The sequence below is a fragment of the Salmo salar genome, chromosome ssa14, assembly GCF_905237065.1.
Source record: "Salmo salar chromosome ssa14, Ssal_v3.1, whole genome shotgun sequence".
NCBI classification, from domain to species: domain Eukaryota; kingdom Metazoa; phylum Chordata; class Actinopteri; order Salmoniformes; family Salmonidae; genus Salmo; species Salmo salar.
In genome coordinates, this window is record NC_059455.1 from 42,455,094 (window position 1) to 42,523,446 (window position 68,353).

Here is a 68,353-nt window from a genome sequence, read left to right on the forward strand (position 1 = left end):
ACGTTAAAGAAGGATTTTTAACCCTTGAGACAATTGAAGCATGGGTTGTATATGTGTGCCATTCAGAGGGTGAATGGACAAGACAAAATATTGAAGTGCCTTTGAACAGGGTCAGGTAGTAGTATGGTAGTAGGTGCCAGGCACACCGGTTTGTATCAAGAACTGCAACGCTGCTGTTTTTTTTAACGCTCAACAGTTTCCTGTGTGCATCAGAATGGTCCTCCACCCAAAGGACATCTAGCCAACTTGACACAACTGTGGGAAACATTGGAGTCAACATGGGCAGCATCCCAGTGGAACGCTTTCTGACACCTTGTAGAGTCCCTGCCTCGATGAATTGAGGCTGTTCTGAGGGTAAAAGGGGGTATAACTCAATATTAGGGAGGTTTTCCTAATGTTTTGTCCATTCACTGTAGATGTCTATATGTCTGGTCCGGCCAAGAGCATAAAGCTTCAGTAAAGCCTAGTAAATGGATCTCACACCTCTCTCGTTAAACCACAGTACGACCAACTGGGAATACCTTAACTAGAGAAGCCTGAGGATGGCCATAATGTAATAATCGCTACGAGCCACACACAGCTGGGACTGATTGGGACTGGAGCAGGCAACCTTCCAACATCCTCTCTGTTCTGATCACAGCTTCTTATTACTCACATAAGTCCAATGGGAGCAACACACACACACACACACACACACACACACACACACACACACACACACACACACACACACACACACACACACACACACAGAACACATTTCCAGTCACTCACCCCCTGCCAGCCACAGTGCTGCCTTGCAAACTCTCATGGTTGCTCTATTTTGTTTTTCCTAGTCAGCTGTGTGGACAGCGAGGTCTGGAAATGATTAAAATAAGATCCCTGGAGGGGACATAGCAGTAGAGGGGAGGGAGGGATGGATGGAAAGAGGGAGGGAGGGAGGGAGGGAGGGAGGGAGGGAGGGAGGGAGGGAGGGAGGGAGGGAGGGAGGGAGGGAGGGAGGGAGGGAGGGAGGGAGGGAGGGAGGGAGGGAGGGACGGAGGGAGGGAGGGAGGGAGGGACGGACGGACGGACAGACAGAGCATCCCATGGCTAGATTTAGACAGGTTTGGTATGTGGGGGTAGGTTCGTTTCTTGTTGTCATACCTTTTGAACTTGACTTAAAGCAAAGCAGATGCTGCTCAGTTATGCCTGAGTAGACAACCGAAACAAACCCATTACAGTCCAGAAACAGCTGTAGAGCAGACTGACAGAAGAAGGTTACTGAAAAGACAGGAGAGAGAAGAGGAGAGAGTGAAGGAAAGACAGGAGAGAGGAGAGAGTGAAGGAAAAGACAGGAGAGAGGAGAGAGTGAAGGAAAAGACAGGAGAGAGAAGAGGAGAGAGTGAAGGAAAGACAGGAGAGAGGAGAGAGTGAAGGAAAAGACAGGAGAGAGAAGAGGAGAGAGTGAAGGAAAAGACAGGAGAGAGAAGAGGAGAGAGTGAAGGAAAAGACAGGAGAGACGAGAAGAGAGAGTGAAGGAAAAGACAGGAGACAGGAGAGGAGAGAGTGAAGGAAAAGACAGGAGAGAGGAGAGAGTGAAGGAAAAGACAAGAAAGGACAGGAGATAGTGAAGGATTAGACAGGAGAGATGAGAGGAGAGAGTGAAGGAAAAGACAGGAGACAGGAGAGGATAGAGTGAAGGAAAAGACAGGAGAGAGGAGAGGAGAGAGTGAAGGAAAAGACAGGAGGGAGGAGAGGAGAGAGTGAAGGAAAAGGCAGGAGAGAGGAGAGGAGAGAGTGAATGAAGGAAAAGACAGGAGAGAGGAGAGGAGAGAGTGAAGGAAGGAAAAGACAGGAGAGAGGAGAGGAGAGAGTGAAGGAAGGAAAAGACCAGGAGAGAGGAGATTCGAGAGTGAAGGAAGGAAAAGACAGGAGAGAGGAGAGAAGAGAGTGAAGGAAGGAAAAGACAGGACATACTGATGCCGTTGTTTTCCCCACAACATCATTGTAGATATATTCAGAGGTTGAATAATAATAATGATATGCAACAGTACATTGAGACACGTACTGTTTGTTGAAACACTCAGCATATCAACAGAAATCCTCAGCATAGCATTGTAAACATTAAAATGGGAATGCTCTCTCTCTCTCTGAAGGATAAACATGCATACGCCCAGAGGCATCGTGACTGGCCCAGAGGCATTGTAACTGGCCAAGAGGCATTGTAATTGTCCAAGAGGCATTGTAACTGGCCAAGAGGCATTGTAACTGGCCAAGAGGCATTGTAACTGAACAAGAGGCATTGTAACTGGCACATTGTAAAGACAGAGTGCGCTCTACCTTGTCGTCATTACAGGAGAAGGGGGGGGGGGGGTACGGATAAGGTTGCTGAGAGTGTCAGGTGTGTGAGTACTGGTAGCGAAGTCAGGTGCAGGAGAGCAGAGATTTGTGAACAGGCACACACTTTATTGAGGCAAAAGTGCAAAACGCGCAAAACAGTCACAAGAATTATGTTTAACAATAAACATCTTCGTGAAATACCACGGAAAAAACAAACCAGTCTGGCGCGTCAACAAATAACACGTAGCACAAACAATCTGTCACAAAGACATGATGGGGAACAGAGGAATAAATACATGTAGATTGATTGTGGAATGAAAACCAGGTGTGCAGGGAACAAGTCAAAACAAATGGATACATGAAAAGGAGCGGCGAGGGCTAGAAAGCCGGTGACATCGAACACCGAACGCCGCCCGAACAAGGAGAGGAGCCGACTTCGGCGGAAGTCGTGACAGAGAGAGGTAGAGAGAGATAAAGGGAGAGACAGAGAAAGAGAGAATGAGGTTTGGTATGGTTAAATAAAACAGGTTACTTAATAAGGCAAAAACAAAAGTAGGGTAGTTGGTAGGGGTTGATTGGTGGGTGCATAACTTGAACGTCTAGCAACCCAAAGGTTGTGAGTCTTGATCTCAACACAGACAACTTTAGCATTTTAGCTAATTTGCAACTTTTCAACTGCTTGGGTACAGATCTAAATGTATTGGGGGAGGGGTGGTCCAAAATAGGAGAGAGTTGGTTAACTTTTTTGGGGTTGCTTTAGGGAGGGTTGTGTGGGGTTTTATTGGGCACAGGGGAGGATAGAGTGTTTTTTGGGCACAGGGGAGGATAGACTCCCACAGTTGAACTTGAGGTGAGAAAGTCTGTTTCAGATCTACCAGAGTTACTCCTGTAAACTAACAAAAAAATGCTTATCTTTATACAAAATATTCAGATCGAAAATTGACGAATTACTCTCCTTCTGCACGTCTATATCTGTATAGCAGACGCAGCAGCAATCTAACATAAAGAAATGCATTTCGGTGTTGTAGCATGCCACCGCATATCTCTATCTCTCTGGGGTTAGGGCTAAACTTCTCTTCCTTTATATAGGCTATATATATATATATATATATATATTTGTTAAAATATGAATCATACAGTGGACACCTAAGCCTATAGGCCTTTGCATGCAATGGCCTGATACATTTAGTGCTCAAATCTCTGACAGCTGAACCGTTAGGCAGACAATTATTGTTTTAGGAAAGTAGCCCCAAAAATATTAATTGGCTATAAAGTTTTGCATATGCTACACATCGAAACACAATGAATAGTGTTTTTGTAATTTGTTATAGGCTGTTTTTAAGGACATGTAAATGTGGCTAATTTGGCCAATATCCCTCATTTATTGATGGTGCTGGCTGTGCCTGGTTGGATCTAAATGCATATGGATGTTTGGATGTCCATAAAATTTCTCAAATGTCTGGTAAATTAAATCTTCCCTGTCATTGTCCGGCACCAAATTTTCCTAAAGGAAACCCTGAAATGGCATATTGTTTTTATGAAGATTTTAGAAAATTCCCATAAACATCAGTCGCCAATTGGATGGAAACCTATCTATAGACACCCTAAAGACTAGTCCAGTGTCACTTTGATTATGCTGCACATCATAGTTCACCAGCAGCCCCAAGCATCTAAATAATAAGCTACCAGCCAAACAAGCTTGTAGGAATTGTACTTAAACTCCCCCCTCATACTCATATGGAGGTTGAGCCTTTTATTGTTTCTGTAATGTGTCTGTATCTATGTAATAGGGAGCACAATGGAAATAAGTCTCAGACTTTATCCTGCCCACTTTATAAAATCTTTATGTATATACTGTATGTATTTTTTGAACTGACAAATAGAATCAATCAATCAATCCAAACTGTGCAGAGGTCAATTGACGAATGGAAAGAGACATCTGTTACAAAACACCAAAATGTTTAATGACATTCAGAGATTGTCAAGCCAAGCCTTCGATTCTGGGTAGGCCTACAAGGGAAGGATGTATATTCTCTTTGTCCACACTGACATAGTCTTTTTATTGTAGTGTTGAAACCGCAAACCATGATATTGAAGTGACCGAAGTTAGTATGCTTTGTTTATTGGTTGTGTGGTGCATTGGCACAGAAACATGTTGCTGGAAAATTTGTTGCATATATTTTATCTAAATATAAATATGCGATTAAATATGTCATGTTGAAAAACGGATTTCTCCCTTGCTGATGGTTGTCTGCAGCCAGCTGATCGTAGTGTAATGAAACAGGCAGGGAGAGTGAGCTCGTCTGTGGTGGTCGGCGAACCCTCAACCTTCTGATCTGTAGCCCTGCGTGGCATCGACTGTGCCACAAAAATCATGTTGAAGTGGTAAAATCAATATCCACGTTTATAAACACAAGGTCGCTACAGTTATTTGTGGTCGTAAACATTATCTTGAGTTCATTCTATGGATGGGGGAGGGTGTTCAAATTATTTTACAGTACAAGGGGAGGGTCATGTGAAAATATTTTAAACTTTGGGAAGGGGGGTGCATTTTTTTTATGACACCCCCCCAGTAAATGTTGATCTGTCCCTTACTACTTTTTAGCTACTTTGCAACTACTTGGCATGTTAGCTAAACCTTCCCTTAACCCTAACCTTAACCCTTTTAGCTAACCCTTCTCCTAAACTTAACCTTAATCTTAACACTAACCTCTAACCCCTAGACTAGCTAACATTAGCCAGCTAGCTAACGTTAGCCCCTAGAAAGAATTTGTAACATCTCATACATTTTGCAAATTCATAAGATATTGTACGTTTTGAAAATTCATAACATATCATACGAATTGTAATTCGTAACATATCATACAAAATTGGTGATGGACATCCACAAATTAATACTGTACCATACGAAACGTAACATATCATACTAAATGGAGTGTCGAAGATTTACGTACAGAATAATACGAACAGGCAGACAGACAGGCAGACAGGCAGGCGAACCAGGAAGTTAGGAGAGCCTGGAAATGTTTAACATCAAGACGGCAGGCAGGCAGTCGCCGGCAGCACAGGGAATAGAGCAGGGGATGTGTAAAGTAACCCCTTCCTGCCACAGAGACGGAAAAAAGAAAAACTAAACACTAAGTATTTCCACCTCAGAGTGCAGAGAGATGGGCTACTCCAGGTGTGACATGGACTGGCTACCAAATGGCACCCTATCACTATATATAGTGCACTTCTTTTGACCAGAGCCATATAGTGTGCTATAAAGGGAATAGGGTGCCATTTGTGACGCAACCATGCTGAGGAAAGAAAAACAATGGTATAATGTCTTTAATGTGGTCCAGGCATGGGCTGGTGGCTGCTCTGAGACCTTGAACACACAGCCTGTAATGTGGAACATAGCATGGCTCCCACACCATCCCGGGTCAGGATTCATCAAAAATGTGTGGTTGTCATCAAAAAATGCTTACCTTTAGGAAACAAAGAGGTAAGATTATTCCAACATGAAGCACATTTAAAATTACCGTAATACCTACAGTATAATAACCCTTACGAAACGAATGTACTTTTTTCTTTTTCTGATCAGATGAAGATAGCCAGAGAGGCTCTGATGTGAAGTGCCATAATTATTGAGTGGAGTCTTAAATAAAATGAACGCATTATCCAGTGCCATTATTTGATGATGGGATTGTATTAACCTAATGCAGCTGGTGAGGAAAAGAAGCCTGAGCAAAGTCCCCACTTCCGTTTTTCAGGGAGAATGGAAGTTAGGTTGAAAATACTGTATCCCTGAAAAAAATAACATCTGCTTACTGTCAACGCCACTAAGGGTGGGATTGTATTAAAGGAAAGAGGAGACAGGCTATGTCTTCTTTTTCCATCTAGGTTTATATTATAAAGAAATAATTCCAGAAATGACAGTCTTTTCTTGATACTTGAGACACTTAAGACTTTTAAGATGCCATGAAGATAGTCAGCATGAACAGGTGCTAGATAGATCAGCAGGTAAAGTCAACACAACACTTCATAACATTCTGTCTCTTCTCAAATTTGATTTGTAAAACAGCTAGCTAGCTGTACAGTGTTCCTATCTCAAGTTTTCTCAGTCGCTAAGTCACTTCTTAACCCTAACACATAAAACTACACTTCTTAACCCTAACCCATAAAACGACACTTCTTAACCCTAACCCATAAAACTACACTTCTTAACCCTAACCCATAAAACTACACTTTTTAACCTTAACCCATAAAACGACACTTGTTAACCTTAACACATAAAACAACACTTCTTAACCCTAACCCATAAAACGACACTTCTTAACCTTAACCCATAAAACGACACTTCTTAACCTTAACACATAAAACGACACTTCTTAACCCTAACCCATAAAACGACACTTCTTAACCTTAGCACATAAAACAACACTGCTTAACCCTAACCCATAAAACGACACTTCTTAACCCTAACCCATAAAACTACACTTCTTAACCCTAACCCATAAAACTACACTTTTTAACCTTAACCCATAAAACGACACTTGTTAACCTTAACACATAAAACGACACTTCTTAACCCTAACCCATAAAACGACACTTCTTAACCTTAACCCATAAAACGACACTTCTTAACCTTAACACATAAAACGACACTTCTTAACCCTAACCCATAAAACGACACTTCTTAACCTTAGCACATAAAACAACACTTCTTAACCCTAACCCATAAAACGACACTTCTTAACCCTAATCCATAAAACGACACTTCTTAACCTTAACACATAAAACGACACTTCTTAACCGTAACTCATAAAACTACACTTCTTAACCTTAACCCTAACCCTAACTGATAAAGCTACACTTCTTAACCCTGACCCTAACTGATAAAACTACACTTCTTAACCCTAATCCATAAAGCTACACTTTATCTGTGTGTCCCAAATGGCAACCCTATTCCCTATATAGTGCACTACTTTTAACCAGGGCTCATAGGACTCTGGTCTAAAACAGTGTACTATATGCAGGTTAGTGTTTTTCATCATGAATCTTGTTCTGGAGGCAGCTCTGCAGAGTGGTCACTAGCTGGCACAGCCACAACGTCATAAAAGCAGATTTTAAACCTAACCTTAACCCTAACCCTAACTTTAACCACACTGCTAACCCTAATGCCTGACCTTAAAGACCAAAAAGCACATTTATGTTCTCATAAATCTTTTACAATATAGCCAATTTTGACATTGCAACTGGCCTATCTAAGGGGAAATCGCTCAGTTCTTCTTCCAGGACAAGACTCACGACAATAAAGGTCATCCTGCGTACTATATGGAGAATAGGCTGCCATTTGGGACACACTCACAGACACAGTGCTTGTGTAACAGTGTAGGTTCCGTCACTCTCTTCGCCCCAACCTGGGCTCGAACCAGGGACCCTTGCACACATCAACAACTGACACCCCACGAAGCATCGTTACCCATCGCGCCACAAAAGCCGCGGCCCTTGCAACGCAAGGGGAACAACCACTTCAGGTCTCAGAGCGAGTGACGTCACTGATTGAAACGCTATTAGCGCGCACCACCGCTAACTAACTAGCCATTTCACATCGGTTACACTCACCCCCCCTTTGACCTCCTCCTTTTCCGCAGCAACCAACGATCCGGGTCAACAGCATCAATGTAACAGTGTAGGTTCCGTCCCTCTCTTCGCCCCAACCTGGGCTCGAACCAGGGACCCTTGCACGCATCAACAACTGACACCCCACGAAGCATCGTTACCCATCGCGCCACAAAAGCCGCGGCCCTTGCAACGCAAGGGGCAACCCTACTTCAAGTCTCAGAGCGGGTGACGTCACCGATTGAAACGCTATTAGCGCGCACCACCGCTAACTAACTAGCCATTTCACATCGGTTACACTTGTAAGTAATTTAGCAGACGCTCTTATCCAGAGCAACTTACAGGAGCAATTCGGGTTAAGTGCCTTGCTCAAGGGCACGTTGACAGATTTTTATTACACAGATGGCTCGGTGTTTCAAACCAGCAAGCTTTCGTTTACTGGCCCAACACAAGACTACCTGTCTCAATCATGCTGTTTCATCTAACACCCTTTGCTTCAATGGAGAATATGTGGGATGTGGTAGTGTGGTGTTGTGGCTGTTCTGAGGGAAGATGAGAAGCCAACCAGGGACTGTCTGCTGTAGAGGATGAATCAGACTATCAGATAGAGAGAGCCCTGCTGTAGTCTCCGAATGAAGAGTGCAAATTAACATGAGGAGTCTGTCTGAGGAGAAGAGAGCAGTGTCCTCATTAGTTCTCTCTCCCGCCTTGCTGTTATACTGTAGGAGGAGGAGACTTTGCCTGCGTACCAAATAGCACCCTACGCTCTTAGAAAACATTTGCTATCTAGAACCTTAAAGGCCACATTATATGTTCCCAGTTCACAACGCATTCCATTGACACACTTCCAGAATTTGTCTGCATGCCAAATGACGCAGACATAGGGCTCTGGTCAAAAGTAGTGCACTATATACACTCTTAGAAAAAAAGGGTTCCAAAAGGGTTCTACCTGGAACCTAAAAGGGTTCTCCTATGATGACAGTCGAAGAACCCTTTTGGAGCCCTTTTTACTAAGCATGTATATAGTCCACTACTTTTGACCAGAACCCTACATGTATGTCTACATGTAGTTCAACTGAACTCTCCTGAATTTGTCTGAGTGCAAAATGATGGGAGGCATCGTGAACGGGGCAAATATAATGTGGCTTAACGCAAAGGAAGAAGTCCACAAAGCACATGACATTAGATGGGGTTGGATGATAAGCCTATTAGAGTGAGCCAACCATTGTTACAAATAAATATGAGTCATTATGTTCCTGTGTACCTCCGAAGAATCTGTCAGAATACTTAGAATGGTGTCATGCACAAATAGCATATGCATCTTCTCTCTTTGCATGCTTCCCAAGTGCAGAAGTGTATCTCATTTTTGTAACTTTTTTTTTCTCACATCTCCCCTTGTCTCCTCCCCCCAAAAAAATCTAAAACTCCTCCCCTCTGATCTTCTTCTCCAATGTGTTTTGAGGAGGCAAGGAGAGAGGACGCAAGGAATCATGAATATGCAGTTGAGATTGTTCCCAGATGTGATGTTCCAGGGACCACAATTTGTCCACCAGAGTGCAGTGTTGGGACTGGTGCTACCCATCCAGACACAACAATGTTCTGTCCAGCCATAACATCATTGTAAAGTGAGGTGAATAAGGGACTCTGACAACTTAGTGCCAGTGTAACAATGTCAGTTTGCGTAGACATTAGCAAGTAGCCATTAGCCTAGCATCCATAGTACATTGTGCATAGAACATGTCCCACACACACTCCACTTATAGTTCACTTTAGTTTGGGTGTCACCCCTCTACAACCATCAAGATAGAAAACAGCTAACACTGCTTTATCCTTGTCTTCTCTCTCATAACATCGAGGTCAGTGGTGGAGGCAAAGGTCATGTAAGTATCACTGATTGGACACAGACCATTGATTCATCCCAAATGGCACCGTATTCCCTATATAGTGCACTACATTTGACCCTCATAAAAAGTAGTCCACTATATAGTAAAAAGGGTTCCATTTGGGAAGCAGCCAATACTCCTCTGTCTGTGACTTCATTTTGACTTTCCATCTATCTTACCTCCCACTCTGTTGGATCTCATTCATCATTTACTATTGGCCAGTTAATCTCAGAGGATTCCAGAGGAGTGGACAACATGCTCTACCTCCGCGCTGTGGCCCCCACCAACCGGCCATCGGGCTCATAGGGATGAAGAGACTTTCCGCTCTGTGCCGAACACTGCACCGTGCTATCACTGACTGCAAAATGAATAACTGCGCTATACTGCTTTTGCACTATGTACATCTATATATATATATATATATATATATACACATCACGGCAGCATCCCTCCCTCTGCATATATAGATACAGTATATCCACACTGTAAATTGTAAATCCACACTGTAAATTGTATATCTACACTGCAAATTGTATATCCACACTGTAAATTGTATTTTGACACTGTAAATTGTATATCCCCACAGTAAATTCTATATCCCCACTGTAAATTGTAAATCCACACTGTAAATTGTATATCCACACTGCAATTGTATATCCACACTGTAAATTGCCTTTTGACACCTGGTGTTGTGGGTGTCCTGTAGGGCAGGCAGTGTGCAGCCGCGTTCGGCTGCACGTATCACCCTCTGAAGAGCCTTGCGGTCGGCGACGGTGGAGTAGCGGTGATGCAGCCCGACAGTATGTTCTCGATGGTGCTCTTGTAGAACACTGTGATGGCCCTCAGGGACAGGTCGAGTTTCTTCAGCATCCTGAGGTTGAAGATTCGTTGTCGTGCCTTCTCACTACGGTGTCCATGTGGTTAGACCATTTCACCTTCTCAGAGATGTGTATGCAGAGGAATTTGAAGTAATTTACCCTGTCCACAGCGGCCCCGTTGATGAGAATGGGGGCCGTGTCCAACCTGGTTCCTCCTGAAGTCCACAATCAGCTCTTTCATTTGAGGGCCCTAGAGTTATATGTTTCCTGTATATGATTATATGATTTGTATTGTATACTCTGTGTTGACGTCTTTGTGTAAATTCCTCTGTCTGTACATTCGTCTATTGCTGACCACACCAATTCACTAAGTCAAATTCCAGAGGGATCATTCCAGATCCAAGGTAAAGTTCAACGTTTTTGTAGGTCCACAGGATGTCGGGAGACTGTCAAAACCGGCCACTAGGGGCAAATTAACCACATAAAACAGTGCCCCACACTGGGATAGAACCTACAGTCTACAGAGCCAGAGTTTGAACCTACAGTCTACAGAGCCAGAGTTTGAACCTACAGTCTACAGAGCCAGAGTTTGAACCTACAATCTACAGAGCCAGAGTTTGAACCTACAGTCTACAGAGCCAGAGTTTGAACCTACAGTCTACAGAGCCAGAGTTTGAACCTACAATCTACAGAGCCAGAGTTTGAACCTACAATCTACAGAGCCAGAGTTTGAACCTACAGTCTACAGAGCCAGAGTTTGAACCTACAGTCTACAGAGCCAGAGTTTGAACCTACAGTCTACAGAGCCAGAGTTTGAACCTACAGTCTACAGAGCCAGAGTTTGAACCTACAGTCTACAGAGCCAGAGTTTGAACCTACAATCTACAGAGACAGAGTTTGCAGCTTAAACCACTCTCCCATTAGTCCTCAATGATTTAGCAAGCCTAGTAGGAATTAATGCCTATCTGCAACCAAAAAAGTTATAGCTCTAACCCAAACTTTCATCCTTAAAACCTCTTAATGTGTATAAGGTGTGTAAGGTTAATAAGGTGTATAAGGTTTGTCATGATGTATAAGGTGCATAAGGTGTGTCATGGTGTATAAGGTGTGTAAGGTTTATACGGTTATTCATGATGTATAAGGTTTATAAGGTGTGTAAGGTTTGTCATGGTGTTTCATGGTGTTGCCAGCAGCATACCCTGCATCCCACTTCTAGCTTGCCTCTGAAACTAAGCAGGGTTGGGCGCTGGATGGGATACCAGATGCTGCTGGAAGTGGTGGAGGAGGGCCAGTAGGAGGCCTTCTTCTTGTCTAAAAAAATATCCCAATGCCCCAGGGCAGTGACTGGGGACAATGCCCTGTTTAGAGTGCCGTCTTTTGGATGGGACGTTAAACGGGTGTCCTGATAAGTGACCGATATCGTAAGAGAAGGGGTGTTAACTTACTTATCGTAAGAGAAGGGGTGTTAACTTACTTATCGTAAGAGTAGGGGTGTTAACCCCGGTGTCCTGGCTAAATTCCCAATCGGGCCCTCATACCATCATGGCCACCTAATCATCCCTAGCTTCCAATTGGCTCATTCATCCCCCCTCCTCTCCCCTGTAACTATACCCCAGGCTGTTGCTGTAAATGAGAATGTGTTCTCTGTCAACTTACCTGATAAAATAAGGGTTAAAAAAACAAAGTGTCATGGTGTATAAAGAGTATGCTTTTTCAGATAAGGAACGCGGTAAGTGACATGACCTCAATTTCTGACGGAGGATATATAGTTTTCAAAATGCACAGTGAATGTGTCCCAAATCGCACCCTGTTCGCTATGTAGTGCACTACTTTAGACCAGGGCTATATAGGGTATAGGGTGCCGTTTGGATGGCAGGTAGTGTCATCTCTATGGAAATGACCTTTTTCTCCATACTTTTGATATCTTTTGTATACTTTTTGTATGTCTTTTGTGTCATTTGTATACTGCTGTTACTCAATAGTATAGGGTTAGAGATACTCAGAACAAACACAACGTGGTTGAAATGATGTCTTTAATCACAAACACAGTGACACACACACACACACACACACACACACACACACACACACACACACACACACACACACACACACACACACACACACACACACACACACACACACACACACACACACACACACACACGTAGACGCAGAGAGACTGCTGCTGTCACCATCTGATGAATCCCCCTAAGGTGCACTGTCACCTTTCTAAATGGAATCTCTGGCTCTCTGTTAACCCAACCTAATAAAACAAAGGAGGATTTGACCTTCAGATTGCATGGCTCGCTGGACTGCAGCGGTACACACACACACACACACACATACCTTACACACAAACGCACTCTGTCACACACGTAGTCACACACACACACGGAAGCTCTGCACTGATCCGTCAGAGACCAGTGACATCATGTAACTCTCCTAACTATAGTACTTCACCTTTGGAATTCCCTATAGGCCTTGGTCAAAAGTAACGTACTATAAAGGTAATAGGGTGTCATTTGGGACGCAGCCTGGAGCCAGCCTTCATAACGGAGACGGATAAGCAGGTCACGGAAACAATGAGTTAGGTTTAAAACAGAAACAACTCTAGGGTTAAGTTGAGGCATTCATTTCAATCTAACTGCACCGTTCAATTTACAGCAGCTATTACAGTGAAAAAAGACCATGCTATTGTTTGAGGAGAGTGCACAACAACAAAAAACTTTTATCACGGAAACTGGTTTGATACATTGACCTCTGAAGGTAAATAATGTACTTACATTCAGTAATCTTGCTCTGATTTGTCATCCAGAGGGTCCCAGAGATAAAATGTAGCATAGTTTTTTATATTTAAATGTAGGCAGTTTGAACCCCTGCTCTGTCTACACGGCTGCCATCTAGTTGCAGAAATCTAAATTTGTGCCTAGACTCATAAGTGATATAATGGCCTTTGTCTTGCATTTCAAAGATGATGAAGAAAAAAAATATATGGAGAAACATGCTTTTTTCTTTGTATTATCTGTTACCAGATCTGTGTTATATTCTCCTACATTAATTTCACATTTCCACAAACTTCAAAGTGCTTCCTTTCAAATGGTATCAAGAATATGCATATCCTTGCTTCAGGTCCTGAGCTACATGGAGTTAGATTTTGGTGTCATTTTAGGAGAACATTTAAAAAAAAGGGTCCGATCCTTAAAAAGGTACAGGATCAGTGTCCCTCCCGCGGGACGGTTGAGCTAACATTCGCTAATGTGATTAGCATGACGTTGTGAGAACATGTTTTACATGGGAAGATAGATTAACAAGAATTTAATCTAACTGCACGGTCCAGTTTACAGTAGCTATTACAGTGAAAGAATACCATTCTATTGTTTGAGGATAGTGCACAGTTATGTACTTGAAAATGTATCAATAAACCAAATTAGGCACATTTGGACAGTCTTGATACAACGTTTTGAACAGCAATGCAATGGTTGATTGGACCAGTCTAAAATTTTAAGCATACACTGCTGCCATCTAGTGGCCAAAATGTAAACTGCGCCTAGAGTCCTATGTCCTTGGCCTTTCTCTTGCATTTCAAATATGATTGAACAATTTTTGTTGTTGTTGAAAAAGCAGTTTTTTTTCTTTGTATTATCTTTTACCAGATATAATGTGTTATATTCTACTACATTAATTTCACATTTCCACAAACTTCAAAGTGTTTCCTTTCAAATGGTATCAAGAATATGCATATCCTAGCTTCAGGTCCTGAGCTACAGAATTGGGTATGTCATTTTAGGTGAAAATTGAAATAAAGAGTATGATCCTTAACACATTACCGTACACCTCATACACCTTAAACACCTTAAATACCTTATACACATCTTACAAATATACATCATGACACACCTGATACACATTATACACCATGACACACCTCATACACCTTTAAACAACACGACACACCTGATACGCCTTACACACCTCATACACCTAATACACCTTATATACCTTAAACACCATGACACACCTTATATACCTTAAACACCATGACACACCTTATACACCTTATACACCTTATACACCATGACACACCTAATACACCTTACATACCTTAAACACCATGACACATCTTTTACACCTTATACACCTTAAACACCATGACACACCTTTTACACCTTATACACCTTATACACCTTGACACACCTGAAACACCTTGTACACCTCATACACATTATACACACCTTATACAGCTTATACACCTTATAAACTTTATACACCATGACACACCTGATACAGCTTATAGACCTCATACACCAGATACACCTTATATACATCATACAACACATACACCTCATACACCATGAAACAACGTATACACCTTATATACCTGATACACCGTATACAACTCATACACATCATACACCACATACACCTTAAACACCATGACACACCTTATACACCTTACATACCTCATACACCATGACAAACATTGTACACCTTCTACACCTTAAAAAATGACACACCTCATACACCTGATAAACCTTATACACCTTTTACACCTTATACACTTTACATACCATGATAAAACTTATACACCTGATACACCTTAAACAAAATGACACAACTTACACACCTCGTACGCCTTATACATCATGACACACCTTACACACATTATACACCATGACACACCTGATACAGCTTATAGACCTCATACACCAGATACACCTTATATACATCATACAACACATACACCTCATACACCTTATACACCATGAAACAACGTATACACCTTATATACCTGATACACCGTATACAACTCATACACATCATACACCACATACACCTTAAACACCATGACACACCTTATACACCTTACATACCTCATACACCATGACAAACATTGTACACCTTCTACACGTTAAAAAATGACACACCTCATACACCTGATAAACCTTATACACCTTTTACACCTTATACACTTTACATACCATGATAAAACTTATACACCTGATACACCTTAAACAAAATGACACAACTTACACACCTCGTACGCCTTATACATCATGACACACCTTACACACATTATACACCGTATACACCATGACACACCTTATACACCTTATACACCATGACACACCTTATACACCATGACACACCTTATACACCATGACACACCTTATACACATTATACACCTTATACACCATGACACACCTTATACACATTATACACCTTATACACCATGATACACATTATACACCTTATACACCATGACACACCTTATACACATTATACACCTTATACACCATGACACACCTTATACACCTTATACACCTTATACACCATGACACACCTTATACACATTATACACCTTATACACCATGACACACTTTACACACCTTATACACATTATACACCTTATACACCATGACACACCTTATACACCTTATACACCATGACACACCTTATACACCTTATACACCATGACACACCTTATACACTTTATACACCGTATACACCTCATAAACCTTATACACATCATACACTTTATACACATACAACACCATATACACCTTGTACACATTACACAACTGAAACACCTTAAACAACTTACAAACCTTAGACACCATCACACACCTTATACACCTTATCTAATACACCTTATAAACATTATACACCATGACACACCTTATACACATTATACACCTTATACACCATCACACATTTGACAAACCTTATACACCATATAAACCTTATACACCATCACACACATTATACACCTTATACACCATCACACACCTTATACACCATCACACGCCATATACACCGTATACACCATGACACACCTTATATACCCTATACACCTTATACACCTTATACACCATCACACACCTCATACACCTTACACAAAATGACACACCTCATACACCTTAACACCTTATACACCATGGCACACCTTATACACCATCACACACCTCATACAGCTTCTACACCCTATACAAAATGGCACTCTTTTTACACCTTAACACCTTATACACCATGGGACACCATCACACATTTGACACACCTTTTACACCTCATACACCTTTAAAACCATGACAAAACTTTTACACCTTATATACCTTACTCACCTTATACACCTTATACACATAAAACACTATTTACACCTTATACACCATATACACCTCATTAACCTTATACACCTTAAACACTTTATACACATACAACACCATATACACCTTGTACACCTTACACAACTGAAACACCTTATACAACTTGCACACCATATACTCCATCACACAACTTATACACCTTATAAACCTTATATACTGTATACACCTTATACACCATGACACACCATATACACCATATACATCTTGCCCACCTTATACAAAATGACACACATTATAAACCTTATACACCTTATACAGCATGACACAACTTTGACACCTTATACACCTTATACACATGAAACCCCAAATACACCTTATACACCATAAACACCATTGACACACCTTATACACCGTATACAGCTTATACACCTCATACACCTTATAGACCATGACAAACCTTGTACACCTTACACACCTTATACACCTTATACACCTTTATAACATATTATTAGAAACAGAAGCTACAGCATCACAAATGTTGTTTTGTTTTTGTATCATCAGGGGGTGCTGCTGCACCCTCAGCACCCTTACATCCTGTGCCCATGGTATCACATCTAGGTTTATTTGATGGAGGGACGAAAAGCAATCAAAAAACACATTCATCATACAATAACCCCAGAGAGAATTATGCATGAAGCCTCCTCAGTTTTAACCAGAGAGGTTTATGCAGGAAGCCTCCTCAGTTTTAACCAGAGAGGATTATGCAGGAAGCCTCCTCAGTTTTAACCAGAGAGGATTATGCAGGAAGCCTCCTCAGTTTTAACCAGAGAGGATTATGCAGGAAGCCTCCTCAGTTTTAACCAGAGAGGATTATGCAGGAAGCCTCAAAGAGCTGCAAGCCAAGGTGGCAGAGAATAGGCCTGCGTGTGTGTGTGTGTGTGTGTGTGTGTGTGTGTGTGTGTGTGTGTGTGTGTGTGTGTGTGTGTGTGTGTGTGTGTGTGTGTGTGTGTGTGTGTGTGTGTGTGTGTGTGTGTGTGTGTGTGTGTGTGTGTGTGTGTGTGTGTGCGATGTGCATGTAGAGGTTATGGGGGAGATGCGATCAAAGGGCTTCAGACAGAATGAGTTAAATGGAGGTGGAGAGGAGGTACTCCTGTGAAATCAGCTCATTCCACCACTCAGAAACAATGGAAATGAAAGCAGGAGAACAGAGAGAAAGTGCATGTATTCACACGCACACACACACACACACACACACACACACACACACACACACACACACACACACACACACACACACACACACACACACACACACACACACACACCTTCTCTAATGTAGGTTATCAGGCAACAACAGAACTGGAACTGAGGTTTCCACAGAGCTATTGACACAAAGAACTGTAGCCTCAAATCTAATCAAATTGTATTGGTCACATACACACGGTTAGCAGATGTTAATGCGAGTGTAGCGAAATGCTTGTGCTTCTTGTTCCGACCGTGCAGTAATATCTAACAAGTAATCTAACAATTTCACAACAACTACCTTGTACACAAAAGTGTAAAGGAATGAATAAGAATATGTACATATAAATATATGGATGAGCGATGGCCGAACGGCATAGGCAAGGTGCAATAGATGGTATAGAGTACAGTATATACATATGAGATGAGTAATGTAGGGTATGTAAACATTATATAAAGTGGCATTGTTTAAAGTGACTAGTGATACATTTATTACACCCAATTTTTAATTATTAAAGTGGCTAGAGATTGAGTCAGTATGTTGGCAGCAGCAACTCAATGTTAGTGATGGCTGTTTACTGTAACAGTCTGATGGCCTTGAGATAGAAGCTGTTTTTCAATCTCTCGGTCCCAGCTTTGTTGCACCTGTACTGGCCTCGCCTTCTGGATGATAGTGGGGTGAACAGGCAGTGGCTCGGGTGGTTGTTGTCCTTGATGATCTTTTTGGCCTTCCTGTGACATCGGGTGGTGTAGGTGTCCTGGAGGGCAGGTAGTTTGCCCCCGGTGATGCGTTGTGCAGACCTCACTACCCTCTGGAGAGCCTTACGGTTGTGGGCGGAGCAGTTGCCGTACCAGGCGGTGATACAGCCCGACAGGATGCTCTCGATTGTGCATCTGTAAAAGTTTGTGAGTGTTTTTGGTGACAAGCCAAATTTCTTCAGCCTCCTGAGGTTGAAGAGGCGCTGTTGCGCCTTCTTCACCACGCTGTCTGTGTGGGTGGACCATTTCAGTTTGTCTGTGATGTGTACGCCGAGGAACTTAAAACTTTCCACCTTCTCCACTACTGTCCCATCGATGTGTATAGGGGGGTGCTCCCTCTGCTGTTTCCTGAAGTCCACGATCATCTCCTTTGTTTTGTTGACGTTGAGTTTGAGGTTATTTTCCTGACACCACACTCCGAGGGCCCTCACCTCCTCCCTGTAGGCCGTTTCGTCGTTGTTGGTAATCAAGCCCACCACTGTAGTGTCGTCTGCAAACATGATGATTGAGTTGAAGGCGTGCATGGCCACGCAGTCATGGGTGAACAGGGAATACAGGAGAGGGCCGAGCACGCACCCGTGTGGGGCCCCAGTGTTGAGGATGAGCGGGGTGGAGATGTTGTTTCCTACCCTCACCACCTGGGGGCGGCCCGTCAGAAAGTCCAGGACCCAGTTGCACTGGGCAGGGTCGAGACTCAGGGTCTCGAGCTTAATGACGAGTTTGGAGGGTACTATGGTGTTAAATGCTGAGCTGTGATCGATGAACAGCATTCTTACATAGGTATTCCTCTTGTCCACATGGGTTAGGGCAGAGTGCAGTGTGATTGCGTCGCCTGTGGACCTATTGGGGCGGTAAGCAAATTGGAGTGGGTCTAGGGTGTCATGTAGGGTTAGGTAGCCTTTGTACAGTATCATGTTAAAAGTGTAAATTCTTGCCTAAAAAAGCCTTTAGAGCATATTCCTCTGCCAAATCTTTCTGATAAATGTAGGAATGTTTTCTGTTTTCATGTTGCAGACACCATTGTCTTGTATCCCATCTTCATATCCCTGTAGACATGCAGTAGTTGGTGTGTGTGTGTGTGTGTGTGTGTGTGTGTGTGTGTGTGTGTGTGTGTGTGTGTGTGTGTGTGTGTGTGTGTGTGTGTGTGTGTGTGTGCGTGTGTGTGCGTGTGTGTGTGTGTGGAGGTGATGTGGTGGCTGAGGGGCAAAGGGAAAACCTGAAATCGTTCTGCACGGGGATTTTCAAACTTACATTTCACTCAAGAAAAATAGCCAAACAATGCTCTAACTCACATAAGGCTTAGAGTGGATTCATTTGAAATAAGAAAGTACAAGCTATTATCTGACAGGTATTGTCTGGTATTAAGGGAAGGTGAAATGGTATTCAAGTGGCTAGGGCATTATTCATGAACTTTGAGCTGTTCTAACCCCTAAATGTGCTTTAATTAAACAGTCAGTTGCTTCTTAAACACAGCCTTTAGACTTGTCAATCCTTCCACATGTCACAGAAAGTCAAGCAATTATCCCTTCAAAGGTTCAGCTTCCTTTATTATGTCGTCAAGGAGACTGTAATAACCAGGAAATGTGATAAGTCACAGCAAGGGGATTGGCTTGCTGTCGTGAGAGCACATACACCATGAGTTAAAGTATTAGTGTCTGAATCGGGTTTTACACAGACACTAATAAATACACTGTAAGAAACATAAAGGCTGTTCAAGGACAATAGGTTTGATCCTAGCTGAACAGGCTAACGGGTTATGTCGAAAGTGAAGAAATACCACGCAGAAATATCTATTATCCTCTGTGTCATGTCCTGACCAGTAAAAGGGGTTATTTGTCATTATAGTTTGGTCAGGGCGTGGCAAGGGGTGTTTGTTTTTGTGTTTCGGTGTTTTTGGTTTATGTTCTATGTTATCTATTTCTATGTGTTTATCTATGTCACGTCCTGACCAGTAAAAGAGGTTGTTTGTTATTGTAGTTTGGTCAGGGCGTGGCAGGGGTGTGTTTGTTTTGTGTTGTCGGGGTTTTTGGGTAGTGTTCTATGTTTTGTATTTCTATGTTCTATTTTCTATTTTTTCTATTTCTATGTCTAGTTTATTGTTTTGACCTTCAATTTGAGGCAGCTGTTCCTCGTTGCCTCTAATTGAAGGTCCTATTTAGTAGGGGTGTTTTCCATGGGGTTTTTGTGGGTAGTTGTTTCCTGTTTAGTGTTTGTTGCACCTGACAGGACTGTTTCTCGTCGATGTTTGTTGTTTTGTTAAGTGTTTACGTTTTCCTTCATTAAAGAAGATGAGTTTACACGTTCCCGCTGCATTTTGGTCCAATCCCTACGACACCCGTGAAGAACTACCCACCACCAACGGACCAAGCAGCAGAGGAAGGAGCGGCAGCAGAGCTGTAAAGAGGACTGGACATGGGAGGACATCCTGGACGGCAAGGGATCCTATACGTGGGAAGAGATCCTGGCCGGAAGGGATCGCCTCCCATGGGAACAGGTGGAGGCAGCCAGGAGAGAGGAGATACTAGTGGGAGAAGGACCATGGAGGAAGGCTGAAGAGGACCGGGGATGCTATGCAGGAACACGGCTGGCAAGGAAGCCTGAGAGGCACCCCCAAGACATTTTTTTGGGGGGGGCACACGGGTAGTTTGGCTGAGCCAAGGGTGAGCCCTAAGTCAACTCCCCGTGCTTATTATGGGGAGCGTGTGGAGAGGAGAGCGCCGTTGTATGCGGAAATGCGCACTCTCGCCCATGCGCACGCACAGTCCGGTGCGAGCGATCCCAGCCAATCGCAAGTGCCGTGCTGGAGTGGCCATCCAGCCTGGAAGGAGGATGCCTGCGCAGCACATCTGGCCACCAGTGCGCCTCCTAGGCCCAGGCTACCCTATGCCTGCTCTATGCAAGGCAGCCATCAGGCCTCTGCACAGCCCAGTTCGCCCTGTGCCAGCACTCCGCTCGTGCAGGGCTACTATTACCATCCAGCCAGGATGGGTTGTGCAGGAGGTGCGCTCCAGACCTCCAGTGCCTACTCATGGCCCAGTGTATCCAGTTCCTGCTCCTCGCACTAGCCCTGAGGTGCGTGTCTCTGTTCTGGCGCCTCCAAAGCCAGCACCACACACCAGGCCTCCAGTGCGTCAGCCCAGTCCAGTACGTCCTGTTCCTGCTCCTCGCACTAGACTTGGGGTGCGTGTTGCCAGTCTGGTACCTCCAGTACCAGCCCCACGCACCAGGCCTCCAGTGCGTCAGCCCAGGCCAGCTCGTCCTGTTCCTGCTCCTTGCACTAGCCCTGTGGTGCGTGTCCCTAGTCTGGCACCTTCTAAGCCAGCCCCACGCATCAGGCCTTCAGTGCGCAGTCCCCATCCAGAGCTTCCAACAACAGTGCCCCGTCCAGAGTGTCAGGCGACAGTGCCCCGTCCAGAGCTTCCGGCGACAGTGCCCCGTCTAGAGACGGCCCACAGTCCGGAGCCTGCAGAGACGGCCCACAGTCCGGAGCCTGCAGAGACGGCCCACAGTCCGGAGCCTGCAGAGACGGCCCACAGTCCGGAGCCTGCAGAGACGGCCCACAGTCCGGAGCCAGCAGAGACGTAGCACAAGAACCGTCGGTGACGGTGGCCACCCTCCCTTCCTTCCCTTCAGTTAGGATAATTTTTGGGTTTTGGGGTTTATTTTTTTGTGTTTATTTTTTGGGTGAGGTGCTTCCGGGGTCTGCACCTTGGGGGGTACTGTCACATCCTGACTAGTAAAAGAGGTTGTTTGTTATTGTAGTTTGGTCAGGGCGTGGCAGGGGTGTGTTTGTTTTGTGTTGTCGGGGTTTTTGGGTAGTGTTCTATGTTTTGTATTTCTATGTTCTATTTTCTAGTTTTTCTATTTCTATGTCTAGTTTATTGTTTTGACCTTCAATTGGAGGCAGCTGTTCCTCGTTGCCTCTAATTGAAGGTCCTATTTAGTAGGAGTGTTTTCCATGGGGTTTTTGTGGGTAGTTGTTTCCTGTTTAGTGTTTGTTGCACCTGCCAGGACTGTTTCTCGTCAATGTTTGTTGTTTTGTTAAGTGTTTACGTTTTCCTTCATTAAAGAAGATGAGTTTACGCGTTCCGGCTGCGTTTTGGTCCAATCTCTACAACACCCATGACAATCTAGTTTTCTATTTCTATGTTGGGTTTTTGGCAATGACCTCCAATTAGAGGCAGCTGGTTGTCGTTGTCTCTAATTGGAGGCCATATTTAGTTGGGTTTGTTTTCACTTGTGTTTTGTTGGTGGTTATTTTCTGTATAGCCTGGGAGCCTTATGGAACTGTTATCGTCGTTTGTTTATTTTGTTTTGAGTGTTCTTTAATAAATGAAGAAGATGAGCACTTTACCCGCTACGCCTTGGTCCAATCCTTACGACACCTATGACAGAACCACCCACCAAAAAAGGACCAAGCAGCGGAAGAAGGAGCAGCAGGAGAGATATTTGGAGTCGTGGACATGGGAGGAGATCCTTGATGGAAAGGGTCCATGGAGCCAGGCTGGGGAGTACCAGTGCCCGAAGGAGGAACTGGAGGAAGCGAAGAGGGAACGACGGAGGTACGAGGCATTGTATCCTCCATTTCAGGAGGTGGAGAGGCAGCCCCAAAAATTTTATTTGGGGGGGGGGGGCATACGGGGAGTTTGGCTAAGTCAGGGGGCAGCCCTGACCTAACTTCCCGGGTGTACAGGAGAGAGCCGTGGATCAAAGCGGAGCCAGTCAAGGAGTCAAGCAAGGAGTTTGACGCGAGATTCCGGAGAATGGTGCTGGCGGAAAGGGCACTACGAAGCTGGCAGACAGAGGGGCGAGAAATGCATTACGGGGTAGTGCGCACTCTCGCCCATCCGCACGCACAGTCTGGTGCGGTCGATACGGGCTCCGCAGCGTTGCCGGGCTACAGTGACCATCCAGCCAGGACGGGTTGTGCAGGCCGTGCGCTCCAGACCTCCAGTGCACCTTCACAGCCCAGTACGTCCTGTTCCTGCTCCCCGCACTCGCCCTGAGGTGCGTGTTAATAGTCTGGCACCTCTAAAGCCAGCCCCACGCATCAGACCTCCAGTGCGCCTGCCCAGTCCAGTTCGTCCTGTTCCTGCTCCCTGTACGAGCCCTGAGGTGCGTGTTACTAGTCTGGCGCCTCCTACGCCAGTCCCACGCATCAGGCCTCCAGTGCGCCGGCTCAGCCCTGAGCCTCCAGCGACGCTCCTCAGCCCGGAGCCTCCAGCGACGCTCCTCAGCCCGGAGTCTCCAGCGACGCTCCTCAGCCCGGAGTCTCCAGCGACGCTCCTCAGCCCGGAGTCTCCAGCGACGCTCCTCAGCCCGGAGTCTCCAGCGACGCTCCTCAGCACGGAGTCTCCAGCGACGCTCCTCAGCCCGGAGTCTCCAGCGATGCTCCTCAGCCCGGAGTCTCCAGCGACGCTCCTCAGCCCGGAGTCTCCAGCGACGCCCCCAGCCAGGAGTCTCCAGCGACGCCCCCCAGCCAGGAGCCTCCAGCGACGCCTCTCTGCCCGGAGTCTCCAGCGACGCCGCGCAGCCTGGAGTTTTCTGAATGGGAGCTACACCCAGAGCCAGAGCCACCTCCGTAGTGGGAGGATTGGGAAGGGGGGGTGTAGCACAGGGACGGTGGCCACCCTCCCTTCCCTCCCTTTAAGTTTGGGGTTGTTTTTGTGGGGTTTTGTTTTTGAGGTGCATTCGTGGTCTGCACCTTTGGGGGGGGGGTACTGTCATGTCCTGACCAGTAAAAGGGGGTATTTGTCATTGTAGTTTGGTCAGGGCGTGGCAGGGGGTGTTTGTTTTGTGTGTTTTTGGTTTATATTCTATGTTATCTATTTCTATGTGTTTATCTAGTTTTCTATTTCTATGTTGGGTTTTTGGCAATGACCTCCAATTAGAGGCAGCTGGTTGTTGTTGTCGCTAATTGGAGGCCATATTTAGTTGGGTTTGTTTTCGCTTGTGTTTTGTGGGTGGTTATTTTCTGTATAGCCTGGGAGCCTTATGGAACTGTTAACATCGTTTGTTTATTTTGTAATGAGTGTTCTTTAATAAATTAAGAAGATGAGCACTTTACCCGCTGCGCCTTGGTCCAATCCTTATGACGCCTATGACACTCTGTAACAGAATTTTTTTTTCCTGAGTCAATTATTGTTATACTTACAGCAATTTTAAAGGGACAACAAAAGCAGGGTAATGGAATCTCATCAGAATAAACAACAGCAGGGTAATGGAATCTCAGAATAAACAGCAGGGGGATTGAATCTCATCAGAATAAACAGCAGGGGGATTGAATCTCATCAGAATAAACAGCAGGGGGATGGAATCTCATCAGAATAAACAGCAGGGGGATGGAATCTCATCAGAATAAACAACAGCAGGGTAATGGACTCTCATCAGAATAAACAGCAGGGGGATGGAATCTCATCAGAATAAACAACAGCAGGGTAATGGACTCTCATCAGAATAAACAGCAGGGGGATGGAATCTCATCAGAATAAACAACAGCAGGGTAATGGAATCTCATCAGAATAAACAACAGCAGGGTAATGGAATCTCAGAATAAACAGCAGGGGGATTGAATCTCATCAGAATAAACAGCAGGGGGATGGAATCTCATCAGAATAAACAACAGCAGGGTAATGGACTCTCATCAGAATAAACAGCAGGGGGATGGAATCTCATCAGAATAAACAACAGCAGGGTAATGGAATCTCATCAGAATAAACAGCAGGGTAATGGAATCTCATCAGAATAAACAGCAGGGGGATGGAATCTCATCAGAAAAAAACAGCAGGGTAGCTCCACTGTGACCAGCCATCTGGATTGCATCTGGACATGGTGATTGTGTCCCAAATGGCACTCTATTCCCTATATAGTGCACTACTTTTGACCAGAGCTCTATGGGTCAAGTGTGTGTACTACAAAGGGAATAAGGTGCCATTTGGGACACTGACAGAGACTGATGGAGTGTTAGTTTAACATCTTGGGGTAACTATGACCTTTTACAGATATTTATAAATAACATATATATCATCAATAACATATACATTCATAAATAACATACATTCATAAATAACATATATATTCATAAATAACATACACATTCATAAATAACAATATATATTCATAAATAACATATATATTCATAAATAACATATATATTCATAAATAACATATATATTCATAAATAACATATACATTCATAAATAACATGCACATTCATAAATAACATATATATTCATAAATAACATATATTCATAAATAACATATACATTTCATAAATAACATACATTCATAAATAACATATATATTCATAAATAACATATATATTCATAAATAACATATATATTCATAAATAACATACATTCATAAATAACATATACATTCATAAATAACATACATTCATAAATAACATATATATTCATAAATAACATACATTCATAAATAACATATATATTCATAAATAACATACATTCATAAATAACATACACATTCATAAATAACATATATATATATATTCATAAATAACATATATATTCATAAATAACATATACATTCATAAATACCATGCCCATTCATAAATAACATATATATTCATAAATAACATTTATATTCATAAATAACAATACAATGTTTCATCCAGAAGGTAAGTTAACGAACAGCAACAGCAGGTCTATCCACAGTCAGAGTGATCACCTCGGCATCTGGGGCACACACACACACACACACACACACACACACACACACACACACACACACACACACACACACACACACACACACACACACACACACACACCACACAACAGTCACACACACACACACACACACACACACACACACACACACACACACACACACACACACACACACACACACACACACACACACACACACACACACAGTTGTACCAATCACTGCTGCTCCAGCTAATCAACATCTCCCATTAAGGCTTTTCTGGCTCCTGCCAAATGTAGTTATCTTTCTTTCCTTCTCTCACTCCATCTTTCTAACCCTCTATCTCCCCTAGCCTCTCAGCTGGTACATTGAGGAGGTGACTGGATCAAAAGAGCTGTGTGTGTGTATGTGTGTGTGTGTGTGTGTGTGTGTGTGTGTGTGTGTGTGTGTGTGTGTGTGTGTGTGTGTGTGTGTGTGTGTGTGTGTGTGTGTGTGTGTGTGTGTGTGTGTGTGTGCCGAGTGTTGTGTGTGTGTGCCGAGTGGGGTGTGTGGTGTGTGGACACAGGATCATTCATTATGTACCCGATCACTTCATTCCTGCAATAACACATTAGGGCTACTATGGACACCCGGCCGGCAGAGAGAGGAGACGAGCAGTAAGCTGCCTGCCACTGACAGACGGACGGACGGGGGGGCGGGCGGGTGGACAGACGGACAGAGAGGGAGATAAACTACAACCGAACAGCCTCTCCAGTCCTGTTGTCCCATGGATGGGCATTATGTTGGAAATAACAACATTTTCTCTCTCTCTCTCTGTGTTGTGGAGTATGGAAGATGTTCGCGTCTGCTACCAAGTGCTCCATAGAGACCTAACAGCTCTGTGTTTGAGGACCGACGCTGGAGACAGGGAGTGAACATTTAATAACCAACGGACAGGAACAGAATACGAACATCAAACAAAAGAATAACAGCTTCTGGACAAGGGAAACGTAACCGACAATAATGCTGACACGGGGAACCAACTGAGGAACAGATCGAGGGGCAATCAACAAACGTGAAGGAGTCCAGGTGAGTCCAGTGAGCGCAGATACGCGTAATTATGGTGACAGGTGTGTGTAATGAAGGGCAGCCTGGCGCCCACGAGCGCCAGAGAGGGGAAGCGGGAGCAGGCATGACGCTGTGTCTCCCAGCCAGCCCTGTCAGACAGGCAGACAATTGACAGATACAGGGTTGTACTTATTAGGTCTCAAAGTTTTGAAACATTTTACAACGGAAAAATAAAATGTCTGGTTGACCATCCCTGGTTTCGCTTCAGCCAGTTTTCTTCTGTTTATTCCCTAATGAATATGATCCTGCTGTCACAGACGCAGACGTCATGTGATAGAAGGGGCAGGTATGTCAACAATGAGCTCTGATAAGCAGCACGAAGAGAGACAATGGCGTGGAACAGTGGGGTAGATTACCAACTACAACCAAGGGCCAAACATTACCAGCAAAACCACTGATAGCCCACATAACACACTCAATCTCTCTCTCATGTTGTAGTCAGAACTCAGTGTGTTGTGGAGTATGGAAGATGCTTGTGTCTGCCACCTAGTGCTACGTAGAGACCTAACAGCTCTGTGTAGTCCTCAATTAATTGCCATGCCTAAATGATAACACGAAGAGAATGTATTGAATCAGAACAAAATCTGCACCCCAATGTCACCCTATTCCCAATATAGTGCACTACATAGGGAATAGACTACCATTAGGGACACAGACATAGTGAAAAAGCATTTTCAGAATTGTGAGTCTACTAAATCCAATGCTGTCAGTCCTCTGTAGTGGCGTTTCAGTTTGAAGAGTGTGCGGAGTGGGTATGGGAGACTGAAGCACTGTTCTATGGAGGCATCCCAAATAGGGCTCTGGTCAAAAGTAGTGCACTATATGGGGAATAGGGTGCCATTTGTGATGCAATCACCACATACGTTTTCTCCTGCTACCCAGCATGAGGACTCAAACTTTAAATATTTAATGAGACAATTGGTGGTGAAATGTAAACGAGTGGGGGAATTACACCGTGTCCCTGTGTAAGTGACCGGATGAAATGCAGTCCCGACTCCTTCTAGACGCTGTGCAATTACCAGTACATTTATCCACTCACTGATCCACTCTCCCTGGGTCCCAGTCCTGTACAAATTGCTGTGTGCGTGTGTGTGTGTGCATGTGTGTGTATGTCTCTGTGTGCATGTGTGTGTGTGCATGTGTGTGTGTGCACGTCTCTGTGTGCATGTGTGCGTTTGTCTGAGCAGTGTATGACCAGCAGAGACATGCCCTGCAGTAATACTCTCTACTACTCTCACTGTTCATCAAGAAACTCTTGTTTTTTTTGCTATGTTGTGCATTAATGAATACAGCCTTTCTCTCTCTCCCTTCTCACGCTCTCTCTACTTTCTTGCTCTCTCTCCCTTCTTGCTCTCTCTCTCCCTTCTTGCTCTCTCTCTCCCTTCTTGCTCTCTCTCGCCCTTCTTGCTCTCTCTCCCTTCTTGCTCTCTCTCTCCCTTCTTGCTCTCTCTCTCCCTTCTTGCTCTCTCTCTCCCTTCTTGCTCTCTCTCGCCCTTCTTGCTCTCTCTCGCCCTTCTTGCTCTCTCTCTCCCTTCTTGCTCTCTCTCTCCCTTCTTGCTCTCTCTCGCCCTTCTTGCTCTCTCTCGCCCTTCTTGCTCTCTCTCTCCCTTCTTGCTCTCTCTCCCTTCTTGCGCTCTCTCTCCCTTCTCTCTCTCTCCCTTGTCTCTCTCTCTCTCTCCTTTCTTGCGCTCTCTCTCCCTTGTCTCTCTCTCTCCTTTCTTGCGCTCTCTCTCCCTTGTCTCTCTCTCCCTTCTTGCTCTCTCTCGCCCTTCTCTCGCTCTCCCTTGTCTCTCTCTCTCCCTTCTTGCTCTCTCTCTCCCTTCTCTCTCTCTCCCTTGTCTCTCTCTCTCCCTTCTTGCTCTCTCTCTCCCTTCTTGCTCTCTCTCTCCCTTATCTCCCAATCCCTTGTCTCTCTCTCTCCCTTGTCTCACCTTATCAAGGTGTTCCGTTGACAGTATGTACTATTCTGATGGGTATTTCATTGTTTTTCTAGCTTCATCCACATAGTTACAGACAGTACAACACAGACAGTACAACACAGACAGTACAACATGAATTCAACACAAAGCTGTCTTTCAGACTGTCCATAAGGACATAATTGATGCAGGCACATGGATGCCTTTTTGACTGACCTATACCTATGTTTTACTGTCATCGGGCATTCTGGACACGCTCAGGTGCTATAAGTCTACAAGCAGAGTGACATGCTATAGGTCAGTCTCCTACAGCCATCAAACAGAATGAAATACTATAGGTCAGTCTCCTTCAGCCATCAAACAGAATGAAATACTATAGGTCAGTCTCCTACAGCCATCAAACAGAATGACATACTATAGGTCAGTCTCCTACAGCCATCAAGCAGAGTGACATACTATAGGTCAGTCTCCTACAGCCATCAAACAGAATAACATACTATAGGTCAGTCTCCTACAGCCATCAAACAGAATGACATACTATAGGTCAGTCTCCTACAGCCATCAAACAGAATAACATACTATAGGTCAGTCTCCTACAGCCATCAAGCAGAATGACATACTATAGGTCAGTCTCCTACAGCCATCAACCAAATGACATACTATAGGTCAGTCTCCTACAGCCATCAAGCAGAGTGACATACAGCGGCCACAGAGTAAGGGAATAGATTCCCATTGTCTCGCTATCTATCCCCTTTTCCATGGCAGGTTTCATGTTGTGAGGGGAAGCACAGGGAGGGCTCAGTTATGGAACAACCAGCTACTCCAGTTCAGGATGTGAGACTACCAAGAGAGTAGAGGCCTGTCTGATGATAATTATACAGTAAGTCTATAGACCTGTCTGATGATAATTATACAGTAAGTCTATAGACCTGTCTGATGATAATTATACTGTAAGTCTATAGACCTGTCTGATGATAATTATACAGTAAGTCTATAGACCTGTCTGATGATAATTATACTGTAAGTCTATAGACCTGTCTGATGATAATTATACTGTAAGTCTATAGACCTGTCTGATGATAATTATACAGTAAATCTATAGACCTGTCTGATGATAATTATACAGTAAATCTATAGGCCTGTCTGATGATAATTATACAGTAAGTCTATAGGCCTGTCTGATGATAATTATACAGTAAGTCTATAGGCCTGTCTGATGATAATTATACTGTAAGTCTATAGACCTGTCTGATGATAATTATACAATTATACAGTAAGTCTAATAAAGCCTCTCTTGAAAAAGCCAAATCTTGACCCAGAAATTATAAAAAACTATCGGCCTATATCGAATCTTCCATTCCTCTCAAAAATGTTAGAAAAAGCTGTTGCGCAGCAACTCACTGCCTTCCTGAAGACAAACAATGTATACGAAACGCTTCAGTCTGGTTTTAGACCACATCATAGCACTGAGACTGCACTTGTGAAGGTGGTAAATTACCTTTTAATGACATTAGACCGAGGCTCTGCGTCTGTCCTCGTGCTCCTAGATCTTAGTGCCGCTTTTGATACCATCGATCACCACATTCTTTTGGAGAGATTGGAAATCCAAATTGGTCTACATGGACAAGTTCTGGCCTGGTTTAGGTCTTATCTGTCGGAAAGATATCAGTTTGTCTCTGGGAATGGTTTGTCCTCTGACAAATCAACTGTAAATTTCGGTTTTCTTCAAGGTTCCGTTTAAGGACCACTATTGTTTTCACTATATATTTTACCTCTTGGGGATGTCATTCGAAAACATAATGTTACATTTCACTGCTATGCGGATGACGCACAGCTGTACATTTCAATGAAACATGGTGAAGCCTCAAAATTGCCCTCGCTAGAAGCCTGTGTCTCAGACATAAGGAAGTGGATGGCTGCAAACTTTCTACTTTTAAACTCGGACAAAACAGAGATGCTTGTTCTAGGTCCCAAGAAACAAAGAGATCTTATGTTGAATCTGACAATTAATCTGGATGGTTGTACAGTCGTCTCAAATAAAACTGTGAAGGACCTCGGCGTTACTCTGGACCCAGATCTCTCTTTTGAAGAACATATCAAGACTGTTTCAAGGACAGCTTTTTTCCATCTACGTAACATTGCAAAAATCAGAAACTTTCTGTCCAAAAATGACGCAGAAAAATGAATCCATGCCTTTGTTACTTCTAGGTTGGACTACTGCAATGCTCTACTTTCCAGCTACCCGGATAAAGCACTAAATAAACTTCAGTTAGTGCTAAATACGGCTGCTAGAATCCTGACTAGAACCAAAAAATGTTATCATATTACTCCAGTGCTAGCCTCCCTACACTGGCTTCCTGTTAAGGCAAGGGCTGATTCAAGGTTTTACTGCTAACCTACAAAGCATTACATGGGTTTGCTCCTAGCGATCTTTCCGATTTGGTCCTGCCGTACCTGCCTACATGTACGCTACGGTCACAAGACGCGGGCCTCCTAATTGTTCCTAGAATTTCTAAGCAAACAGCTGGAGGCAGGGCTTTCTCCTATAGAGCTCCATTTTTATGGAATAGTCTGCCTACCCATGTGAGAGACGCAGACTCAGTCTCAACCTTTAAGTCTTTACTGAAGACACATCTCTTCAGTAGGTCCTATGATTAAGTGTAGTCTGGCCCAGGGATGTGAAGGTGAATGGAAAGGCTGGAGCAACGAACCGCCCTTGCTGTCTCTGCCTGGCCGGTTTCCCCTCTTTCCACTGGGATTCTCTGCCTCTACCCCTATTACGGGGGCTGAGTCACTGGCTTACTGGTGTTCTTCCATGCCGTCCCTGGGAGGGGTGCGTCACTTGAGTGGGTTGAGTCACTGACGTGGTCTTCCTGTCTGGGTTGGCGCCCCCCCTTGGGTTGAGCCGTGGCGGAGATCTTTGTGGGCTATACTCGGCCTTGTCCCGGGATGGTATGTTGGTGGTTGGAGATATCCCTCCAGTGGTGTGGAGGCTGTGCTTTGGCAAAGTGGGTGGGGTTATATCCTACCTGTTTGGCCCTGTCCGGGGGTTTCATCGTATGGGGCCACAGTGTCTCCTGACCCCTCCTGTCTCAGCCTCCAGTATTTATGCTGCAGGAGTTTATGTGTCGGGGGCTAGGGTCAGTCTGTCACATCTGGAGTATTTCTCTTGTCTTTTCCGGTGTCCTGTGTGAATTTAAATATGCTCTCTCTAATTCTCTCTTTCTCTCTTTCTCTCTCTCGGAGGACCTGAGCCCTAGGACCATGCCTCAGGACTACCTGGCTTGATGACTCCTTGCTGTCCCCAGTTCACCTGGCCGTGCTGCTGCTCCAGTTCCAACTGTTCTGCCTGCAGCTATGGAACCCTGACCTGTTCATCGGACGTGCTACCTGTCCCAGACCTGCTGTTTTCAACTCTCTAGAGGCAGCAGGAGCGGTAGAGATACTCTCAAAGATCGGCTATGAAAAAGCCAACTGACACTTAATCTTGTGTTACTGACTTGTTGCACCCTCGACAACTACTATGATTATTATTATTTGACCATGCTGGTCATTTATGAACATCTAAACATCTAGGCCATGTGCTGTTATAATCTCCACCCGGCACAGCCAGAAGAGGACTGGCCACCCCTCATAGCCTGGTTCCTCTCTAGGTTTCTTCCTAGGTTTTGGCCTTTCTAGGGAGTTTTTCCTAGCCACCGTGCTTCTACACCTGCATTGCTTGCTGTTTGGGGTTTTAGGCTGGGTTTCTGTACAGCACTTTGAGATATCAGCTTATGTAAGAAGGGCTATATAAATACATTTGATTTGATGATAATTATACAGTAAGTCTATAGACCTGTCTGATGATAATTATACAGTAAGTCTATAGACCTGTCTGACCCCACATCTCAAGGAGCTGGACCAAATCTGTGTTAATTATGTTTTTAAATTGTTTATTTAACCTTTATTTAACTAGGCAAGTCAGTTACATCTGGGTTAATAACTCCAGTGTTACAGTACCACCCAGTAAACAGGACCTGGACTAAATATGGGTTAATAACTCCAGTGTTAGTACCTACCATTAAACAGCAGGCCAATAACCTATTCATAAAGCCTTTCTCTCTTCATGAATCATCTTCACTATGGTCTTGAAGGGACAGGAAGGGTCTGTTCAGTGAATTTCACAGAGAGTAGAAAAGTAGTGCCCTACTTTATAAATGGAGTGGAAATGTTAGAAAATGTAACGAGTACTTTTGGGTGTCAGGGAAAATGTATGGAGTAAAAAGTACATTATTTTATTTCGGAATGTAGTGAAGTAAAAGTTACAAAAAATATAAATAGTAAAGTACAGATATCCCCCGAAAAATACTTGAGTAAAAATACTTTAAAGTACTACTGAAGTACTTTACACCACTGCAGACAAGCGGCATGAGGCCCTTTTGATTGCATCCCAAATGACACTTTATTCCCTATGGGCCCTGGTCAAAAGTACAGGAATTTATCTGCCTTTTGACAAGCTTCCTCCCACTGTCAACATATTGTGAAGTGGAATCAACATTGGGGGGTTACAGGGTCAGGACAGGCAAGGGTCAAAAACCAGGAGGACGAGAAAAGAGAGACTGGGGAAAACCAGGAGCTGAGACACACCGCTGGTAGGCTTAAACAAACAAGACAAACTGGCACAGACAGACAGAATAGGTTAAGTGGGGAAGATGGTTGACACCTGGAGGGGGTGGAGACAAGCACAAGGACAGGTGAAACAGATCAGGGTGTGACAATCTCTTAACACTGTCGTGTCTTTGGCTATGCCGGATTAAGTGATATGACATGCTAACTTATAAAATGATTTCTCTGTAATTAATATTACCTGATTAAGCTAATCATGTAAATGTAATTAACTAGAAAGTCGGGGCACCACGGAAGAACGTTTATAGAGCTGTTATCTTCCGAATAAACTCTTAAAATACTTTGTAATATTTTACAACGATAGCAGTCAATCTTAACCCTTGTCTTATTTTCAGTCTCATAATGAAAGTTGTAAGTTCTTGGCTATCTTCACGAACCCTGGCTAACAAGTTGAATCAGCAATACAAAATTGGGTTTATTTATTTATTTACTAAATACCTAACTAATCACACAGAATTACAAATACACAGAATACAATGATGTTATACAGAAAACGTCCCGGTAGACGGAACAGATATGACGGCTGGTTACACAAAGGAAAGGGGGTTGGGCTTGAATGAAAGAGCGGGAAGATTTAGGAACAGAGAAACAGCAGCTATGCTATCGTAAATACATTATCTTATGCATTCTAAATTACCGCCCATTTGGAAAAGGAAAATGCAATAAATATTTACTCTGAGCTGCGCTTCGGTAGATTGGTCGTAGATGCTGGCCGGGTTGACCAACAGATCTCCCTGTTTTCGGAAGAATGTCAATGGTGGTCGATTGGATACGTGGTGGTATCTTCGTCTGGTTGTTAGACTGGATCCGTCGTCCGTCCTTTCCTAGCCCACGTAAGCAGCGGCCGCTGCTAACTCAACGGCTAGGAAGTAGCACTTCTGTAGTGAATAAGCTCAAAGTTCATACCAGTTCATACCAGAGCTCACGCCGAGGTTGGCTTAGTTCTGTCCTTGACATGTGTGTCCTTCTAACGTAGAGGCTGCAGACCTCCCGTACTGGAACCAACTGGTTATCTTTTCGTCAAAGGATTATATAGTGGAGAGGGGGAGGGAGGTGTTTCATCGTTTATAACCGCTGTCTCTTCACAGGGTTGGGCCACTGATCGAGCAGGGCACTTTCCTTATGAAAACTCAATTCTCTCGTTTGGAAGCTAAAATTACATTTCATCTCCTAACAAACATTTTCAATATCAAACATTTCAATTGCATAACAATTCCATGTGACTCTGATAACTAGAGGGTGGATACTTTCCCAGGTACAGTTTATGTCGTCCTGTCATCAATCATAATGTCTCAGATGACAACTGAAATGAAATCCATACTCATTACGTTATCAAGCATATTTCCAACTGGTTTTATTAACAAAATATGGTTCCTTTTCCCCATTTGTTTGATGTTCCCAGACTCTCTATATTTAACACAGGCTATTCACGTCCTTCAGTAGATTCAGAGAGGGGAAGAGAGAAAGGTATTTATGGGGGGGGGGGGGGGTCATAAACCTTACCCACAGGCCAACGTCATGACAACACCATCCATTTTGGATTTCTATTTGTAATATATTTTTCAACTATGCTGTGATGTTTCACAAAAGCTCTGAACCTTTCTATTCTCATAGTTTCTACAGATTGTAAATTGAAAAAAAATGTTTTTGCTAAAAGTATTGTTATATTATTGATCGATTGATTATGACTTTTCAAATCGCCCATTAGTGCTATCTGCAGGAAAAGCTCAAAGTAAATATTGCAATTCTTACGGACAGATACATACGGACAGTACCAAAACAAATGATCTAATGATTCTGCCTCTTCGCAGCAAAATCTGCAGAGCTGGGAAGGTTGTATCCACCATACAAATAACATTATATTTTGTATAATAATTTAAATGTTTTGAGTCCGGTGTCGTTTTGCTTGTCAGTTCATAAACCATGTGCCATGGAATCGGTACGTCAAAAATATCTTCCCTACTATTTTGCAATCTATATGGCACGGATGTCAATTTTTAGGTCCTGAAATGAAACTGGGATACTTTTTTATGTATCACAATTTTCTTTAACCAATTATGGCAATTGCAAGCTGATTTGTAAAAATACATTCATAAAGGATTTGCTTGTAAGCTAGCTGAAAATTATATTTAAACCATTAGTTATGCGTGCAGAAAATTTGGTTGAATTTGAAGTTATACATTTGAAGTTATTTCTGTTGGAGTTGGCTTTATAGGGAACAGGCTGGCTTGACGGGTCCTCCACATAACGTCACACCCTGCAAAAACAAATGTCGGCATGTCTTCGTCGTTCTTCGGAATTCTGATCAGTTTTATGTAATATCTCGTGTGATGTAACTTTGCATTGGGACTCTTGATGTGTATTTGAATGCAAATCCATATGTTACATGTGGTTCTGTTTATGCTACCTACCCTTCAGGCTTATTGAGAAGTTCAATCAGGATTTATTGTGTCTCCTTCAGTAGTGTGGTCTTCCTACAGTATGTTCTTGTTCAAAGTTGCTGCACGTGCATGAGTTCCAGGAAGTGAATAAGTACCCATACCTGCTAGAGTACTTGAAGGACGTAGTGGTTCCACAGTATATCAGAGAGCAGGAAAGAAAACCTCTACCTCCCGGTCGCTCTGCCTGGGGACTCCTTGTGCCTATACACGCTGGCTAAGCTATAGACAGACAGTTCATTACACACTGACTAAACTATAGACAGACACCTCAGTTCATTACACACTGACTAAACTATAGACAGACAGTTCATTACACACTGGCTAAGCTATAGACAGACAGTTCATTACACACTGACTAAACTATAGACACCTCAGTTCATTACACACTGACTAAACTATAGACAGACAATTCATTACACACTGACTAAAATATAGACAGACAGTTCATTACACGCTGACTAAACTATAGACAGACACCTCAGTTCATTACACACTGACTAAAATATAGACAGACAGTTCATTACACGCTGACTAAACTATAGACAGACACCTCAGTTCATTACACGTTGACTAAACTATAGACAGTTCATTACACACTGACTAAACTATAGACAGACAATTCATTACACACTGACTAAACTATAGACAGACAGTTCATTACACACTGACTAAACTATAGACAGACAGTTCATTACACACTGACTAAACTATAGACAGACAGTTCATTACACACTGACTAAACTATAGACAGACAGTTCATTACACACTGACTAAACTATAGACAGACAGTTCATTACACGCTGACTAAACTATAGACAGACAGTTCATTACACACTGACTAAAATATAGACAGACAGTTCATTACACGCTGACTAAACTATACACAGACAGTTCATTACACACTGACTAAACTATAGACAGTTCATTACACACTGACTAAACTATAGACAGACAGTTCATTACACACTGACTAAAATATAGACAGACAGTTCATTACACGCTGACTAAACTATAGACAGACACCTCAGTTCAGTTATCTACTCAATTGAAAGAGGGAAAGATTTCAAGTAAGATATATGGACATAACATCTCTCATCCACAAGAGGGCCTATTTCCACAATTAATGAGAGCTATTATAAAGAAATCAGGCTCGTAGGCTACAGCTGCCATCTTGGATCATGTTGCATCAGATATGGAAGGAACATAGCTTTCCAACCTTCAGTGTTAACTGAACCCCTTAAGGAACATCACTGAAGTTTTGAAATGTCTGTCTGGAAATGTGTGTTTAATGAAGGAGAGAACGAAGCTTCACAGACAACTGCCCTTGAAATTAAGAGTCCCATAAAAAATGCTGCAAATTTGAGTAAATTTGCTTTTATTGTTTAAAGAATGTATGAAAGAAATGTGTTTTTTCTCTCCATCTAATCGCATGGGGTTGTTAAATGACAGCCATGTATTTCTTTAAAATCTATCACTAAATCGTTTAATTTCAGAGACAAATAATCATGTTTGTTACAAAACGCAATATTTATTCGCCTCCCTCTCAAAGAAAAAAGCAGCAAAGCTAGGTTTTACACAGTTAAACGTGACAAATAATTTCATATTTAATAAAGAACTGTGCAAATAATACATTTGATTAAATCTATATTTATTAAATATATTTTCAAAATGAATCAGTACAGTGATATGAGATCTGTGTGTAAAGTATATACAACATTCCATTCCAGCTAAACAACGGATGGATATATAGCGTTTTGCAACAAAACCCATTTAACATTTTGGAACTAAAGCTCTTTAAATGAACTTTGTAAATTGCATTTACATTTCAATTAATTTATGCTAGTATTTCTCTAGGTATGTTTGTTTTTGTTCTGTTACATATTAACAGTTCCTTCAGAAAGTATTCACACCCCTTGACTTTTTCCACATTTTGTTCTGTTACAAAGTGGGAGTAAAATGGTTCAATTGTCATCTTTTGTCAACGATCAACACAAAATATTCTGTAATGTCAAAGTGGAAGAAAAACTCTTAACACTAGTTTTAATGAATAGAAAATAAAAGACGAATATAACTTGATTAGATAAGTATTCACCACCCTGAGTCAATACACATTAGAATTACCTTTGGCAACAACTACAGCTGTGAGTCTTTCTGGGTAAGTCTAAGAGCTTTGCACACCTGGATTGTACAATAATTGCCCATTATTCTTTTAAAATTCTTCAATCTCTGTCAAGTTGGTTGTTGATCATTGCTAGACAGTACTTTTCAGGTCTTGCCGTAGATTTTCAAGTAGAAGCAAATGTTTACTCCTGAACGTATTTAGGCTTGCCATAACAAAGGGGTTGAACACTTATTGACTGAAAACATTTCAGCTTTTCATGTTTAGTTAATTTAGCAAACATTTCTAAAAACATAATTCACTTTGACATTATGGGATGTTGTGTGTAGATCAGTGACACTAAATCTCAATTTAATCCACTATAAATTCAGACTGTAACAAAAAAATGTGGAAAAAGTCAAGGGGTTGTCAATAATTTCTGAAGGTGCTGTAACAACATGCAAAACACGTAACAAAATGTAAAACACATGTAATAACATGCAAAACACGTAACAACATGCAAAAACCCTTAACATGCAAAACACGTAACAGCATGCAAAATACGTAACAACATGCAAAATACGTAACAACATGCAAACCACGTAACGACATGCAAACCACGTAACAACATGCAAACCACATGTGACATTGGTACATTTAGCAAGATACCACTGACATAATCTCACATTATTCCCACATTAAAATAGGCTTATTTAAAAAAAAATGTAAACTTGTATTTAACTAGTCAAGTCAGTTAAGAAGAAATTCTTATTTACAATGATGGCCTACCCCGGCCAAACCCTAACCCGGACGACGCTTGGTCAATTGTGAGCTGCCCTATGGGACTCCCAATCACGGCCATTTGTGATACAGCCTGGAATCGAACCAGGGGCTGTAGTGACGCCTCTAGCACTGAGATGCAGTGCCTTAGACCACTGCGCCACTAGATTGCTCTTATCAATGTCATTTGTCATTTTTTCTTAATCAACATGTAATTATTGACCAACAAAGAAAAAGAGATTGGTAGTGATGTTGGTGCAATCTGTTAGATGACGTTCTACAGCTAACAGGCTGACTACACTGCTCGCATTGCATGCGCGAGCGTTGCAAAATAAATGTAGAAATCTATATTATTCAATTATTGCACCCTCACTGCTCACGTGCGCCAATGAGCGTCTGCGTTGCCAAGGGCTAAAATAGAAGTCAGTTCTATTTCTGACGCAGATTGCGCTGCAAGTCCTGCCTCTCCCATCTCCTCATTGGTTTATAGAAGCAGGTAGCCACGTGCCATCTCCTCATTGGTTATACCCACATGGGTGACTGAAAGACAAAATAGGTCGGTGGCGGTAATGCACGTAATTTATGAAAGTTGCCAATCGCAATATAAAGTCAAGAGAAGAAAAAGCCAGGAAGGAGGAGAATGTTTTATGTGTGGATTAATTGGTGGAGTAGAGGACCTTGTGCATTTCAGGTAAAATAACAACTCAATGTTTATATCCCAGGACAAATCAGCTAGGATCAGCAAGCTAGCTAAATAGGACACATTAGCTAGCAAGTGCAAGCTAGCTAGCTAAATTGCCATACATTTTGAATGCTTTCGACCTGTCCCCAAATTAATATAATTGTTCAGAGTTTGTTTTGATATTTTAACCTGCGTGTCGTGATCGCGTTTGGTGTGGGGGGACAAAATACATTTATGCACGATGGCGCACGCGCGCAGCCGGTTTGGGTTCTGTGTAAGTATTATGCTTTAAAAGAAGATATGTCAGTTATCCTCTGAGATGACCCGTATAATCACCACAATTGCAGTTAGATCTTTGATACATTGCTTGTAACCTGTGTTTTGATTAATCTATTATGGAAAATATTCAACTGTCTTATTGTAACGTCTGCTTCCAACTCACACCCTCAAACACATAGATCCCCTGAACGTAGCTCACTCTCCAGATCCCAATCACCTGAACACACATGCATGTCATTATCACACACTATTTAGTTCAGTTCTTTGCACCCCATCACGCCTATCGGATTTCCTGTTATCAACCTATTGCCTGATCTCCCGGATGACGCTACTAGCCTTTTTGGACCCCCTGTGTATGACCCTCTGCCTGCCCCTGGACCCAGCTACCTGCCTCCTCCTGTGGTCCTTTACAAATAAACACTTGCTGCGCCCTGCCCTTGAAACCAGCTGTCTGTCTCCCATTGTGTTCATTACACTTATATTCATATTACCATTTCATTTCAGCCATTTGAATGTGTTTCATCTCTTTATTTTGTTGTTGTCTTTGGAAAGTAGACAATTATATTAGTAGGCTACATATAACTACCAGTGAATGTATTGCATATACAGTAGTATTGGCTAGAGAACATAATAATAAACACTGTCTACTGTAACACTAGTCTCTCTGTCTTATAAGAAATTGACTGATCAATGTTTACCAATCCCAATATGGTTTTTGTTGGCATGTGGACTAATATGTTGTTGAGTTGTGTTCTTACACTGGTACAGTCATGCCCTATGAGAGATGTATGACTGCGCATGTGCGAAAATAAATAAAGTGCATTTTCCCCCGTTCTGGTTAAAACACCAATGATGAACATGTGTGTTTATTCCTCCGTTAAGTAAACCGGTATTCCTGTCCTGAAGATGTCAGCACCAACAGTTTTACACCATTACAAAATGTTGTGAACTTAACTTTATTATCAAATGAGGCAGACGGTCCTTTTATTTTCACATTATGGACAGGTTTTCATTGTGTCTAATCAGTCTGTCTGTGACTGAAATCTCCTAACCCCTTTTCCACAACTTTACTGAACAAGTTAAACAGGAATGTTGCCTGTAAAGGTAGACCACTCCCTGCCTGTCAATAATTCACTTGCACACAAAACACTACATTTATAAAGATCAGAAAACTACATTACTTTGTTTATGAGGGGTGAGTAGCCTACTAGAAATGTACATGTTTAAAAATGTGTTGGATGTACAATAATTACACACTAACACATTTTATTGTGATGTATTTGAATTGTAATCAAATTGTAACATGTTAAAATGCATCCCACTCCATCATTGCTTTCACAAACACATGGAAAAGCGAGCTTGGAGTACATTTTAGAGCATGTTTAGTTTTTAGTATAGTTTTTCTTTAATTACTACAGTTAAAATGAATTGGAAACAGGTTAGGACATGATAGAATTGCAAACGGAATGTGTGATTCTTCCGATATGGAAAAGTAAAATAAGCCCAACCCTTAAGGTGTGCCTCCTGTAGAGAACTGGGACAAAAGAAACTGGACTGGCATTGAGCATTTGTGGGCCACAGAGAGTCGAAGAAAAACAGACATTTCAACCTGAAGTAAGTGAACTAGTTTTAATATCTTGTTGAAAAGAAGAAGGAAAGGAAGTGCTGCTATGATACAGTAGATCTTTGTAAATAGAGGGTGCTCTTTGGTTAATTGGTCATCTAAAAAACATACTTCATATAATTAAAATGCTTTTGTTGTTACAGCATGTTAAATGGAACAAACATTTAAAACTGCTTGCATGGATTTTTTTCTCCATTGAACATTCCATACCAATGATGTCACGTCCTGACCATAGAAAGCTTTTATTTTCTATGGTAGAGTAGGTCAGGGTGTGACAGTTTTTTTTCTAGTTGTTATTTTCTATGTGGGGTTCTAATCGTTGTCTCTAATTGGGGATCATACTTAAGTAGCTTGTGTTTCACTGGGGGGTTATGAGATATTGTTTATGTATAGTTGTATTATAGTCACGGTTCGTCTATTCTTTATTTGTTTTGCATTTGCATTACGTTTCACTTTATAATAAATTATGTGGAACGCTACTCACGCTGCGCCTTGGTCCGATCATTTTTCTAACGAACGTGACAAATGAAGGCATTTTAATTTTATTAAAAGTACCATGGTCCTCCTTTTGTATTTCTTAACTGTCAAATACTCCTATACTCCAAATACACGTTTTATCTAATATACGGGGTATCGTCGGACAGGGCCACAGTGTCTCCTGACACCTCCTGTCTCAGCCTCCAGTATTTATGCTAGAATAGTTTGTGTCGGGGGGCTAGGGTCAGTCTGTTATATCTGGAGTATTTCTCCTGTCTTATCCGGGGTCCTGTGTGAATTTAAGTATGCTCTCTCTAATTCTTTCTTTCTTTCTCTCTCTCTCTCTCTCTCTCTCGGAGGACCTGAGCCCTAGGACCATGCCCCAGGACTGCCTGGCCTGATGACTCCTTGCTGTCCCCAATCCACCTGGTTGTGCTGCTACTCCAGTTTCAACTGTTCTGCCTGTGGCTATGGAACCCTGACCTGTTCACTGGACGTGCTACCTGTCCCAGACCTGCTGTTTTCAACTGTCTAGAGACAGCAAGAGCGGTAGAGATACTCTGAATGATCGGCTATGAAAAGCCAACTGACATTTACTAGTGAGGTGCTGACCTGTTGCACCCTCGACAACCACTGTGATTATTATTATTTGACCCTGTTGGTCATCTATGAACATTTGAACACCTTGGCCATGTTCTGTTATAATCTCCACCCGGCACAGCCAGAAGAGGACTGGCTACCCCTCATAGCCTGGTTCCTCTCTAGGTATCTTCTTAGGTTCTGGCCTTTCTAGGGAGTTTTTCCTAGCCACCATGCTTCTACACCTGCATTTCTTGTTGTTTGGGGTTTTAGGCTGGGTTTGTACAGCACTTTGTGACATCAGCTGATGTAAAGAGGGCTTTATAAATACATTTGATTTGATCTATTGATGGGCATACATGTATGGGTATACATGGGCATAGAATTGCATATCCTTAATGATTGTTTCCCTAGTAGACAACCAGTGACGAGACAGATGACTTAGTGCTGAGGTGTGACCTTTCCTGAGAGCATAATGGAGTCGTCTGAACACAGTAAGTTAGACTTGGATATGGTGAGACTATACTGAACTATACTAATATACTACTATAGCTCCAGTCAATCCTGAGGTTATATGTAATTTCGGGAAGAGAGCTTTAAGATTCCCTGCAAACAATAATGAGTCATTAGGATGTCCCGGGGACATCACAAGAGGGTCTCCTAAAGTCGTCAGGACGTTGTGTCATGGTACCCTAGAAGATTTGTCTAGTTCCCGGTTGGTCCCGGGGACGTCCCCGAGAATGTTTTTAGGATGTTCTTGGGACGTTGTGTCATGGTCCCTTGGAGATTTTGTCTAGTTCCCAGATTGTTCCGGGGACGTCCATGAAAATGTTTTTAAAACTTTTTGGGGATGTTGTATCATGGTCCTCCAGAGGTTATTTCTTGTTTCAGTTTGGTCCCTGGGACGTCCAAGGAAGTTTTTAGGACGTTCTTGGGACGTTGTGTCATGGACCTTGGAGGTTTTGTCTAGTTCACGGTTTGTCCCGGGGATGTTTTTTGGACTTTTTTGGATTGTTGTGTCATGGTCCCCTGAACATTCTTGGGACATTGTGTCATGGTCCCCTGGAGATTTTGTCTAGTTCCCCGTTTGTCCCTGGGACGTCCTCTGGGAAGATTTTAGGACGTTCTTGGAATGTTGTGTCATGGTTGGGACATTGTGTCATGGTCACCTGGACCCAAGAAGGTCCTGAAACCAGGAATTACACAAAGGTCCCAGAGAGAATGTTCCCTTGGGACAATCACGTGATGACTTAAGGACTAGTAAAATAAAAGTCCTGAGAACGTCGTAAATAGGTCCTGACATAGTCCTCAGTGACGTCCTGGGTCCATCTAAACCTTGGTTCACTACCAGAAGCTGCCCCCACCAGCAGGAGGGCCAGCACAACCTTGGGGGGTTGGCCCTGCCAGCAGACTAAGTCCAACCCCGATCCACAACTACCACCCACGCCACAACCCTCAAATACCACACTCTACCAATGACTAGCAGCAAAACTCGTGTAGTCTGTGTAGTCTGTTGTTTATTATACCGTACCACTTGATTGTGTTTATTGTGTCTCCTGACTGTGACATGTCAAAGTAGTGGCCTACAGTACCATCTTGTGGTCAGCTATTGAACTGAGCAGAATTCTGATGCTGCAGTCTTCCCTAATCGTTTTTTTTTTGCAATTCACAGAACATGCATGTAACCTACTCATGTAATCAAGATGATAATCAACCAAAATGACATGTGCCATTTATAACCTTTTTAACAGGCAGTTCGACCCGGTGGTTATTCTAAACCAATTTCAAATGAAATTAAACATATACATTTTATTTGGCATATTTTATCGTCTCAACCAATGCCATTTAGTAAAATGGTCATATTGTTTTCATTATCGGACTCCCATATTTTTTTAAACACACATTCAAAGATGGTTCAAATCCAGTAAGTGAACATGAGCCAAACCGAACCTCATTTACCCCCCCAAAATGCAACTAATTGTGTATAAAATGGGAAATTGCAAGTTCGTAAAATGTTGTTGACCTCAAAAATGAATGATTAAACTACTAATATGTTGTTTTAGGAACTCTTGAAAAATATGCTCTACCAGGCAGTTGAGTTGCCCATTAAAGGAATGCTATTAGGTCAAAGCTAGTGATAATGGACTATGGAGAAATATTGTTCTGAGATTTTTTTGTCTGTGCAAATACAAAAATAATTTCAAATCCATATAATTAGTTACTGCCAGCCTGTTATCTTCAATGTGTTTCACAATATCATTCAGTACATGTAATTGTACTCGTATTCTAAGCATATAAACTGCAAATGCATTAATTTACATGCATTTGAATATTCACATTTTGACACACAAATGTATCACATTTTATATCCATCCTCATGTATCCTATCTTCCATTAAAGGTACAGTAAATGAAGAAGACAAAGTCATTTTTTTGATTAAAAACGTCTACGCTAATTCCAATCCAAAATGTGTATACTCTAATTGGGCAACTCAACCGGCTGGTTGAGATGCATCGTGTTTGAGATGCTTCCAATGCATTATCTATCAAAGTTTAAGTAATGCTAACAAATATTAATTTACTGAGACTAAATACACATATTTTGCAGAAAGAAAATCCAGATCTCTTTTTTCTTCTTGCTGTGCCAGTTAAAAGGGTGAATAATCTGTATATTCTTGATAATAATGAAGTTTAACCTGTGCCCTCCATAGATGCTGAGTTGGTGGATGAACACAGGTCCCAGCTCATTCAGAGGGTCTCCACGGTGATGCCTATAGCTGATAAGCTGCTCGCTGAAGGCATGATCCATGAAGAGGTGTACTCTAACATCAGCGCTGCCAGAACTGACGAGGACAAAATGAGGGAGCTCTTTAAAGCCCTCCACTCTGGTGGAAACAAAGTGAAATCTGCCTTTCTCTCCATGCTGAGGGAGAATGAACCTAATCTGGTCCAGGACTTGGGTGAGTGAAGATGTACACAGACATGTAATCTTGAGAGCCAAGTTGTACAGTAAAGGTGAAACAGTGCCCTGCCCAAACGGACTGTTGTGTATTTGAAAATTGACTGTTGTGTGTTAACATTTTCAATGGATTATTAGGATGTAGTCAGAGTCTGCCATAACAATTTCTTGTGTGAAAACTTGTACTGTAATAAGACTTTAATGTGTGGTATTTGTTCATCATTTGTATCATTTATATAGAATTCCACATCAAACAAGGAGATCAACGAGGTAAGCCATGTCTTTTTCACCTTTTTAAATGTTAAAATGAATATGATTCAATTAATATGATTTAAACATTGTTTTCAACAGAAAAAATGAAGTGACTTTCTGTATTGTATCAATGTGTAGAGAACAAAAGCACAACAAGCCTAAAGTACAAGGAATTCATCAGAGGTGAATATGCCACAGTGCAGGAGTACAACTCTCTCCCTGGAGAACATGTGAAGTTAGATGATCGCTACACTGAGCCCCTGATCATCCAGAAACACCGTCTGCAGAGAGAGAGAGAGGAGGAGATCCGCTCCAGAGGACAGAACTTTTATCTACTCATGGACCAGAGGGACAGTGAGACCTACAAGAGTACCAAAGTGGAGAGGCTGTTTGATCCAGATGAGCACGGAGACATTCAGAGAACAGTGATACTGCAGGGCCACTCTGGAACTGGCAAGTAATTTACCACTCAGAAGATCATGTCTGACTGGGCGTTTGGAAGACTTTACAAAGACCGATTTGACTTTGTTTTTCACCTGAGGTGCAAAGAACTGAACCAGGCCACCGGGAGAAAAAGTCTGATGGATCTGCTTAACTACAATCAGAGTTCATCATCAATGATCAAGCAGGTCCTCTGCCAGTCTCCTGAGAGGGTTCTCTTCCTGGTAGACGGCTTTGATGAGCTCAAATGATCACTTGATGTACCTAAAGACTCCCTTCCCAGGGACCCATGGACACATTGCTCCCCAGAAGTGACACTGAGTGGCCTGATACAGAAACAGATCTTACCCGAGTCATTCCTGCTTGTTACCACCAGGTCCACAGGGTTGGACAAACTGAATGGAGTGGTCAAAAATCCAGTGAGATGTGCTGAGATATTGGGCTTTTCTAAAGAGGGTGTGGAGGAATACTTCCAGAGATTCTTCAAGAAGGAGCAACACTCACAGCAAGCCTATGACTCTGTGAGAAAAAATGAAACACTTTTCACCGCATGTTTCATTCCAGTCATCTGCTGGATCATTTGCACAGTTTATAGGGAGCAGTTTTATGAAGGCACAGAGATGATACAATCACTGGAGACCACCACCTCCATCTTTGTTGAATTTGTTGCCACGCTGTTGAAGCACCACTGATTTGGGTCAGTCAGATCTTACCATACTCCAAGGACTAGGCAAGCTGGCAGAAAAGGGGACGGAAGAGCAGCAAGTCTTATTTGACCATCATAGTGTCTCACAGACAGTGTCAGATCCTTCCAAAGTCCCCTTCTTGTGTAAGCTTCTCCAAAAGAAGAGAGTAAGTCAGACCACTATGTACAGCTTCATGCACCTCAGCTTCCAGGAGTTTTTCACAGCCCTCTCATACATGTTACTGGGTGATGAGGAAGCTCAGGGGAAAGTTAGAGAGCTACTTTCTAAGGTTCGACGTGGAAAAGAAAACAGTCACCTCCTACCCATAGTTCAATTTCTCTTTGGCATCGCAAACAAGGAAGTTGCAAAACGACTGGAGGAAAAATATATCTCTTGTTCTCAAGGAATCTGGACCCAGCTCAAACATTTTATTCTGGAAGTCATTGAAAAAGGAAAGGAGGATCAAATTGTTAGATGTACAATGCAGCTTTTCACATTTCATTGTCTATATGAGCTCCATGCAGATGATTTTGTTAAAGAAGCCATGAAAACATACACAGACATTAATATGTCAGGAAGTCCCCTGAAGAAAACAGACTGTTGGGTGTTGATGTATTGTCTTCAGCATTGCAAGTCCATCGAATGTCTTGAACTGAGTGGGTGCAATTTAACTGCAGAGAACATGAAAATCCTTCTGCCAGCGTTGCAGAAATGTAAAGCTCTTGTGTGAGTATTGTTGCTTGTCCCTTTAATGTAGATAGCCTATTTTTACCAATGTTTTTGATTTTGAATAAATAATGTAGACTGAATTATGCTCAGTTTCTCCTGCAACATCATCACTGGAGCCAAGGGAGATCATTTCCATTATGGATATTTAAATAAAAAGCCATTACAACCCGGGAATTATCATCTGATAACTCACCACCTAAGGGATGTTCTTCGGCCGAGGTCAAAGCCAAAATCTATGGCAGCTAGCTAGCACAGGTTCAATGACGATGAGACAAGAACTTCAATAAATCATTATTTAATAAATATTTTATAAATAGGCAAAAACCAGCCGATTAATAATATAGTAACGGAAGATCGCTAGGCAAATGTAGCTAGCTAGCATACACACAATCACATCAAGCAGCTGAAATGACAACAAACTATGTGCATTTTAATTTGTTTCACCTTCGTTTCAGTATTGCCATTTATTTGGATTTATCCATTAAAATGATTCAGATAAATGAATTCACCTGGCTCCGAGAAGCTGTCAGTCTCATATGTATTGTACGGGGAGGTAAAGAATAAATGCAACATGTTGGTCAGGCACACAGCGAGACTTATGTTATTAACCCCAGCTGTACCAAATCAAATACTAGGCAACAAGCATGTGGAAATGATGTCTAGAAACTTTTTCTGGGGGAGATTAAGTTTATGAATGCCTGTCTGGGCTACGGGAAAGTGGATACACATTGATACTTGAAATGGAATTGGAGTTATATATTTTTTTTTACAATGTTAACTCTTGAATGAATTATTTCTGTAATTTTTGTCACTTAATTGTATTTGGGACTTGTTTTTCTTAATTGTTTTTGTAGGTTGCAGGTGGACGGCCTAGCCAATTACGATTTAGATGATCTGTTGACAGCACTGGGAGAGGGAAAGAGTTTGGAGCTGGAGTAAGAATCACATGATCTTTACTGTTATATCATACCTTATTCACCATAAACAGTTTTTTAGTTTAATTTACTGCATCTCTACATCAACATCAAGAACGTCAACTCAATTTATACCAATTATATGAATGATCATTTCTCAATAACGTTTCTACCATCAGTCTACTACTTTGAAATAACATTATTCAAACCCCACTTGTCTGTTATTAGTGCTGGTTCACACAAACCTTCAACAAAGAACATCCTTCATTAAGTTTGATAACCAGATTCATATATTTGTTGGATAAACAAATATTGCATTTAGAAGGAATGTTCCTGTTACTCTCTGGATGTTTTTAGAAGGAATGTTTCTGTTACTCTCTGGATGTTTTTAGAAGGAATGTTTCTGTTACTCTCTGGATGTTTTTAGAAGGAATGTTTCTGTTACTCTCTGGATGTTTTTATAAGGAATGTTTCTGTTACTCTCTGGATGTTTTTAGAAGGAATGTTTCTGTTACTCTCTGGATGTTTTTAGAAGGAATGTTTCTGTTACTCTCTGGATGTTTTTAGAAGGAATGTTTCTGTTACTCTCTGGATGTTTTTATAAGGAATGTTTCTGTTACTCTCTGGATGTTTTTAGAAGGAACGTTTCTGTTACTCTCTGGATGTTTTTAGAAGGAATGTTTCTGTTACTCTCTGGATGTTTTTAGAAGGAATGTTTCTGTTACTCTCTGGATGTTTTTAGAAGGAATGTTTCTGTTACTCTCTGGATGTTTTTAGAAGGAATGTTTCTGTTACTCTCTGGATGTTTTTAGAAGGAACGTTTCTGTTACTCTCTGGATGTTTTTAGAAGAAATGTTTCTGTTACTCTCTGGATGTTTTTAGAAGGAACGTTTCTGTTACTCTGGATGTTTTTAGAAGGAATGTTTCTGTTACTCTCTGGATGTTTTTAGAAGGAATGTTTCTGTTACTCTGGATGTTTTTAGAAGGAATGTTTCTGTTACTCTCTGGATGTTTTTATAAGGAATGTTACTCTCTGGATGTTTTTATAAGGAATGTTTCTGTTACTCTCTGGATGTTTTTAGAAGGAATGTTTCTGTTACTCTCTGGATGTTTTTATAAGGAATGTTTCTGTTACTCTCTGGATGTTTTTAGAAGGAATGTTTCTGTTACTCTCTGGATGTTTTTAGAAGGAATGTTTCTGTTACTCTCTGGATGTTTTTAGAAGGAATGTTTCTGTTACTCTCTGGATGTTTTTAGAAGGAATGTTTCTGTTACTCTCTGGATGTTTTTATAAGGAATGTTTCTGTTACTCTCTGGATGTTTTTAGAAGGAATGTTTCTGTTACTCTCTGGATGTTTTTAGAGGGAATGTTCATGTTACTCTCTGGATGTTTTTAGAAGGAATGTTTCTGTTACTCTCTGGATGTTTTTAGAGGGAATGTTCATGTTACTCTCTGGATGTTTTTAGAGGGACTGTTTATGTTGCTCTCTTTTAAAAGGGTGTTTTCTGTGCCTAACTCCAATTTGTCCATATTTTTCAGTCTGCGTAAGAACAACTTCTCTGATGAGAAAGTACAGGACTTGCTTGTTGCTCTCACTAAACACAAACCCAGAAACGTTGACATTGGAGTGAAGTCCATCACCAGCAATACAACAGACAAATTAATGTTCCTCATCAGTAAGGCACATGGAGTCTTGGATCTGATAAAGTAAGTCTAAACTTTTATTTTAGCTCCAAATCAACTGATTAAATATCATACAATATTTAACTGAATTGATTGTCTTTGAAAACAGCAGGCAGCAGAATGCCTCAAGCTACTGTTCAAAAGTTTGGGGTCACTTAGAAATGTCCTTGTTTTTGAAAGAAAAGCTAATTTTTTGTCCATTAAAATAACATAAAATTGATCAGAAATACAGTGTAGACATTGTTAATGTTGTAAATTACTATTGTAGCTGGAAACGGCAGATTTTTTTATGGAATATCTACATAGGCGTACAGAGGCCCATTATCAGCAACCATCACTCCTGTGTTCCAATGGCATGTTGTGTTAGCTAATCCAAGTTGACCATTTTACAAGGCTAATTGATCATTAGAAAACCTTTTTGCAATCATGTTAGCACAGCTGAAAACGGTTGTTCTGATTAAAGAAGCAAAAAAAACTGGCCTTTAGACTAGATGAGTATCTGGAGCATCAGCATTTGTGGGTTCGATTACAGGCTCAGAATGGCTCAAAACAAAGAACTTTCTTCTGAAACTCTGTCAGTCTATTCTTGTTCTGAGAAATGAAGGCTATTCCATGCGAGAAATTACCCAGAAACTGAAGATCTGTTGACAATATAGCCCACCCCTGAATGAGCATGTACTGTATAATGCAATATTTCCTTTCCTGTTGAGCTTTTCCTATAGGGCATTATAACACTTTGCTTCATAAGACATTATATAGCCTTGATCATAATGCTATATGAACGTGGTCATTCTTATGAAAGCATCTGTAAACCTATGGAAAAACTTGCACTTGCACTTACCTACTCTGACATGTGATATGTGGTTGTCGCAACTAGTGCGAATGTACTAGCTGTCAGTGTCTCTGGATAAGGGCTTCTGCTAAATGACTAACATGTCATGGAAATGTAGTCCTACTGTAGATGTTTGTAAGCAGTTATTAGCAACAACTGTATGTCATGCATCACAATGCTTTATGCATTGATCATAAGGCATTATAAATGTGCTTAATGCATTATGAGGATATTCATGGAGATTATTTATGGGAAGTGTTACCAAAATGTAACAATATTTAATTTCCACAATAATACTGTATATTAAATCCTCAAGAATATGACTTACCACTGTTTCCTCAGGCTTCATTGTTGTGGGAATGTTGCTTTGAGTGTCCAGCTACAGAAAGATGGTGTGAGGTGAGTATATTTTAATATTCATTGTATTTTGGTTTTCAGTTGAAATGAATGTAGAAATGTGTATTTGATTGAATTTGACTAACAGTTGTAAAGATGACTTCTGAAAAGTTCATAATTGAATAACTGCCTCGAGTGGATGAAGAGGTTTTGTTTGTGAAAATCATTTTCTGTTATGTATCTGGTGTTTTACAGTACGCATCTTAAATTTAATTAAATTGTTCATGCAATAATTTAAAAAATCTCTTGTTTGTGAAGAGCTCCCCAAATTGTTCTTTGGTTAAAAGTGGCAGAGATGAAAATGATCTGTGACTCCATCAGAACATCTGGCTACAGTTTGACTGGAGTGAAGTAAGTATAATTTCACATCTCTAATACCGCAAATCACACATTTTACAGCGGATATCTTAATTGATTGTACGTGTTATGGAGATGATTCGTTGAAGCACACTCAAGTGATGGGTAACCCTTTCTGAGACCTGAAGACTTCTCATGCTAATGCCTAGGTTTAAACTCAGTGAGCTAACACATTTTGATCCTATAGCTGTAGTTTAGAAATATTATTGTACTTGTTGCACTCTAGTTTATCTTTGACATCACTAAGTAGGTAATATTATAACACAAATTAACTACAGTTTATCTTCCTCATACAAGGTTTGGAGTAGTACAGTGAAAGACGTTTTTTTTCTCCTGATGACAGGTTGAGAGTGTGGCGTGTGGCTGACGAGGATAATCAACACGCATTCATCTACCCTACAGACAAGTGTAGGTTAACGTAAGGGAGACTAATAAATTATACTTTCTAAATATTCCTTATTTTGAAAATCTCAAATTGAACCTTGAAACTCTCACTGGTGAATTTTTTTATGTTTAATTGAATTTCATATAATTTGTGACTTGCTGCCATATAGTGATTAACTTTGCTCAACATACTGTAGCCAGACAGTGAATAAACATTCATTGGTATACATTCATGTGTACAGGTTACACATAAAAGGGCCTCTCAGATGCGGCGTAGAGCGTGGAGGTCTACAGTTAGCACACTGCAGCATTGAATTGTCCCTATACGGCGATGATGTAGTTGACTGGAGATGCATCTTTCAGTTACTTCAAACTCTGAAGCATAAGTAAAGACTACTGTCTTCAATTTAAATCTCAACACGACATGCACACGCGCAGCATGCACACACACACACACACACACACACACACACACACACAGTTATAGAGAAGCACACTGGACAGCTGACAATGAGCCTTTTAAAGGTCATTTACACTTGAGCCAACATCTGCAGTGTTTATTATGAATGCAGTCTCTGCCAATGGTAGCGAAATTGCTTTGAAAACGATGCTGTTTAGTGCTCTGCTCTATAACATGCCTCGGATTGAATCCCGGCCCATACTATTACATAGCTGCACACCAACAAAAATATGTCAAAGATTTAATTGGTGTCTGTGTCTATGTTTGTGTCATATGAATGACCTCTACCAGTCCAGAGTGGGATGAGCATGTTGAAGGACTGATCTCGCTGCTACACTCTCAAACCTCTCTGGAGGGAATATATCTGTATGTGAGCAGCTTCACAGAAAGGTGTGCTGCCAGTGTAATCAGTCTCAGCCAGGCCTGTTCCAACCTGAAGGACATAATGTGAGTCCAACCTACTATACTATCAGTGTCTGTGTTCTTAAATTTGTTTCAGTGTTACTGTTCCACTCATGACTCCTCTATTCTCTTTCTCTCAGCCTTCAAGTAAACGGTTTCTTATTGGAGGAAGGAATACAATGCTTACGTGAATCAAAGAGGCACCCAGATTGCCAGTTACTTCTCTTGGGGTATGCATTTACTTAATGTATATTATATTTTATACCATGGCATTGATGAATACTTGTTTCTGATTGGCTTGAAGGGCATTCTAGGGCGTGCATTATTTAAATGATATTGCCCAAGAAGCCGGTGTTTGGAGGATATATTGGCATGGGTGTTGTTTTGTTGAGGGCCGGCAAACTGTGCAATATATATCCTTCAAACACCGGATTCTCGGGCATTATCACTTTTTTACAATGGGTTACCAAATAATAATTTACATATTTTCATTAAAAACATTATTTTGATAAATTCATTCATACTATTTCATCATTCCACAAGATTTAGTCCTGAGTCAAATCTAGGGTTGCTACCCAAGCCGCCTGGTCGTTCATTTGGTTGCTAGAGAAGCAACCCAGTCGTTAAGTCTTTTTGTTCTGTATCTATGGACGCAACATAGTCGTTTGTTATAAATTTTCCATTGCCATACTGGCTGGCCACGTTATTATCCCTTGCTTGCTAGCTAGCCAGCTACAGCTAATTTACAGTCACGTCGAACAGTGCAGCCAGAATAACAGCAAATTAGCTGTATTTCAGTTTATTTGAGTTGTTTTCTAGTGACATGTATTGTGTATACATCCCTAATAATGAGCTAATGATATGTGATTTTGCCTGGCATAGAACATATGCTTTCTTGTCAGGACATTGTTGTTCAGAGGAGCTAGCCAACAACACAGCTAACACAATCACTTCAAACTGAAGCTGGAAAGACAGCAAACTAGCTGCATATAATTTTTATAGTGGAGATCAAGTTTATAATTTCCCTGTCTGGGCTGATGAGACAGTGGATTGCGCAGTCAGATGGAAAAGAGTAAATAGGCATTTTAAAGGTATAGATTGAATGCGGATTTGACCAATCAGCATTCAGTATTAGACACACCCATTGGATAATTCCCTGTAATGCACGGTAGAATTCAATGGCTATAGTTCATTCTTACATGATCTATGTTTGAGCAGCTTTTGATAGCAAAAGTCGAATTGGGAACATTATTGGCATTGTTGAATTTGATTTTCATAATGGCAAGCTAGGACTGATGATTTGGTTAGCTAAACTAGCAAGTCTGTTTGTTTGGTTACCACGGCAGCTACTTTAGCTATCTAGTAAACTTGCAAGCTACTGTACTTCAGTGGATGATGAACACATTTTTACCAGCAAATGAACAAATGTCTAGCGGCAAATGTGTTAAATTATAGCCATGGTATAAAAGGGATAATCAAATCGGGGCTCTAGAAAGTAATACAACTCCGTGGAAGCAGCGTTGCCAATTTAGTGTATATTTCGCGAGTATTCAGACCCCTCTAGCGACACATTTACAAAAAAGGGTCTTGCGACAAATCTAGCGACTTTTGCTGGTGTTTTTGGAGACTCTGACGTGAAAGCACGTATCGTTCTTACTCTTCTCAACGAGCAGCGGGTGCTGACGTGGGCCCCACCCCGTCCCAAAGCACTCACAGACGGCCCAGTCGTCGCGCTGCAGTCAGAGCGGCAGATGTTCACCCCTCTGCTTCCAGACTGCAAATTAATCCGGCATGCGGGAAGCCACCGCTGGCTGATCTCGTCCTGGTTTACATTAAAAAAATATATATATATTGCCATTGACAGTTTTTTCTATTGTCTCTTATTGGTCCATTTAGATTGTTAATGTAGATTATATACAAAAAAATGTAAAAAATGTTATGGTTAAAAATGTTCATGTTTTTCTGTGACTTGTTCTATGCTCCTGAGTGGACCGTAAGGTTAAAAACCAAATTAAGAAAACTAAACTAAAAAATTAAAAAAAAAGTATCTCTGCCAGAGTGTCTCTTTTGGGTCACTTTTGCCGGTCCCAATCCCCGATAAAGGAGGGTTGAAATTGTGACATAAAAAAAAACAAGAATCGACAGAAGAAAGTTCATTTGTAGTTCTAAACATATTTAGGGTGTTTTTTACTCACCTTTTGTCTCTCCCACGACTTTATTCCTTTCTCCTACAGCGTCCATCACAATTACATGCACATGGCCAATTAGGCAAATTAGGTGATGACATCATTTAGCAACTTCTAGCGACTTTTAGGACAGCCAATAGCTACTTTCCTTACTGAGAAGTTGGCAACACTGCGTGGAAGGTCAGTCCACTTCGCTAGCGCGTCGTGTAACACACCTTCCACGTCGTTCCTTATTTTCCATAGAACGCATAGCCCCTCGTTGATTATCTGTTACATATCAGATATCTGAGGCTAAAATAAACCAATTAATCAACTGAAGTTAATAATACGGTGTGCCACTAGATCTCTTCAGGTGTTAATCATCCCTTACCTCTGCAGGAGGAGATGCAGGAAGCTTGCTGACCAGTGCTCTGAGGAGAAGGACAAGAGGCTCAGTTGTAATGACAACGTTTTACTCAATCTACATGGAGAATCATTCATAGAGATTGTGTTAAGGCATGGGAAGGAAAGCGATATTGATGACACATGGAATGGGAACAAAATCAATATTGATGACATGCGGAATGAGAACGAAATCAAAATTTATAACATGTGGAATGCGAACGAAGACGATGGCACTTGGAATGGGAACGAAAACGATAGGCCTAGAGATGATATAAAGTGTAAAGGCTGTTGTGTTGTTGGATAGTGACCATGATGAAGACGACAGAGATGGTATAAGAAATATAACAAGAGGACAAAGACAACAGAGATGGTGAGAAACATAGCATACAAGAGACTGAGGACAAAGACAAGAGTGAAGATACATACCTTTGATCCTGATACCACTTAGATTTGGACTGATACTAACTATACATACTGGAAATGTTTTTGGGGAGGTAATTTCAAAATTTAACTTTAGACTTTAGAAAGACTACAAGATTAAGCCAAATGAACTGAACGTATCTTACCTGCATTGGAGTCTTTATGGGAATGGTTCACACCATTAACAATGTAATATGCTGTATTGTTAAATATTATATGTACATTTCTGTGTATCTCTGTATATATGCACCACTATACAGTGGGGGGGAAAAGTATTTGATCCCCTGCTGATTTTGTACGTTTGCCCACTGATAAAGAAAGGATCAGTCTATAATTTTAATGGTAGGTTTATTTGAACAGTGAGAGACAGAATAACAACAAAAAAATCCAGAAAAACGCATGTCAAAAATTTTATAAATTGATTTGCATTTTAATGAGGGAAATAAGTATTTGACCCCCTCTCAATCAGAAAGATATCTGGCTCCCAGGTGTCTTTTATACAGGTAACGAGCTGAGATTAGGAGCACACTCTTAAACGGAGTGCTCCTAACCGCAGCTTGTTACCTGTAAAAAAGACACCTGTCCACAGAAGCAATCAGTCAATCAGATTCCAAACTCTCCACCATGGCCAAGACCAAAAAGCTCTCCAAGGATGTCAGGGACAAGATTGTAGACCTACACAAGGCTGGAATGGGCTACAAGACCATCGCCAAGCAGCTTGGTGAGAAGGTGACAACAGTTGGTGCGATTATTCGCAAATGGAAGAAACACAAAATAACTGTCAATATCCCTCGGCCTGGGGCTCCATGCAAGATCTCACCTCGTGGGGTTGCAATGATCATGAGAACGGTGAGGAATCAGCCCAGAACTACTCGGGAGGATCTTGTCAATGATCTCAAGGCAGCTGGAACCATAGTCACCAAGAACACAATTGGTAACACACTACGCCGTGAAGGACTGAAATCCTGCAGCGCCCGCAAGGTCCCCCTGCTCAAGAATACATATACATGCCCGTCTGAAGTTTGCCAATGAACATCTGAATAATTCAGAGGACAACTGGTGAAAGTGTTGTGGTCAGATGAGACCAAAATGGAGCTCTTTGGCATCAACTCGCCGTGTTTGGAGGAGGAGGAATGCTGCCTATGACCCCAAGAACACCATCTCCACCGTCAAACATGGAGGTGGAAACATTATGCTTTGGGGGTGTTTTTCTACTAAGGGGACAGGACAACTTCACCGCATCAAAGGGATGATGGACTGGGCCATGTACCGTCAAATCTTGGGTGAGAACATCCTTCCCTCAGCCAGGGCATTGAAAATGGGTCGTGGATGGGTATTCCAGCATGACAATGACCCAAAACACACGGCCAAGGCAACAAAGGAGTGGCTCAAGAAGAAGCACATTAAGGTCCTGGAGTGGCCTAGCCAGTCTCCAGACCTTAATCCCATAGAAAATCTGTGGAGGGAGCTGAAGGTTCGAGTTGCCAAACGTCAGCCTCGAAACCTTAATGACTTGGAGAAGATCTGCAAAGAGGAGTGGGACAAAATCCCTCCTGAGATGTGTGCAAACCTGGTGGCCAACTACAAGAAACATCTGACCTCTGTGATTGCCAACAAGGGTTTTGCCACCAAGTACTAAGTCATGTTTTGCAGAGGGGTCAAATACTTATTTCCCTCATTAAAATCCAAATCATTTTATAACATTTTCACACACGTTTCTCTGGATTGTTTTGTTGTTATTCTGTTTCTCACTGTTCAAATAAACCTACTATTAAAATTATAGACTGATCATTTCTTTGTAAGTGGGCAAACGTACAAAATCAGCAGGGGATCAAATACTTTTTTCCCCCACTGTACATGCCAATTTGAACTTTGCCACTGCATTACTTCCTTCATTGTAATATATTTTACCCCCATTAATTTATTACCACCATAGTTATGTTTATTCTTGATATTATTATTCTTTAATTAAATACTTTATTACATGTAATTGTTCATACTATAGATGTTGTATATACTGTTTGTGTAAATTCTTATTTCTACATTCTGTCTGTTTATTGAAAGGCATTGGCAGCACCATTTCACCAGGTCAAATCCCTGGTACATGTACTGTAAATGTACTTGGTGAATAAAGGTGATTGTGATTCTGATTCTGTGAGTTTAAGTGCAGGAGACAAGCAGCATTTCTCTGAACCTCTCATATTCCCTGGGTTTCCGCTCATAGAGCATGGAGCTTGCAGTGCTAGGACAGTGGGTTTGATTCCCATGACCACCCGGAAATGAAATGTATGCGTGACTGGAAGTTGCTTTGGATAAAAGTGTCTGCTAAATGGCACGTAGTGTTATTATTAAATGTAGGCCACAGGAGATGAGTCAATTCTCTCTTCTCCTCCTTTGGGCTCCCGAGTGGTGCAGTGGTCTAAGACACTGCATCTCAGTGCAAGAGTGCAGTTTGAATCCAGGGTGCATCACATCTGGCCGTGATAGGGCGGCGCACAATTAGCCCAGTGTCGTCCGAGGTAGGCTGTCATTGTAAATAAGAATTTGTTCTTAACTGACTTGCCTAGTTAATTATTTTTTATTTTATTTGGTCTTTATGTTGGTTACGCCCCTGGCAGCATCACACCATTCCAATGCTATAGTCTTGTGAATCTGTCATGAATATTTTGTGGATGAAAATACTTCGTTAGCTAACACATCTGAATTACCCATTAGGCCCGCAAGTATAGCTATGGAGAGTTAATCAAGCTTCCTACGGGTACAATTTCAGACACATATGCAATCATTAATGACTTACAGAACCCATCTTTGTTGCCTTTAAAGACTCTATGGGAATCTGTGCTACACAGGATACCATCTTCCTCTTTTAGCACTAGACACAGCCTCATCCAATTCAAGTTGGTTCAGTGTATCCACTAGTCCGGGGCCAAACTTGGAAGAATATTCTCAGATTTTGATCCTACTTGTGTTCGATGTAAAACGGAATCAGCAACACTGTTTCATATGTTTTGGGACTGTCATAAACTGTCAGGTTGGAAATAACATTTAAATGTTTCTCTGATATAGCACTGTCAGAGATCTGTCTTCCCTTACAGCCATTTTTGGAGTACTACCCATAGGCAACCATCTTTATACCACTCTTTTAGCTAGATGCTAGTAATCCAGAACTGGAAGATGGTGGTTCCCCCATCTTATAAATAAGACATTACATTGAGTACACGTGGGAACTCCATACTGTTTTATGAAACTTAGGCTCCATACCGGTCTTACTTTGAACAGTCCACCTTCTGATGGCATTCTTATTAAAACAAAATAAATATGCATTTGACTTCCCTCTTGTCATGGTTCCACCTGTCACCAGAGGGCGCCAGAGACCATCCTGGAGACATTAATGACATTCAGGTGTGTCCTATTACTCATTATGAATTGTTTACCGTGTGCGTTTGTTTCCTGAGAGAGTTTTCGTGATCCTTCGGCTACCGTTTCTCAGTAAAGTATTATGTTCATCCATAACCACTGATTCCTCATCTGGTCTCTTCTTTGCACCTGGGTCCAACCTCACCACATTACACCTCTGACTTACTAGTTGGAGGGGTGTTTTTTGGTTTTTTTGGTGGGGGTAGGCCTTGAGATTGGTGATGTGTGTCCATCAATGCTTGAAGAATGTAACTTATGTATGCCTCTTGCCCCGTCAGACCCAAAAAGTATGCTTATTTTGCTCCCTTTTTTTAAAACACCATTGTAAACTTACATTTTGGTCCACTTGATGGTAAGTCTTTGCGGTCATGTCTGTGAGTGGTTGCATTTCTCTCCTCCCCCCCTCGCTCAGGCTCAGATGGCATCCCAAACTGTGACCTCAGAGCATGTGCAGACCAGCTGGCTGGAGAATTTACGGACATATTCAATCTCTCCCTATCCCAGTCTGTTGCCCCACTTGCTTCAAGATGTCTACCATTGTTCCTGTACCCAAGAAAGCAAAGGTAACTGAACTAAATGACTATCACCCCATAGCACTCACTTCTGTCATCATGAAGTGATTTGAGAGGCTAGTTCCTCCCCTGACCCATCTGTCTATCTCCTCATTTGAATTCCATGCTGTCACAGTTACCAGCCCTTTCAAGTTTAACATCCTTAACATTTATCGCCCTCCAGGTTCCCTTGGAGAGTTCATCAATGAGCTTGACGTCTTGATAAGTTCCTTTCCTGAGGATGGCTCACCTCTCACAGTTCTGGGTGACTTTAACCTCCCCACGTCTACCTTTGACTCATTCCTCTCTGCCTCCTTCTTTCCACTCCTCTCCTCTTTTGACCTCACCCTCTCACCTCCCCCCCCTACTCACAAGGCAGGCAATACACTTGACCTCATCTTTACTAGATGCTGTTCGTCCACTAATCTCATTGCAACTCCCCTCCAAGTCTCCGACCACTACCTTGTATCCTTTTCCCTCTCGCTCTCATCCAACACTTCTCACTCTGCCCCTACTCGGATGGTATTGTGCCGTCCCAACCTTCGCTCTCTCTCTCCCGCTACTCTCTCCTCTTCCATCCTATCATCTCTTCCCTCTGCTCAAACCTTCTCCAACCGATCCCCTGATTCTGCCTCCTCAACCCTCCTCTCCTCCCTTTCTGCATCCTTTGATTCTCTATGTCCCCTATCCTCGGTCCTCCCCTCCTGCTCCGTGGCTCGACGACTCATTGCGAGCTCACAGAACAGGGCTCCGGGCAGCCGAGCGGAAATGGAGGAAAACTCACCTCCCTGCGGACCTGGCGTCCTTTCACTCCCTCCTCTCTACATTTTCCTCTTCTGTCTCTGCTGCTAAAGCCACTTTCTACCACTCTAAATTCCAAGCATCTGCCTCTAACCCTAGGAAGCTCTTTGCCACCTTCTCCTCCCTCCTGAATCCTCCTCCCCCTCCCCCTCTGCGGATGACTTTGTCAACCATTTTGAAAAGAAGGTCGACGACATCCGATCCTCGTTTGCTAAGTCAAACGACACCGCTGGTCCTGCTCACACTGCCCTACCCTGTGCTTTGACCTCTTTCTCCCCTCTCTCTCCAGATGAAATCTCGCGTCTTGTGATGGCCGGCCGCCCAACAACCTGCCCGCTTGACCCTATCCCCTCCTCTCTTCTCCAGACCATTTCCGGAGACCTTCTCCCTTACCTCACCTCGCTCATCAACTCATCCTTGACCGCTGGCTACGTCCCTTCCGTCTTCAAGAGAGCGAGAGTTGCACCCCTTCTGAAAAAACCTACACTCGATCCCTCCGAAGTCAACAACTACAGACCAGTATCCCTTCTTTCTTTTCTCTCCAAAACTCTTGAACGTGCCGTCCTTGGCCAGCTCTCCTGCTATCTCTCTCAGAATGACCTTCTCGATCCAAATCAGTCAGGTTTCAAGGCTGGTCATTCAACTGAGACTGCTCTTCTCTGTGTCACGGACGCTCTCCGCACTGCTAAAGCTAACTCTCTCTCCTCTGCTCTCATCCTCCTAGACCTATCTGCTGCCTTTGATACGGTGAACCATCAGATCCTCCTCTCCACCCTCTCCGAGTTGGGCATCTCCGGCGCGGCCCACGCTTGGATTGCGTCCTACCTGACAGGTCGCTCCTACCAGGTGGCGTGGCGAGAATCTGTCTCCGCACCACGTGCTCTCACCACTGGTGTCCCCCAGGGCTCTGTTCTAGGCCCTCTCCTATTCTCGCTATACACCAAGTCACTTGGCTCTGTCATATCCTCACATGGTCTCTCCTATCATTGCTATGCAGACGACATACAATTAATCTTCTCCTTTCCCCCTTCTGATAACCAGGTGGTGAATCGCATCTCTGCATGTCTGGCAGACATATCAGTGTGGATGACGGATCACCACCTCAAGCTGAACCTCGGCAAGACGGAGCTGCTCTTCCTCCCGGGGAAGGACTGCCCATTCCATGATCTCGCCATCACGGTTGACAACTCCATTGTGTCCTCCTCCCAGAGTGCTAAGAACCTTGGAGTGACCCTGGACAACACTCTGTCGTTCTATCTTAACATCAAGGTGGTGACCCGATCCTGTAGGTTCATGCTCTACAACATTCGCAGAGTACGACCCTGCCTCACACAGGAAGCGGCGCAGGTCCTAATCCAGTCACTTGTCATCTCCCGTCTGGATTACTGCAACTCGCTGTTGGCTGGGCTCCCTGCCTGTGCCATTAAACCCCTACAACTCATCCAGAACGCCGCAGCCCGTCTGGTGTTCAACCTTCCCAAGTTCTCTCACGTCACCCCGCTCCTCCGCTCTCTCCACTGGCTTCCTGTTGAAGCTTGCATCCGCTACAAGACCATGGTGCTTGCCTACGGAGCTGTGAGGGGAACGGCACCTCCGTACCTTCAGGCTCTGATCAGGCCCTACATCCAAACAAGGGCACTGCGTTCATCCACCTCTGGCCTGCTCGCCTCCCTACCTCTGCGGAAGCACAGTTCCCGCTCAGCCCAGTAAAAACTGTTCGCTGCTCTGGCACCCCAATGGTGGAACAAGCTCCCTCACGACGCCAGGACAGCGGAGTCAATCACCACCTTCCGGAGACACCTGAAACCCCACCTCTTTAAGGAATACCTAGGATAGGATAAAGTAATCCTTCTAACCCCCCCCCCTTAAAATATTTAGATGCACTATTGTAAAGTGGTTGTTCCACTGGATATCATAAGGTGAATCCACCAATTTGTAAGTCGCTCTGGATAAGAGCGTCTGCTAAATGACTTAAATGTAAATGTAGTTAAAGAAAAGCTCCACCCAAATACCATCTTTTCCCTTACAAAAAAAGATAGCAGTTTTGAAAGTGTTTTTTGGAAGCAGTAATATCAGAAAAGACTGCATTGTACTGCAGTTAAAAAAAAAAAACTTATTTTGGACGCAGTGTTTACAGCATACTGCAGTTATACTGCAGTGTCCTACAGTTATACTGCAGTCTGACAGCAATATTTTTGTTTAAAGTGTTTGTATTTGTTTCATTAGTCCATTGTTGATATAGTCCAACAATGTTTTGCATGTCAGCAATCAAGTTATCAAGATATGTAACTTTCAAAATACATAAATCTGGCCCGTATGATGCATATGATGCATATTAGCTAGCTAGAACACAGTGTTGCCCTAGCCTCCCGCCTGCTGTGTACCAGAATCCTCCTTAGCTGGTTAAGCTAGCACAGTGTCCTTCGCTCCCGCCTGCTGTGTACCAGAATCCTCCTTACGACTAGCTGGTTAAGCTAGCACACAGTGTCCTTCGCTCCCGCCTCCCGAACACCTGCCCTCGCCGTTGTTAACAGAACTGCGGGAAAACAGTGCCAGATAAGCGGGGGCGAAGGACACTGTCTACCATTGTATGGCTAGCTATCTACCATTGTCGCCCCCGCCCCGGCTTGTGTGGGGTTTATTGGCAGCTGGCATCCAACGTTATTGCGCATTAATGCCACGTACTGGAACGTCCCTGTCTTCTGCCTGTCCTAGCTTAAACATGAATCAATATAAGTATAAAGAGGGGTTCCTGCAGATGCAGGAATTCCCACATGCAGGAATGCCCCGAATTGCTGGCTGCAATTGCACCCTTCTCTGTAAGAATGCTGTTCATCGACTACAGCTCGGCCTTTAACACCACAGTGCCCTCCAAGCTCATCACTAAGCTCAGGGCCCTGGATCTTAACCTCTCTTTGTGCAACTGGGTCATGGACTTCCTGACGGGCCGACCACACGTGGTGAAGTAGGCAACAACACCTCCGCCACGCTTATCCTCAACACGGGCCAACACAGGGATACATTCTCAGCCCCCTCCTGTACTCCCTGTTCACCCATGACTGCTGTCCATGCACGTATCCAACTCAATCAGAAAGTTTGCTGATGACACAACAGTGGTAGGCCTGATTACCAACAACGAGACAACCTACAGGGGGGATGTGAGAGCACTTGCGGGGAGAGGTACCAGGAAAATAATCTCTCGCTCAACGTCAACAAAAGGAAGATTGTGGACTAAAGGAGAAAGTAGAGAGAACACGCCCCCATCCACATCGACGGGGCTGCAGTGGAGAGGTTCAAAAGATGAATGTCCCTCGGCATGCAAATCACTGACAACCTGAAATGGGCCCTTCACACAGACAGCATGGTGCAATGGTGCCTCTTCAACTTCAGGAGCCTGAAGAAATTAGGCTTTGCTCCTAAGACCTGTATGAACTTCGACAGATGAAACGTTGAGAGCATCCTGTCGGGCTGTATCACCGCCTGGTATGGCAATTGCACCGTTCACAACAGCAAGGCTCTCCAGAGGGTGGTGCGATCAGCCGAACACATCACCAAGGGACACACTGCCTGCTCTCCATGACATCTATAGCACCCGGTGTCACATGAAGGCCAAGAGAAGATCATCAAGGACCTCTAGCAACCGAGCCACAGCCTGTTCATCCTGTTACCATCTAGAAGGCAAAGACAGTACTCTACCCGGTACTCTACCCTGAACCTTAGTCACTGTTCTAGCTGGCTACCACCAGGTACTCTACCCTGAACCTTAGTCACTGTTCTAGCTGGTTACCACCCAGGTACTCTACCCTGAACCTTAGTCACTGTTACTAGCTGGTTACCACCTGATACTCTACCCTGAACCTTAGTCACTGTTCTAGCTGGCTACCACCCAATACTCTACCCTGAACCTTAGTCACTGTTCTAGCTGGCTACCACCCAGTACTCTACCCTGCACATTAGAGACTGCTGCCCTATCTACATAGATTCATTGAACAACGGTCACTTAGATAATGTTTACATACTGCTTGGATGCTCTCTGGATACTCTCTGGATGTTTTTAGAAGGAACGTTTCTGTTACTCTCTGGATGTTTTTAGAAGGAATGTTTCTGTTACTCTCTGGATGTTTTTAGAAGGAATGTTTCTGTTACTCTCTGGATGTTTTTAGAAGGAATGTTTCTGTTACTCTCTGGATGTTTTTAGAAGGAATGTTTCTGTTACTCTCTGGATGTTTTTAGAAGGAATGTTTCTGTTACCTCTGGATGTTGAGGAAACTCTCTGGATGTTTTTAGAAGGAATGTTTCTGTTACTCTCTGGATGTTTTTAGAAGGAATGTTTCTGTTACTCTCTGGATGTTTTTAGAAGGAATGTTTCTGTTACTCTCTGGATGTTTTTAGAGGGAATGTTCATGTTACTCTCTGGATGTTTTTAGAGGGACTGTTTGTTGCTCACTTTTAAAAGGGTGTTTTCTGTGCCTAACTCCAATTAGTCCATATTTTTCAGTCTGCGTAAGAACAACTTCTCTGATGAGAAAGTACAGGACTTGCTTGTTGCTTTCGCCAAACACAAACCCAGAAAATGTGAATTTGGAGTGAAGTCCATCACCAGCAATACAGCAGACAAATTAATGTTCCTCATCAGTAAGGCACATGCAGACTTGGGAAGCATAGGGTAAGTCCAAGAACGTTAATTCATTTAAATGATATATCAAATCAAATTGTATTAGTCACATACGCCGAATACAACAGGTGTAGAATACAACAAGTAATTAAAGAGGAGCAGTAAAAAAAGAACAATATATACGGGGAGGGGGGGCGGTACAGAGTAGTATGTACATGTAGGTAGAGTTAATTAAAGTGACAATGCATAGATGACAACAGAGAGTGGCAGTGGTGGGGAGGGTGGGATGCAAATAGTCTGGGTAGCCATTTGACTAGATGTTCAGGAGTCTTATGGCTTGGGGGTAGAAGCTGTTTAGAAGCCTCTTGGACCTAGAATTGGTGCTCCGGTATGGCTTGCCGTGCGGTAGCAAAGAGAACAGTCTATGACTAGGGTGGCTGGAGTCTTTGACAATGTTTAGGGCCTTCCTCTGACACCGCCTGGTATAGAGGTCCTGGATGGCAGGACGCTTGGCTCCAGTGATGTACTGGGCCGTTCGCACTACTCTCTGTAGTTCCTTGCGGTTGGAGTCCGAGCAGTTGCCATACCAGGCAGTTATGCAACCAGTCAGGATGCTTTCGATGGTGCAGCTGTAGAACCTTTTGAGGATCTGAGCACCCATGCCAAATCTTTTCAGTCTCCTGAGGGGGAATAGGTTTTGTCGTGCCCAGTCCCAACTGTCATGGTGTGCTTGGACCATGTTAGTTTGGACCATGTTAGTTTATTGGTGATGTGGACACTAAGGAACTTGAAGCTCTCAACCTGCTCCACTGCAGCCCCATCAATGAGAATGGGGGCGTGCTCGGTCCTCTTTTTCCTATAGTCCACAATCATCTCCTTTGTCTTGATCACATTGAGGGAGAGGTTGTTGTCCTGGCACCACACAGCCAGGTCGCTGACCTCCTCCATGTAGGCTGTCTCATTGTTGTTGATGATCAGGCCTACCACTGTTGTGTCATCGGCAAATTGACTGATGGTGTTGGACTCGTGCCTGGCCGTGCAGTCACGAGTGAACAGGGAGTACAGGAGGGGGCTGAGCACACACCCCTGAGGGGCCCCTGTGTTGAGGATCAGCATGGCGGATGTGTTGTTACCTATCCTTACCACCTGGGGGCGGCCCGTCAGGTAGTCCAGGATCCAGTTGCAGAGGGAGGTGTTTAGTCACAGGGTCCTTAGCTTATTGATGAGCTTTGAGGGCACTATGGTGTTGAACGCTGAGCTGTAGTCAATGAACAGCATTCTCACATAGGTGTTCCTTTTGTCTAGGTGGGAAAGGGCAGTGTGGAGTGAAATAGAGACTGCATCATCTGTAGATCTGTTGGGGCGGTATGCAAATTGGAGTGGGTCTAGGGTTTCTGGGATGATGGTGTTGATGTGAGCCATGACCAGCCTTTCAAAGCACTTCATGGCTACAGATGTGAGTGCTACATGTCGGTAGTCATTTAGGCAGGTTACCTTAGTGTTCTTGGGCACAGGCACTATGGTGGTCTGCTTAAAACATGTTGGTATTACAGACTCGGACAGGGAGAGGTTGAAAATGTCAGTGAAGACACTCGCTAGTTGGTCAGCGCATGCTCGCAGTACACGTCCTGGTAATCTGTTTGGCCCTGTAGCCTTGTGAATGTTGACCTGTCTAAAGGTCTTACTCACATCGGCTGCGGAGAGCGTGATCACACAGTCTTCCTGTACAGCTGGTGCTCTCATGCATGTTTCAGTGTCATTTGCTTCGAAGCGAGCATAGAAGTAGTTTAGCTCGTCTGGTAGGCTCGTGTCACTGGGCAGCTCTCGGCTGTGCTTCCCTTTGTAGTCTGTAATGGTTTGCAGGCCCCACCACATCCGACGAGCATCAGAGCCAGTGAGGTACGACTCGATCTTGGTCCGGTATTGACTCTTTGCATGTTTGATGGTTCGTCGGAGGGCATAGCAGGATTTCTTATAAACTTCCGGGTTAGGTCCCGTTCCTTTAAAGCTTCAGCTCTAGCCTTTAGCTCAGTGCGGATGTTGCCTGTAATCCATGGCTTCTGGTTGGGGTATGTACGTACGGTCACTGTGGGGACGACGTCATCAATGCACTTACTGATGAAGCCAATGACACATGTGGTTACAAAATTTTTTCTGCCAACTTAACATGTGTAAATATTTGTATGAACGTAACAAGATTCAACAACTGAGACATAAACTGAACAAGTTCCACAGACATGGAATAATGTCTCCCTGAACAAAGGGGGGGGTCAAAATTAAAAGTAACAGTCAATGCAGCTGGTGTCGACACCAGATACTAAGTACTGCAGTGCATCTCCTCCTCGTGGATTGCACCAGATTTGCCAGTTCTTGCTGTGAGATGTTACCCCACTCTTCCAACTGCAAGTTCCCAGACATTTCTGGGG

General features: G+C 42.7%; 2 protein-coding genes across 5 annotated transcripts; both read left to right on the forward strand.

Moving 5' to 3' along the window:
* The first annotated feature begins 43,004 nt into the window (after positions 1-43,004).
* Positions 43,005-46,749, forward strand: LOC123723855 (uncharacterized). 4 transcript variants are annotated; one of them, XM_045694429.1, is made up of 5 exons: positions 43,005-43,083; positions 43,476-43,552; positions 45,769-46,017; positions 46,257-46,286; positions 46,407-46,749. In XM_045694429.1, exons 2-5 carry the CDS (start codon positions 43,534-43,536, stop codon positions 46,727-46,729), a joined length of 621 nt encoding a protein of 206 aa, XP_045550385.1. In that variant the 5' UTR covers positions 43,005-43,083; positions 43,476-43,533; the 3' UTR covers positions 46,730-46,749. The 4 variants fall into 4 exon arrangements, with proteins under 4 accessions (XP_045550385.1, XP_045550383.1, XP_045550384.1 ...); XM_045694427.1 differs by lacking the exon at positions 43,005-43,083 and adding an exon at positions 43,128-43,244; XM_045694428.1 differs by lacking the exon at positions 43,005-43,083 and adding an exon at positions 43,149-43,244 and having other exon boundaries at positions 43,473-43,552.
* On the forward strand, positions 46,748-56,473 carry LOC106569570 (NACHT, LRR and PYD domains-containing protein 3). Its single transcript, XM_045693676.1, has 11 exons — positions 46,748-46,959; positions 47,393-48,121; positions 48,979-49,059; positions 50,579-50,746; positions 51,897-51,953; positions 52,209-52,301; positions 52,651-52,725; positions 52,934-53,077; positions 53,443-53,598; positions 53,694-53,783; positions 56,118-56,473. Exons 1-11 carry the CDS (start codon positions 46,748-46,750, stop codon positions 56,425-56,427), a joined length of 2,115 nt encoding a protein of 704 aa, XP_045549632.1. The 3' UTR covers positions 56,428-56,473.
* Positions 56,474-68,353: the final 11,880 nt, after the last annotated feature.

Coding starts and splice junctions, on each gene's coding strand:
- LOC123723855 (XM_045694429.1), top strand. Junction 46,018..46,256: donor TAATCTGGTCCAGGACTTGG/GTGAGTGAAGAT, acceptor TCATTTATATAG/AATTCCACATCAAACAAGGA. Junction 46,287..46,406: donor CAAACAAGGAGATCAACGAG/GTAAGCCATGTC, acceptor ATCAATGTGTAG/AGAACAAAAGCACAACAAGC.
- LOC106569570 (XM_045693676.1), top strand. CDS start 46,748: ATGTCTGACTGGGCGTTTGGAAGACTTTACAAAGACCGATTTGACTTT. Junction 51,954..52,208: donor CTACAGAAAGATGGTGTGAG/GTGAGTATATTT, acceptor TTGTTTGTGAAG/AGCTCCCCAAATTGTTCTTT. Junction 53,784..56,117: donor TGCCAGTTACTTCTCTTGGG/GTATGCATTTAC, acceptor TTACCTCTGCAG/GAGGAGATGCAGGAAGCTTG.